General features: G+C 35.3%; 2 protein-coding genes across 2 annotated transcripts; both read left to right on the forward strand.

Moving 5' to 3' along the window:
- Positions 1-31,482: 31,482 nt before the first annotated feature.
- LOC140867724 (uncharacterized) lies at positions 31,483-36,519 on the forward strand. Its single transcript, XM_073272775.1, has 6 exons — positions 31,483-31,843; positions 32,297-32,586; positions 32,661-32,753; positions 32,818-32,889; positions 33,042-33,158; positions 35,240-36,519. The coding sequence occupies exons 1-6, from the start codon at positions 31,558-31,560 to the stop codon at positions 36,371-36,373; spliced, it is 1,992 nt and encodes a 663-aa protein (XP_073128876.1). The 5' UTR covers positions 31,483-31,557; the 3' UTR covers positions 36,374-36,519.
- A 19,568-nt stretch (positions 36,520-56,087) lies between these two features.
- On the forward strand, positions 56,088-58,620 carry LOC140867755 (cation/H(+) antiporter 28). Its single transcript, XM_073272800.1, has 3 exons — positions 56,088-56,990; positions 57,125-57,718; positions 58,009-58,620. The coding sequence occupies exons 1-3, from the start codon at positions 56,088-56,090 to the stop codon at positions 58,618-58,620; spliced, it is 2,109 nt and encodes a 702-aa protein (XP_073128901.1).
- The last annotated feature ends 11,579 nt before the right edge of the window (positions 58,621-70,199 follow it).

Raw genomic sequence — 70,199 nt, forward strand, 5'->3', positions numbered from 1 at the left:
ATATATCATGTATAATATGGTTAAATTGGATAATATAAAAATTTTGAATGTGAAATTAAAATGTAAAAAAATTAATTCTACAATAAGTAATAAGACTAATGTTAAAAAAATACTTTTAAAAACTAAAAAAAAACTTTTTACACAACGCGATATTATTTTGTATAATTAATGGTAAAAAATAGTATGATTGAACATTTGAACGAACATAGATAGAACATAAAAATAAATCACAAAAAAATTATGCACACATCAACATCTTAAAAATATGATTCCATCGTTTGAGATCTTGTTTGTTTTGATATAGAGGTAGATCTTAACAACGTACTAACCATAGTTTCAGCGCTCAATGCTAGTCTAGAGGGTTTAGTTCACTAATAACATTAAACAAATATGTCATTAATTTGATTTGCAATTGATTGGTGGCTTTTTTTTTTATTGAAGTTGATCATGTTAAATAATATATTTTGCTCGTAAACTATATTTATACATTAAGTTTATTCAAACCAATGTTGGAAATGCTCAGTCAGTTTTGTTAAATTTTAAAATTTTTAAATGTGTGCAGGAAAATCAATATTGTTTTTTTTTTAATTTTAGAGGTGGAATTTTCAATTTGAGTGTGATTTTTTTTCGAATCTTAAAATATGTTTTTAAATTTTTTTGAAAATCAGTGATCATAGACGAAATGCTGAAATCTTGGTTAAGATTTATACATACATGGTAAATCAACAACATTGTGTAATCTATATATACATGTATATTTAATATTAATTAGATATTTTAAATGTTTTATTGATATTATGATATATATATATATATATATTGTATATAAATATATTTATATTATGTATTTTTTAGGATTGATTTTTTTTATATTAGACCCATTATCTAATCTATATATCCATGTATATTTAACATTTATCGGGTATTTTAAATTTTTATTGATATTATGATGCATATGTATATAAATATATTCACAAATATATGATAAATTAGCAATATTATGTATATATATTTTTAAAGTGCACTTTAATTCTAATTATATGTGTGTTCAAATTGAAAATATTATATATTTCTCATACATGTTGAATTGGAATTGTTTATAAATATTTTTTGTAATTTAAAATGAATATATATGTATATAAATATATTTCAATATTATATAATTTTTAATTTTGTATAGAAATATTGCGATTAGACGATGAATTGTTGATGCTTTAGAAAGAAAATATCACGAAATGATATTTATGTATATAAATTTATGCAAATATTACGGAATTACATTTATATTTAATAATAATATTTCTAGATCTTAAAGGTGTATGTATATAAATTATATTACAGAATTGTGTATATATATCCATATAAATGTATATGTATAAATTTATATTAAACATTTTTCGAATCTTAGATTGGATTTTTAAAAAATATGATGTTTTAAATATTTTGGAAAGCAAATATTATGAATGGAATGTTGAAATCCTGAAATATTATAAATATTCATGTGTAATTTTAAATGAATATATATTTATATAAATAGATGCAAATATTATATAATTTTTAATTACATGAATATTGCGATTAAATTTAGAAATGAAATGGTTTGTAAATAATCCTCCGTAATCCAAATATGTCAAATATGAAGTAATTGAATTAATAATTTGAAAAAAATATATAATTTTTTATAACAATTTATTTTTCCGATTTTGTTCACAAAATTTTTGTTTTTAGAAACAAAGTTTTTTGGCGAAATTTTACTGAAAAATGACAAATTTGTTTATATATATAATATAGATGTATTTTCATGATTTGAAAAGTAAATAAATATTAAAAAGGGAATGTGTTGGGATCGGTTCAGAGGGTAGAGGGGGGGTGAATACACTCTGAAACTTTTCTTCTTCTTCTTGAAAATGATCAAGTGAGGTTTAGTTCACTTAATCTGTTTTCTCAACTTCTAAAACGGTTTGAACAACTTAAATAGTGCGAAAATAGTTCAGAGGTTTTAGTGATGCAAAGTTTATAATGCAATGTATGAGCAGAATGTAAGATAAATAGCAGTAAAGACTAAGGCACGATTTATGGAAGTTCGAAGGCTTAATCCTTCTACGTCTCCCCTTCTTCCACTTAGGAAGGAATTCACTAGAAGACTTTGGTTATTACAACGTCTTGTAACACACCCACTTCAGACTTAGGACTTATCCAATGCCTAATCCGAAACTCCTAGATTTACACAGATAAGATTCTCAGTTCTTATCAGACTGGTGGAAGCTTTCAGAGTAGCTTCAATTCTCTTCAACAATGAGTATAGTTGAGTTGAGCTTCTCAAACTGCAGAGCGGTCGAGAGGCTTGAAAACCCTAGGATGATCCTTGACGATCAGATATGTGAACTGTAGGCGAGGGTTTATTTGAGCAGCAAATGAATGATCTTGTAAGTGTGCTCAAGTATATCAGATGAGGACTTCTGATATTATTCAAGTGATTGAGTTGATTGAGATTTTTCTGAATTGCTTGTCTCTCTTTGTTGTCTACCCCCCTTTTTTTTTGTTGTTATCTCACTTCTTGAGCAATCTTCCCTTTATATAGGTCAATCATCAACGTCTTTATTTTGAACGTTCTGATGCTGCATTGAATGCACATTTAATGCTCATAAATGCATTGATGATTCTGCATGAAGATCGTACACTGCAGACAACTTCCAGGGTCCAAAACTGGAATAAACGGTCGAATGCTTTATCTGTAGTCATTCTGTGTTTTTGCCATTTTGGTGCAACCTGTTGTCTCGATTGCAGGAGTCAACATATCTTTTGACACGCCGGTTCTGCTTTTAATAAAAGATCTTGCAAAGAACATCTTGTCACAGGTACTTGTCTTGAGATATCCTGATAAGCAGTTGGCATTCTACCTGTAGAGATATTTGTCCTCTGCTGGTTTGAATAACCAGTCGATAAGCTTGTGACTTCAACCGGTCGAGAGACAAAGGCGGTTGACAAGCTTCCGGTAGATAGATTTATCCTCTGCTGGTTTTGATAGCCAGTCGATAGGCTTGTGACTTCAGCCGGTCGAGAGCAAAGGCGGTTGACAAGCTTCCGGTAGAAGTTGTAGTAGATTCCTGAAATACAATGGTTGGCAGCACATTCCTATACAATGAGTTGTTGTTTGTTATCACCAAAATATCGGATTCAACAATTTCTCCCTTTTTGGTGATGACAAAACTTAAGTGCTCCAAGAACAATATGAAAGCATTAAAATGAACTTCATTGAGAGAATGAATTTCATTAAGTACAATAAGCATTTTTATTACACCTACAGAAAAAAATAAGATGCAGCTGCGATAAGTAAAGAAGAGATAAGTTGTTCATCTTTTGAACCAACTGGCTCCTCCTGACCTATCGCCTTCTCTTCTTCTTCTGTCGGCTTCTTCTTTTCTTCTGGACTCTTCTTCACGTCTTCTTGCCTCTGCTGCTCTACGTTGCTCTTCTTCCCCTTTTTGGCATCACCTTGGTTGAGTCGAAGGATGACCTCAGTGAGTTGAGTGCCAAGGCAGGCTTGCATAGTGTCTATTTTTGCATCGATTTGAGCAAGTAGAGTGGCTTGCATAGTGTCCATCCGATCATTCAACTGCTTATGAAGGCGGTTTTCGGATCGGATAACTTGTTCGGAGACGGTAGAGAGCGTGTTGATTTGAGTGCGATGATGATTAGTGATCTCTGTGGACAGACGAGCAAGGTCTCGAGACACGGTCTCGAAATGCCGAATCATCGTCTGGCGTGAATTATCGACCGATAAGGATGAGTTTGTTATGTCTTGAGAGAAGGACCTAACCGTTTGCATGAGCTCATGAAGCCGATTTATCAAGGTATGATCTAGAGCTGCGGCCATGGCTTCAATTAAAGAATCATCAGTCTGAAGCATTTGCCCTTCTGGGTCATTTCTTGGTGAAACCGGGCTAGACTCACGATGATGTGGTGCGGGTGAACTGGCTGGAGAGCTACCCGATGGACCTTCCAATAATGGTACAGTTGGAGATGTAATAGTTTCGACTGCAGCCAATATGGTTGGTGGAGTACCAGGATCAGCACTTGGTTCATCCATAATGAGATCTTCCATAAACTTTTCAGTAGATGGAGATGGTTGAAGTGCTGGATCAGCATCAGTCACTTGCTGTTCTGGAGATGCAGGTGATACAATAGTGCTTAATATCTCCGTTGGGGGCACTGTTGCTTCACTACTGCAAGGAGCCTCTGTCACAGAGGTGACAGGTATCTCTTGTGCAACCACTTCTAAAACATCTTGTGAAAGACCGGGAGAAGTGTGAGCGGTCGTCACTGGAGAGGAGTGAGCAATCACAACTGCTTCCGGTTGAGTAACTGCTTGGACTGCGGTTGAGGAGGGGTCGACCGATGAAGATGCTGCCACACTCGATCTTAGAGCAGATGATTGAAAGAGGTCAGCAGTGATGAGATCGGTCAGAATCCCATCTGAAGAAGGGAGAGCATAGACGTCTTCTTCACCCTGATCTTGAGTGAGAAAGGTTTTCATCATCACTTGTGCTTCCAGCACATAAGCTTGTAAACAGGCTGCTGAAGCTGGTGTTTTGACATTGTTGAGAGCTTGGAAGTGCTGAAGTAGTTGAGTGATTTGACGTAGACTATCCTGTAGTCCAGTCAAAATCACAAAGTCATCGGCAGCGGTAGGACTCTTGGATTTGAAATTCTTGACACGCTCATTAATTAGCAGAGATAGCAGGCTTCCTCGAAGCTTCAAGTCTATGAGATGTCTTCTTCCCAGAGCCTCCACGATGTCTTCAGTATCAGCAAATAGAAGCATCTTCTGCTCAATGACGTTTAGAGATTTCCATTTAGGAAATATTTGAGCGAGTGTCAAGTGAGTGCGGGAGTGATGCCATCTGTCAAAACGTTGTAGATGACGCTTGACAGTACGGAGCACGTGAGAGATGATCACATTGAGTTCTATCGTAGCTGCTGGTTGAGCCTTGGGTGTGTAGATCATCACACCTTTCCCTTTGTCTTTGGGATCAGCTAGAGTGACCTCAGGAGCTGATGAGGCACCTTCCCGGATTATCACACCCTTTGTAGGACGAGGAGCAGTAGAAGCAACAACGGTAGTAGTCTCGACCGTTGGCAAGGTAGGAGCAAGTCCAGAAAGAGACTTTAGCTTCTTGTGCTGCCTCTTCTTCTCGCCTGCAGGCGTGGATGACACAGCTGCTTTGGAGACCGAAGGGGATGACTTGCTGAAAGCTTGAATCAGTTGAACATTCTCACGTGATTCATCTTCAGAGTCAGATTCGATGATCAGTTGACGCTTGGCAGACTTTTTGGTATGGACTGGTTTGGCCACGACCGGAACCGTTGAAAGCGGTTGAGGGATAGCAATAACCTTTGCGGTTGAGGGCAAGGTGTCGACCGCAGTCTCTTTCTTGTTCAGGAATTTGAGAATCGTAGACTTGTTGAGCCATTTGGTGGGATGCAGAGGCTCAGTCTTGGAAAAGTCCACTCCAAGGACGCCCAAGATGTGGCAGATTTGCAAAGCAAATCCCTCGGATTGCCCTTTGCCCCTGATCATTTCACATAGAATATTGAACAGAATGTCTGACCAGTTTATGTTGATCTTGGAGGCAATACAAGCCATGTATTGAAATTTCTCCAGCGTCACCTTGTCGTAAGATCCAGCCTTGGCCAGAAGATTCTTGGCCACGATATTAGTCAGTAGCCTGAATGGAGCTTTGAGAGATGTCTTCTGGGCCGGCAGTTTGATCGGAGCATCAGTAGTTGAGAACTCCTTCAACCAATAAGAGCAGTTACCATCTGGAAGATCCGTGCATTTTGTCAAACCCCTGGAGGGCAGATCAAATGTGCTGGCGAAGAACTTCTGATTGAAGGAGTAGACCTCTGTCTTGATCAAGCATTTGATAGTCCCATGCTCGATTTGAGCGGTTGCGAAGAACTCCTTCAAAACAGGCAAATCGCAGATGGCGCTGCATTCCAGAAATTTCTTCAGTCCAGAGGCTTCAAGCATGGTGAAGACCTCAGATATTCCTGCGTTGTTTGCCTTAACAACGGAATCAAAGTTGATTGCGAGGCAAGTCTTCTGGATCGACATGATAGCTGTAGATAAGAACTCGAGCAGAGAGTAAGCAAAATCTAGAGAGTAATTCGATGATGCGTTTAATACAATATGAAAGCTTTTAGCAAAGGTGAAAGATTGATATACGAGTGTAAAGAAGTATATATAGGAACCTATGGGCCATAGGGTGACGTCATGAAAAGTATTTTTGAAATTCAAAAAGTTTTGAAGAGCATAATCACGGCGCCCAATTAATGTCATTTGGTTCAAAGCACCAAGCTGCTAGTACGAAGCCTGTCAGAGACTAGTTAAAGGCGGATGATATGCCAATATTTATGGCAACGTAACAGCTAATCTATTAATGTCATATTGACAATCATTCCCCCTAAACACATGCATACTAACTTAAATCTACTAAGCCAAGAATATTTCGAAAATATGAAAACTTAGCGTCCGGTAGAGGCTTGGTGAATATGTCTGCTGCTTGCTGATCGGTAGAGATGTATTCCAGCCTGATTTCCTTCTTTAAGACATGATCTCGGATAAAGTGATGCCTGACATCAATGTGCTTTGTCCTAGAGTGCATCACTGGATTGTGAGTGATGGCTATGGCACTTGTATTGTCACAGTAGATTGGAGCTTCACTCGACCGAATCCCATAATCATTAAGCTGCTGTTGAATCCAGAGTATTTGAGCACAACAGCTGCCAGCAGCAAGGTATTCTGCTTCGGCGGTCGAGGTAGCAATTGATGTCTGCTTCTTACTTGACCACGAAATTAGTCTATCTCCAAGGAATTGACATGTGCCACTTGTACTTTTGCGATCAATTCTACAACCTGCATAATCTGCATCTGAATAGCCAATAAGATTGAGATTTGAATCTTTGGGATACCAAAGACCCACATTAGTAGTTCCTTTAATATATTTAAGTATTCGTTTGGTAGCAATGAAATGAGATTGCTTAGGTGCAGCTTGAAATCTAGCACATAAACAAACTGAATACATGATATCCGGTCGACTGGCAGTCAAATAGAGCAGTGAACCAATAAGGCCTCGATACATGGTTACCTCGACCGGAATTCCCCCTTCATCTTTATCAAGCTTAATTGATGTACTCATGGGGGTAGATACAGTTGAGCATTGTTCCATTCCAAACTTCTTTACCAATTCCTTGGCATACTTGGACTGATTGATGAATATTCCAGTTTCAAGTTGCTTCACTTGAAGTCCAATAAAGAAGTTTAGCTCGCCCATCATGCTCATTTCAAACTTCTCCTTCATCAGTTTAGAGAACTTTGAGCACAACTTGGGGTTAGTTGACCCAAATATAATGTCATCAACATAAATTTGTACTAGTAACACATGATCACCTTTTACAAATTTAAACAGGGTCTTATCGACCGTTCTAATTTGGAAATCATGTTCCAGTAAAAATTTTAGTAATGTGTCATACCAAGCACGCGGTGCTTGTTTTAATCCATAGAGAGCTTTGTCAAGTTTATAGATATATTGAGGATGAGTAGGATTGACAAAACCTGGTGGTTGTTCAACGTACACCTCTTCTTGAAGTAGACCATTGAGGAATGCAGACTTGACATCCATTTGATAAACTTTAAAGTCATTGAAAGCTGCATAGGCAAGAAAGATGCGGATTGCTTCTAGTCTTGCAACTGGCGCGAAGGATTCCTCAAAGTCTATGCCTTCTTCTTGTCTGAATCCTTGGGAAACAAGTCGAGCTTTGTTACGCACCACAGTGCCATGTTCATCGAGCTTGTTACGAAACACCCATCTAGTTCCAATCACATTTTGATTTTCCGGTCGAGGAACTAGATGCCAAACATTGTTGCGGGTGAATTGATTCAACTCTTCTTGCATAGCTTCAATCCAGCTGGCATCTGATAAAGCTTCATCTATTTTCTTGGGCTCTACCTGAGATATGAAAGCTGCATGCAAGAATTCATTAATCATTTGACCACGTGTTTTTCGAGGAGCAGAAGGGTCACCTATGACCAACCCAGGTGGATGATCTTTGTTCCACCTAAAATAATTCCCTAAAGGGTTGTCATCAATTGGTTGATGAACGTCCTCGTTTACTGGATCATCATTGGCTGGAGGATTGTTATCAACCGGTGGATCCACTTCTGGCCTTGTTTGATCACACCCGGTAGAGGGAACTGGATCATCCTTCTTTGGAGGATATAGATCACTGTCACTCTCTTCCTGTAGATTTGTGTTTTCCAGTCTATGACTCAGATCATTTATGCTCCCTTGAGTTTGTTCTGTACAAAGAGTAGATTCATCAAAAACAACATGAATGGTTTCCTCGACCGTTAGTGATCTTTGATTGAACACTCGATAAGCTCTGCTAACGGCTGAGTAACCAATAAAAGTTCCTTCGTCTGCTTTGGCATCGAAGGCTGTCAAATGGTTTTTGCCATTGTTGTGGATAAAGCATTTGCACCCAAAAATTTTGAAGTATGAAATATCAGGTTTTGTGCCATTCCAGATCTCATATGGAGTTTTGTTAAATCGTTTATTAATCATAGATCTGTTTTGAGTATAGCAAGCTGTGTTAACTGCTTCTGCCCAAAGCCTTTGAGAAACATTTGAATCAGCAATCATAGTTCTGGCTGCTTCTTTTAACGTACGGTTCCTTCTTTCAGCCACCCCATTTTGCTGTGGGGATCTAGCAGCTGACAACTCATGCTTGATTCCCTGATCATCTAGATAAGTCATAAGAGTGGTGTTTAAAAATTCAGTCCCTCTATCACTCCTGATTCTATCTATCACAGTAGATTGTTCATTTTGCAAGCGTTTAAAAAGCTTAATCAGGTGAGGTGCAGTTTGATCTTTTGAAGAGAGAAAGATGACCCAAGTAAATCGAGAAAAGTCATCAATAACAACAAGAGCATATCTCATTCCCCCTATGCTTCTTACTGGTATAGGACCAAATAGGTCCATGTGAAGTAAGTCTAAACATTTGGAAGAAGACATACACCCTTTATTTTTAAAGGTTGCTCTCACCTGCTTTCCTAGTTGACAAGCAGGACAAACTTTGTCTTTTATAAAATCTCCTTCGGGCAGACCAGAAACCAAATCATGCTTCCTCAAGTTAAAAATGGACTTAAAATTTAGATGATTTAACCGCTTATGCCACAACCAATGTTTATCATGATGAGCAGTAAGACAAGTAGGTGAAGAAATATGTGAGCAAGACCAGTTTACCTTGTAGGTGTTTAGGTCTCGTACACCGGTCATAAGAGTCTCACCTTTGTCATTTTTTATGAGGCAAGTGTGTTTGTGAAACTCGACCGAATGATCATTGTCACATAGTTGACTAATACTTATCAAATTATAGCATAGTTTGTCAACAAGTAACACATCTTTAATAATGATGTTACCATGGATAATCTTACCCTTACCCACGGTTTTACCTTTGGAGTTGTCTCCAAAGCTGATCTTTGGTCCTTTGCACAACACCACTTCTGTTAGAAGTTCTGGATTCCCTTTCATGTGTCGTGAGCAACCGCTATCTAAATACCAGGTAGTGTCCTTGATAGAAGTGGTTTTCTCGCCCGTTTGGACTTTTAGTACCTACAAAGAGTGAAGAACTTTTGGTACCCATATCTAGTAGGGTCCAGGTCGGATTAGCCCTTTTGGGACCCACACCTGGAACACCCTTACAGGTTTGCCCGTGTGTGTGTCCAGAAATCTGTGCGCTCGATAGGCAGTAAATGTGTGTGCTTGTGAGGTTGCTGTGTGCTGCTTGCCTTTTTGATTTTCATCAGTTAGCCTGTACCTCTTTTGAATTGGCCTGCAATTAAAGCACTGGTAAGGCTTCTCCTTTGACCATCTTTTCTTAGAGTAGTTAGACTCATTCCATGGCCTTTTGAAATTAGATTGGTTTCCCTTTCTTCTTTCATTAGGTTTTGGTTTGATCCAAGTTCCTCTTTGATTAGAGGTCTGGGGATCCACATATCCCAGCCCTCTATGCTTAGAGCTTCGTTCGTTAGATACTTTCTGATTTTTGTCAAAGCTGCACTTATCGTGTTCATATATCGTGCTGGACCTGACAAATCTTATTTTGTTAAGATTGCCTTTGTCCAGGCTTGACTGAATACAGGATTCCATAGACTGTTCATTTGTTCCAAACCCTAGACCGGTTTTATCATGTACCGGTCTTTGGATTTCTTGAATCTTGTCAATGGTTACAGAAGATTTATTCCAAGCCTTAATGGTTTCAAGTAGTTTTTTATTCTCAATCAAGGTAGCTTGGAATACTCTTTTCAAGGTGTCGTTCTCAGTAGCCAGCAGACTTAGCTTGACCTTAAGACCATCAAGCTCTTTTTGCTGCATGCAGCTTGATTTGCTTGACTTATCTTTTAGGTCAGCTCTTTCTGCCTTTACTTCCTCGAACTCCTTGGATAATGCTTTGTATTCATTAGCCATTTCGTGTAAAGCAGTAACTAAATCACTGTGAGTAAATTCAGGTGAGCCAAAGTCAAATACCTCCTCAGCTTCTTCTTCGATGTCGGCCATAAGGCATTCCACTTTTTCATCATCGCTGTCATCTGAAGAGCTTCCGGTATTGGAGTTGTCAGAGTCAGACTCAGCCCACTTGCTTTTGCTTTCGTCTGCTACTAGAACCCTTTGGTCTCTTCCTTTTCTAAACGTCCTTTTATCCTCCTTACCCCTTCTTCTTTCGGAGAATTGCTTCTGATCATTGTTCTTAGGCTTGGTGCAGTCTGCAATGAAGTGGCCTGACTTGCCACAGTTAAAACAAGTAGGACCATCCTTTGTATGGTCCGATTTATGATAATTTTTAAATTTAGAATTGTTTTTACGCATAAATCTACCAAATTTCTTGACAAAGAGTGTCATGGCTTCATTGCTGATTTGCTCAGCTGATCTCTTTGGAGCTTCCTCGACCGGTGGACATATCACGGTTGAGGTTAAGGCCTTGGTTGGTTGAGAAGTAGATGGTTCATCTTCTGTTCTCATGTTGAGCTCGAACTCGTAGGCTTTGAGATCTGCAAAGAGATCATGCAGTTCAACCTTGCTTAAGTCTTTTGACTCTCTCATGGCCACTGTCTTGATCTCCCATTCTTTGGGTAAAGCTCTCATAACCTTCACAGCAATTTCACGGTTAGTATAAGTTTTACCTAAAGCAATAAGATCACAGATGATACTACTGAACCGTTCATCAAATTCAGCCATGGTTTCCCCTGGCTTCATTTTGGCGTTGTCATATTTTTGAATGGCCAAAGTGAGCTTGTTTTCCTTTGTCTGGTCATTCCCTTCACATAGCTGAGTGAGCTTCTCCCAAATCTCCTTTGCTGTGGAACATGACTTGATTTTGCTGAACATATTCTTATCCAGTGTTTTGTATAGGATGTCCCGGGCCACATTGTCAAGATTGGCCTTCTTTTTGTCCTCAGTGGTCCACTCAGCTCTTGGTTTCTCAATCATTTGTCCTGCACCATCGGCTAGAGCTAGGTTGACCTTCATAATTTTGATAGGACCGTCTGTTATGACATATAGCATGTCATCATCCTGTGCTGCAAGATGTGCCTGCATGCGAATTTTCCAATCATCATACTCTTCTTTAGAAAACATAGGAATTCTGTTGAAAGAAGTCATGATTTTAAAACTTCAGATCAGCAGTTGAGAAAGGAACCCGCTTTGATACCACTTGTTGGGATCGGTTCAGAGGGTAGAGGGGGGGGTGAATACACTCTGAAACTTTTCTTCTTCTTCTTCAAAATGATCAAGTGAGGTTTAGTTCACTTAATCTGTTTTCTCAACTTCTAAAACGGTTTGAACAACTTAAATAGTGCGGAAATAGTTCAGAGGTTTTAGTGATGCAAAGTTTATAATGCAATGTATGAGCAGAATGTAAGATAAATAGCAGTAAAGACTAAGGCACGATTTATGGAAGTTCGAAGGCTTAATCCTTCTACGTCTCCCCTTCTTCCACTTAGGAAGGAATTCACTAGAAGACTTTGGTTATTACAACGTCTTGTAATACACCCACTTCAGACTTAGGACTTATCCAATGTCTAATCCGAAACTCCTAGATTTACACAGATAAGATTCTCAGTTCTTATCAGACTGGTGGAAGCTTTCAGAGTAGCTTCAATTCTCTTCAACAATGAGTATAGTTGAGTTGAGCTTCTCAAACTGCAGAGCGGTCGAGAGGCTTGAAAACCCTAGGATGATCCTTGACGATCAGATATGTGAACTGTAGGCGAGGGTTTATTTGAGCAGCAAATGAATGATCTTGTAAGTGTGCTCAAGTATATCAGATGAGGACTTCTGATATTATTCAAGTGATTGAGTTGATTGAGATTTTTCTGAATTGCTTGTCTCTCTTTGTTGTCTACCCCCCTTTTTTTTGTTGTTATCTCACTTCTTGAGCAATCTTCCCTTTATATAGGTCAATCATCAACGTCTTTATTTTGAACGTTCTGATGCTGCATTGAATGCACATTTAATGCTCATAAATGCATTGATGATTCTGCATGAAGATCGTACACTGCAGACAACTTCCAGGGTCCAAAACTGGAATAAACGGTCGAATGCTTTATCTGTAGTCATTCTGTGTTTTTGCCATTTTGGTGCAACCTGTTGTCTTGATTGCAGGAGTCAACATATCTTCTGACACGCCGGTTCTGCTTTTAATAAAAGATCTTGCAAAGAACATCTTGTCACAGGTACTTGTCTTGAGATATCTTGATAAGCAGTTGGTATTCTACCTGTAGAGATATTTGTCCTCTGCTGGTTTGAATAACCAGTCGATAAGCTTGTGACTTCAACCGGTCGAGAGACAAAGGCGGTTGACAAGCTTCCGGTAGATAGATTTATCCTCTGCTGGTTTTGATAGCCAGTCGATAGGCTTGTGACTTCAGCCGGTCGAGAGCAAAGGCGGTTGACAAGCTTCCGGTAGAAGTTGTAGTAGATTCCTGAAATACAATGGTTGGCAGCACATTCCTATACAATGAGTTGTTGTTTGTTATCACCAAAATATCGGATTCAATAGAATGATAAAATCAAAGAATAATTGAAGTAATCATGTGTAATTTTACATGTATATATATGTATATAAATAGATGTAAATATTATAAAATTTTTAATTACATGAATATTATGATTTAATTATGAATTTTTTTATTTTTGTTTTTAGCACCACATTTTTGACAGGATTTTGCCAAAAAATGACAAAAAATCAATATATATACATATATATATATATGTTTGTGTGTGTGTGTTTAATTATATAAATATTGTGATTTAATTCCGTAATCAAAATATTAATAAATGATTTATATTATTGTTAAAACTATAAGTTATTCTATATTTTTTTTTAATTTTTAGATTTTGTTGTATTTAAGAAGGGTCGAGAAGTTAGTAATGATTTTGTATAGTTTTAATTAAAGTACTGATTGTGCATGCTTTTAATTTGCAGTTATAGATAGTGATTTTGTATAGTTTTAATTACGGTTGTGATTTCATATAGTTTTTTTTAATACAAAATTAAGAATTCAAATATTATGCAATTTCTAATTACGTAATATTGTGATTAAGTTTGGAATTTAAATTTTTTGAAAATCATCCATAATCAAAATATGTCAAATATAAAATAATTAGTTTAATACTTTGAAAAGGTATGATTTTTTAAAATTATTTTTTTCCTTTTTCTTCAGAAATTTTCATTTACGAATCTTAGGTTGGATTTTTTTTAAATGTTTATTTATGATTTTTAAAATTTTTTAAAGGCGATATTATCAAAAGAATTGTTGAATCCGATATTTTGGTGATAACAAACAACAACTCATTGTATAGGAATGTGCTGCCAACCATTGTATTTCAGGAATCTACTACAACTTCTACCGGAAGCTTGTCAACCGCCTTTGCTCTCGACCGGCTGAAGTCACAAGCCTATCGACTGGCTATCAAAACCAGCAGAGGATAAATCTATCTACCGGAAGCTTGTCAACCGCCTTTGTCTCTCGACCGGTTGAAGTCACAAGCTTATCGACTGGTTATTCAAACCAGCAGAGGACAAATATCTCTACAGGTAGAATGCCAACTGCTTATCAGGATATCTCAAGACAAGTACCTGTGACAAGATGTTCTTTGCAAGATCTTTTATTAAAAGCAGAACCGGCGTGTCAGAAGATATGTTGACTCCTGCAATCGAGACAACAGGTTGCACCAAAATGGCAAAAACACAGAATGACTACAGATAAAGCATTCGACCGTTTATTCCAGTTTTGGACCCTGGAAGTTGTCTGCAGTGTACGATCTTCATGCAGAATCATCAATGCATTTATGAGCATTAAATGTGCATTCAATGCAGCATCAGAATGTTCAAAATAAAGACGTTGATGATTGACCTATATAAAGGGAAGATTGCTCAAGAAGTGAGATAACAACAAAAAAAAGGGGGTAGACAACAAAGAGAGACAAGCAATTCAGAAAAATCTCAATCAACTCAATCACTTGAATAATATCAGAAGTCCTCATCTGATATACTTGAGCACACTTACAAGATCATTCATTTGCTGCTCAAATAAACCCTCGCCTACAGTTCACATATCTGATCGTCAAGGATCATCCTAGGGTTTTCAAGCCTCTCGACCGCTCTGCAGTTTGAGAAGCTCAACTCAACTATACTCATTGTTGAAGAGAATTGAAGCTACTCTGAAAGCTTCCACCAGTCTGATAAGAACTGAGAATCTTATCTGTGTAAATCTAGGAGTTTCGGATTAGGCATTGGATAAGTCCTAAGTCTGAAGTGGGTGTATTACAAGACGTTGTAATAACCAAAGTCTTCTAGTGAATTCCTTCCTAAGTGGAAGAAGGGGAGACGTAGAAGGATTAAGCCTTCGAACTTCCATAAATCGTGCCTTAGTCTTTACTGCTATTTATCTTACATTCTGCTCATACATTGCATTATAAACTTTGCATCACTAAAACCTCTGAACTATTTCCGCACTATTTAAGTTGTTCAAACCATTTTAGAAGTTGAGAAAACAGATTAAGTGAACTAAACCTCACTTGATCATTTTAAAGAAGAAGAAGAAAAGTTTCAGAGTGTATTCACCCCCCCCTCTACCCTCTGAACCGATCCCAACAAGTGGTATCAGAGCGGGTTCCTTTCTCAACTGCTGATCTGAAGTTTTAAAATCATGACTTCTTTCAACAAAATTCCTATGTTTTCTAAAGAAGAGTATGATGATTGGAAAATTCGCATGCAGGCACATCTTGCAGCACATGATGATGACATGCTATATGTCATAACAGACGGTCCTATCAAAATTATGAAGGTCAACCCAGCTCTAGCCGATGGTGCAGGACAAATGATTGAGAAACCAAGAGCTGAGTGGACCACTGAGGACAAAAAGAAGGCCAATCTTGACAATGTGGCCCGGGACATCCTATACAAAACACTGGATAAGAATATGTTCAGCAAAATCAAGTCATGTTCCACAGCAAAGGAGATTTGGGAGAAGCTCACTCAGCTATGTGAAGGGAATGACCAGACAAAGGAAAACAAGCTCACTTTGGCCATTCAAAAATATGACAACGCCAAAATGAAGCCAGGGGAAACCATGGCTGAATTTGATGAACGGTTCAGTAGTATCATCTGTGATCTTATTGCTTTAGGTAAAACTTATACTAACCGTGAAATTGCTGTGAAGGTTATGAGAGCTTTACCCAAAGAATGGGAGATCAAGACAGTGGCCATGAGAGAGTCAAAAGACTTAAGCAAGGTTGAACTGCATGATCTCTTTGCAGATCTCAAAGCCTACGAGTTCGAGCTCAACATGAGAACAGAAGATGAACCATCTACTTCTCAACCAACCAAGGCCTTAACCTCAACCGTGATATGTCCACCGGTCGAGGAAGCTCCAAAGAGATCAGCTGAGCAAATCAGCAATGAAGCCATGACACTCTTTGTCAAGAAATTTGGTAGATTTATGCGTAAAAACAATTCTAAATTTAAAAATTATCATAAATCGGACCATACAAAGGATGGTCCTACTTGTTTTAACTGTGGCAAGTCAGGCCACTTCATTGCAGACTGCACCAAGCCTAAGAACAATGATCAGAAGCAATTCTCCGAAAGAAGAAGGGGTAAGGAGGATAAAAGGACGTTTAGAAAAGGAAGAGACCAAAGGGTTCTAGTAGCAGACGAAAGCAAAAGCAAGTGGGCTGAGTCTGACTCTGACAACTCCAATACCGGAAGCTCTTCAGATGACAGCGATGATGAAAAAGTGGAATGCCTTATGGCCGACATCGAAGAAGAAGCTGAGGAGGTATTTGACTTTGGCTCACCTGAATTTACTCACAGTGATTTAGTTACTGCTTTACACGAAATGGCTAATGAATACAAAGCATTATCCAAGGAGTTCGAGGAAGTAAAGGCAGAAAGAGCTGACCTAAAAGATAAGTCAAGCAAATCAAGCTGCATGCAGCAAAAAGAGCTTGATGGTCTTAAGGTCAAGCTAAGTCTGCTGGCTACTGAGAACGACACCTTGAAAAGAGTATTCCAAGCTACCTTGATTGAGAATAAAAAACTACTTGAAACCATTAAGGCTTGGAATAAATCTTCTGTAACCATTGACAAGATTCAAGAAATCCAAAGACCGGTACATGATAAAACCGGTCTAGGGTTTGGAACAAATGAACAGTCTATGGAATCCTGTATTCAGTCAAGCCTGGACAAAGGCAATCTTAACAAAATAAGATTTGTCAGGTCCAGCACGATATATGAACACGATAAGTGCAGCTTTGACAAAAATCAGAAAGTATCTAACGAACGAAGCTCTAAGCATAGAGGGCTGGGATATGTGGATCCCCAGACCTCTAATCAAAGAGGAACTTGGATCAAACCAAAACCTAATGAAAGAAGAAAGGGAAACCAATCTAATTTCAAAAGGCCATGGAATGAGTCTAACTACTCTAAGAAAAGATGGTCAAAGGAGAAGCCTTACCAGTGCTTTAATTGCAGGCCAATTCAAAAGAGGTACAGGCTAACTGATGAAAATCAAAAAGGCAAGCAGCACACAGCAACCTCACAAGCACACACATTTACTGCCTATCGACCGCACAGATTTCTGGACACACACACGGGCAAACCTGTAAGGGTGTTCCAGGTGTGGGTCCCAAAAGGGCTAATCCGACCTGGACCCTACTAGATATGGGTACCAAAAGTTCTTCACTCGTTGTAGGTACTAAAAGTCCAAACGGGCGAGAAAACCACTTCTATCAAGGACACTACCTGGTATTTAGATAGCGGTTGCTCACGACACATGACAGGGAATCCAGAACTTCTAACAGAAGTGGTGTTGTGCAAAGGACCAAAGATCAGCTTTGGAGACAACTCCAAAGGTAAAACCGTGGGTAAGGGTAAGATTATCCATGGTAACATCATTATTAAAGATGTGTTACTTGTTGACAAACTATGCTATAATTTGATAAGTATTAGTCAACTATGTGACAATGATCATTCGGTCGAGTTTCACAAACACACTTGCCTCATAAAAAATGACAAAGGTGAGACTCTTATGACCGGTGTACGAGACCTAAACACCTACAAGGTAAACTGGTCTTGCTCACATATTTCTTCACCTACTTGTCTTACTGCTCATCATGATAAACATTGGTTGTGGCATAAGCGGTTAAATCATCTAAATTTTAAGTCCATTTTTAACTTGAGGAAGCATGATTTGGTTTCTGGTCTGCCCGAAGGAGATTTTATAAAAGACAAAGTTTGTCCTGCTTGTCAACTAGGAAAGCAGGTGAGAGCAACCTTTAAAAATAAAGGGTGTATGTCTTCTTCCAAATGTTTAGACTTACTTCACATGGACCTATTTGGTCCTATACCAGTAAGAAGCATAGGGGGAATGAGATATGCTCTTGTTGTTATTGATGACTTTTCTCGATTTACTTGGGTCATCTTTCTCTCTTCAAAAGATCAAACTGCACCTCACCTGATTAAGCTTTTTAAACGCTTGCAAAATGAACAATCTACTGTGATAGATAGAATCAGGAGTGATAGAGGGACTGAATTTTTAAACACCACTCTTATGACTTATCTAGATGATCAGGGAATCAAGCATGAGTTGTCAGCTGCTAGATCCCCACAGCAAAATGGGGTGGCTGAAAGAAGGAACCGTACGTTAAAAGAAGCAGCCAGAACTATGATTGCTGATTCAAATGTTTCTCAAAGGCTTTGGGCAGAAGCAGTTAACACAACTTGCTATACTCAAAACAGATCTATGATTAATAAACGATTTAACAAAACTCCATATGAGATCTGGAATGGCACAAAACCTGATATTTCATACTTCAAAATTTTTGGGTGCAAATGCTTTATCCACAACAATGGCAAAAACCATTTGACAGCCTTCGATGCCAAAGCAGACGAAGGAACTTTTATTGGTTACTCAGCCGTTAGCAGAGCTTATCGAGTGTTCAATCAAAGATCACTAACGGTCGAGGAAACCATTCATGTTGTTTTTGATGAATCTACTCTTTGTACAGAACAAACTCAAGGGAGCATAAATGATCTGAGTCATAGACTGGAAAACACAAATCTACAGGAAGAGAGTGACAGTGATCTATATCCTCCAAAGAAGGATGATCCAGTTCCCTCTACCGGGTGTGATCAAACAAGGCCAGAAGTGGATCCACCGGTTGATAACAATCCTCCAGCCAATGATGATCCAGTAAACGAGGACGTTCATCAACCAATTGATGACAACCCTTTAGGGAATTATTTTAGGTGGAACAAAGATCATCCACCTGGGTTGGTCATAGGTGACCCTTCTGCTCCTCGAAAAACACGTGGTCAAATGATTAATGAATTCTTGCATGCAGCTTTCATATCTCAGGTAGAGCCCAAGAAAATAGATGAAGCTCTATCAGATGCCAGCTGGATTGAAGCTATGCAAGAAGAGTTGAATCAATTCACCCGCAACAATGTTTGGCATCTAGTTCCTCGACCGAAAAATCAAAATGGGATTGGAACTAGATGGGTGTTTCGTAACAAGCTCGATGAACATGGCACTGTTGTGCGTAACAAAGCTCGACTTGTTGCTCAAGGATTCAGATAAGAAGAAGGCATAGACTTTGAGGAATCCTTCGCGCCAGTTGCAAGACTAGAAGCAATCCGCATCTTTCTTGCTTATGCAGCCTTCAAGAATTTTAAAGTTTATCAAATGGATGTGAAGTCTGCATTCCTCAATGGTCTACTTCAAGAAGAGGTGTACTTTGAACAACCACCAGGTTTTGTCAATCCTACTCATCCTCAATATATCTATAAACTTGACAAAGCTCTCTATGGATTAAAACAAGCACCGCGTGCTTGGTATGACACATTACTAAAATTTTTACTGGAACATGATTTCCAAATTGGAACGGTCGATAAGACCCTGTTTAAATTTGTAAAAGGTGATCATGTGTTACTAGTACAAATTTATGTTGATGACATTATATTTGGGTCAACTAACCCCAAGTTGTGCTCAAAGTTCTCTAAACTGATGAAGGAGAAGTTTGAAATGAGCATGATGGGCGAGCTAAACTTCTTTCTTGGACTTCAAGTGAAGCAACTTAAAACTGGAATATTCATCAATCAGTCCAAGTATGCCAAGGAATTGGTAAAGAAGTTTGGAATGGAACAATGCTCAACTGTATCTACCCCCATGAGTACATCAATTAAGCTTGATAAAGATGAAGGGGGAATTCCGGTCGAGGTAACCATGTATCGAGGCCTTATTGGTTCACTGCTCTATTTGACTGCCAGTCGACCGGATATCATGTATTCAGTTTGTTTATGTGCTAGATTTCAAGCTGCACCTAAGCAATCTCATTTCATTGCTACCAAACGAATACTTAAATATATTAAAGGAACTACTAATGTGGGTCTTTGGTATCCCAAAGATTCAAATCTCAATCTTATTGGCTATTCAGATGCAGATTATGCAGGTTGTAGAATTGATCGCAAAAGTACAAGTGGCACATGTCAATTCCTTGGAGATAGACTAATTTCGTGGTCAAGTAAGAAGCAGACATCAATTGCTACCTCGACCGCCGAAGCAGAATACCTTGCTGCTGGCAGCTGTTGTGCTCAAATACTCTGGATTCAACAGCAGCTTAATGATTATGGGATTCGGTCGAGTGAAGCTCCAATCTACTGTGACAATACAAGTGCCATAGCCATCACTCACAATCCAGTGATGCACTCTAGGACAAAGCACATTGATGTCAGGCATCACTTTATCCGAGATCATGTCTTAAAGAAGGAAATCAGGCTGGAATACATCTCTACCGATCAGCAAGCAGCAGACATATTCACCAAGCCTCTACCGGACGCTAAGTTTTCATATTTTCGAAATATTCTTGGCTTAGTAGATTTAAGTTAGTATGCATGTGTTTAGGGGGAATGATTGTCAATATGACATTAATAGATTAGCTGTTACGTTGCCATAAATATTGGCATATCATCCGCCTTTAACTAGTCTCTGACAGGCTTCGTACTAGCAGCTTGGTGCTTTGAACCAAATGACATTAATTGGGCGCCGTGATTATGCTCTTCAAAACTTTTTGAATTTCAAAAATACTTTTCATGACGTCACCCTATGGCCCATAGGTTCCTATATATACTTCTTTACACTCGTATATCAATCTTTCACCTTTGCTAAAAGCTTTCATATTGTATTAAACGCATCATCGAATTACTCTCTAGATTTTGCTTACTCTCTGCTCGAGTTCTTATCTATAGCTATCATGTCGATCCAGAAGACTTGCCTCGCAATCAACTTTGATTCCGTTGTTAAGGCAAACAACGCAGGAATATCTGAGGTCTTCACCATGCTTGAAGCCTCTGGACTGAAGAAATTTCTGGAATGCAGCGCCATCTGCGATTTGCCTGTTTTGAAGGAGTTCTTCGCAACCGCTCAAATCGAGCATGGGACTATCAAATGCTTGATCAAGACAGAGGTCTACTCCTTCAATCAGAAGTTCTTCTCCAGCACATTTGATCTGCCCTCCAGGGGTTTGACAAAATGCACGGATCTTCCAGATGGTAACTGCTCTTATTGGTTGAAGGAGTTCTCAACTACTGATGCTCCGATCAAACTGCCGGCCCAGAAGACATCTCTCAAAGCTCCATTCAGGCTACTGACTAATATCGTGGCCAAGAATCTTCTGGCCAAGGCTGGATCTTACGACAAGGTGACGCTGGAGAAATTTCAATACATGGCTTGTATTGCCTCCAAGATCAACATAAACTGGTCAGACATTCTGTTCAATATTCTATGTGAAATGATCAGGGGCAAAGGGCAATCCGAGGGATTTGCTTTGCAAATCTGCCACATCTTGGGCGTCCTTGGAGTGGACTTTTCCAAGACTGAGCCTCTGCATCCCACCAAATGGCTCAACAAGTCTACGATTCTCAAATTCCTGAACAAGAAAGAGACTGCGGTCGACACCTTGCCCTCAACCGCAAAGGTTATTGCTATCCCTCAACCGCTTTCAACGGTTCCGGTCGTGGCCAAACCAGTCCATACCAAAAAGTCTGCCAAGCGTCAACTGATCATCGAATCTGACTCTGAAGATGAATCACGTGAGAATGTTCCACTGATTCAAGCTTTCAGCAAGTCATCCCCTTCGGTCTCCAAAGCAGCTGTGTCATCCACGCCTGCAGGCGAGAAGAAGAGGCAGCACAAGAAGCTAAAGTCTCTTTCTGGACTTGCTCCTACCTTGCCAACGGTCGAGACTACTACCGTTGTTGCTTCTACTGCTCCTCGTCCTACAAAGGGTGTGATAATCCGGGAAGGTGCCTCATCAGCTCCTGAGGTCACTCTAGCTGATCCCAAAGACAAAGGGAAAGGTGTGATGATCTACACACCCAAGGCTCAACCAGCAGCTACGATAGAACTCAATGTGATCATCTCTCACATGCTCCGTACTGTCAAGCGTCATCTACAACGTTTTGACAGATGGCATCACTCCCGCACTCACTTGACACTCGCTCAAATATTTCCTAAATGGAAATCTCTAAACGTCATTGAGCAGAAGATGCTTCTATTTGCTGATACTGAAGACATCGTGGAGGCTCTGGGAAGAAGACATCTCATAGACTTGAAGCTTCGAGGAAGCCTGCTATCTCTGCTAATTAATGAGCGTGTCAAGAATTTCAAATCCAAGAGTCCTACCGCTGCCGATGACTTTGTGATTTTGACTGGACTACAGGATAGTCTACGTCAAATCACTCAACTACTTCAGCACTTCCAAGCTCTCAACAATGTCAAAACACCAGCTTCAGCAGCCTGTTTACAAGCTTATGTGCTGGAAGCACAAGTGATGATGAAAACCTTTCTCACTCAAGATCAGGGTGAAGAAGACGTCTATGCTCTCCCTTCTTCAGATGGGATTCTGACCGATCTCATCACTGCTGACCTCTTTCAATCATCTGCTCTAAGATCGAGTGTGGCAGCATCTTCATCGGTCGACCCCTCCTCAACCGCAGTCCAAGCAGTTACTCAACCGGAAGCAGTTGTGATTGCTCACTCCTCTCCAGTGACGACCGCTCACACTTCTCCCGGTCTTTCACAAGATGTTTTAGAAGTGGTTGCACAAGAGATACCTGTCACCTCTGTGACAGAGGCTCCTTGCAGTAGTGAAGCAACAGTGCCCCCAACGGAGATATCAAGCACTATTGTATCACCTGCATCTCCAGAACAGCAAGTGACTGATGCTGATCCAGCACTTCAACCATCTCCATCTACTGAAAAGTTTATGGAAGATCTCATTATGGATGAACCAAGTGCTGATCCTGGTACTCCACCAACCATATTGGCTGCAGTCGAAACTATTACATCTCCAACTGTACCATTATTGGAAGGTCCATCGGGTAGCTCTCCAGCCAGTTCACCCGCACCACATCATCGTGAGTCTAGCCCGGTTTCACCAAGAAATGACCCAGAAGGGCAAATGCTTCAGACTGATGATTCTTTAATTGAAGCCATGGCCGCAGCTCTAGATCATACCTTGATAAATCGGCTTCATGAGCTCATGCAAACGGTTAGGTCCTTCTCTCAAGACATAACAAACTCATCCTTATCGGTCGATAATTCACGCCAGACGATGATTCGGCATTTCGAGACCGTGTCTCGAGACCTTGCTCGTCTGTCCACAGAGATCACTAATCATCATCGCACTCAAATCAACACGCTCTCTACCGTCTCCGAACAAGTTATCCGATCCGAAAACCGCCTTCATAAGCAGTTGAATGATCGGATGGATACTATGCAAGCCACTCTACTTGCTCAAATCGATGCAAAAATAGACACTATGCAAGCCTGCCTTGGCACTCAACTCACTGAGGTCATCCTTCGACTCAACCAAGGTGATGCCAAAAAGGGGGAAGAAGAGCAACGTAGAGCAGCAGAGGCAAGAAGACGTGAAGAAGAGTCCAGAAGAAAAGAAGAAGCCGACAGAAGAAGAAGAGAAGGCGATAGGTCAGGAGGAGCCAGTTGGTTCAAAAGATGAACAACTTATCTCTTCTTTACTTATCGCAGCTGCATCTTATTTTTTTCTGTAGGTGTAATAAAAATGCTTATTGTACTTAATGAAATTCATTCTCTCAATGAAGTTCATTTTAATGCTTTCATATTGTTCTTGGAGCACTTAAGTTTTGTCATCACCAAAAAGGGGGAAATTGTTGAATCCGATATTTTGGTGATAACAAACAACAACTCATTGTATAGGAATGTGCTGCCAATCATTGTATTTCAGGAATCTACTACAACTTCTACCGGAAGCTTGTCAACCGCCTTTGCTCTCGACCGGCTGAAGTCACAAGCCTATCGACTGGCTATCAAAACCAGCAGAGGATAAATCTATCTACCGAAAGCTTGTCAACCGCCTTTGTCTCTCGACCGGTTGAAGTCACAAGCTTATCGACTGGTTATTCAAACCAGCAGAGGACAAATATCTCTACAGGTAGAATGCCAACTGCTTATCAGGATATCTCAAGACAAGTACCTGTGACAAGATGTTCTTTGCAAGATCTTTTATTAAAAGCAGAACCGGCGTGTCAGAAGATATGTTGACTCCTGCAATCGAGACAACAGGTTGCACCAAAATGGCAAAAACACAGAATGACTACAGATAAAGCATTCGACCGTTTATTCCAGTTTTGGACCCTGGAAGTTGTCTGCAGTGTACGATCTTCATGCAGAATCATCAATGCATTTATGAGCATTAAATGTGCATTCAATGCAGCATCAGAATGTTCAAAATAAAGACGTTGATGATTGACCTATATAAAGGGAAGATTGCTCAAGAAGTGAGATAACAACAAAAAAAAGGGGGGTAGACAACAAAGAGAGACAAGCAATTCAGAAAAATCTCAATCAACTCAATCACTTGAATAATATCAGAAGTCCTCATCTGATATACTTGAGCACACTTACAAGATCATTCATTTGCTGCTCAAATAAACCCTCGCCTACAGTTCACATATCTGATCGTCAAGGATCATCCTAGGGTTTTCAAGCCTCTCGACCGCTCTGCAGTTTGAGAAGCTCAACTCAACTATACTCATTGTTGAAGAGAATTGAAGCTACTCTGAAAGCTTCCACCAGTCTGATAAGAACTGAGAATCTTATCTGTGTAAATCTAGGAGTTTCGGATTAGGCATTGGATAAGTCCTAAGTCTGAAGTGGGTGTGTTACAAGACGTTGTAATAACCAAAGTCTTCTAGTGAATTCCTTCCTAAGTGGAAGAAGGGGAGACGTAGAAGGATTAAGCCTTCGAACTTCCATAAATCGTGCCTTAGTCTTTACTGCTATTTATCTTACATTCTGCTCATACATTGCATTATAAACTTTGCATCACTAAAACCTCTGAACTATTTTCGCACTATTTAAGTTGTTCAAACCGTTTTAGAAGTTGAGAAAACAGATTAAGTGAACTAAACCTCACTTGATCATTTTCAAGAAGAAGAAGAAAAGTTTCAGAGTGTATTCACCCCCCCTCTACCCTCTGAACCGATCCCAACACATTCCCTTTTTAATATTTATTTACTTTTCAAATCATGAAAATACATCTATATTATATATATAAACAAATTTGTCATTTTTCAGTAAAATTTCGCCAAAAAACTTTGTTTCTAAAAACAAAAATTTTGTGAACAAAATCGGAAAAATAAATTGTTATAAAAAATTATATATTTTTTTCAAATTATTAATTCAATTACTTCATATTTGACATATTTGGATTACGGAGGATTATTTACAAACCATTTCATTTCTAAATTTAATCGCAATATTCATGTAATTAAAAATTATATAATATTTGCATCTATTTATATAAATATATATTCATTTAAAATTACACATGAATATTTATAATATTTCAGGATTTCAACATTCCATTCATAATATTTGCTTTCCAAAATATTTAAAACATCATATTTTTTAAAAATCCAATCTAAGATTCGAAAAATGTTTAATATAAATTTATACATATACATTTATATGGATATATATACACAATTCTGTAATATAATTTATATACATACACCTTTAAGAGCGGTCGAGAGGCTTGAAAACCCTAGGATGATCCTTGACGATCAGATATGTGAACTGTAGGCGAGGGTTTATTTGAGCAGCAAATGAATGATCTTGTAAGTGTGCTCAAGTATATCAGATGAGGACTTCTGATATTATTCAAGTGATTGAGTTGATTGAGATTTTTCTGAATTGCTTGTCTCTCTTTGTTGTCTACCCCCCTTTTTTTTGTTGTTATCTCACTTCTTGAGCAATCTTCCCTTTATATAGGTCAATCATCAACGTCTTTATTTTGAACGTTCTGATGCTGCATTGAATGCACATTTAATGCTCATAAATGCATTGATGATTCTGCATGAAGATCGTACACTGCAGACAACTTCCAGGGTCCAAAACTGGAATAAACGGTCGAATGCTTTATCTGTAGTCATTCTGTGTTTTTGCCATTTTGGTGCAACCTGTTGTCTTGATTGCAGGAGTCAACATATCTTCTGACACGCCGGTTCTGCTTTTAATAAAAGATCTTGCAAAGAACATCTTGTCACAGGTACTTGTCTTGAGATATCTTGATAAGCAGTTGGTATTCTACCTGTAGAGATATTTGTCCTCTGCTGGTTTGAATAACCAGTCGATAAGCTTGTGACTTCAACCGGTCGAGAGACAAAGGCGGTTGACAAGCTTCCGGTAGATAGATTTATCCTCTGCTGGTTTTGATAGCCAGTCGATAGGCTTGTGACTTCAGCCGGTCGAGAGCAAAGGCGGTTGACAAGCTTCCGGTAGAAGTTGTAGTAGATTCCTGAAATACAATGGTTGGCAGCACATTCCTATACAATGAGTTGTTGTTTGTTATCACCAAAATATCGGATTCAATAGAATGATAAAATCAAAGAATAATTGAAGTAATCATGTGTAATTTTACATGTATATATATGTATATAAATAGATGTAAATATTATAAAATTTTTAATTACATGAATATTATGATTTAATTATGAATTTTTTTATTTTTGTTTTTAGCACCACATTTTTGACAGGATTTTGCCAAAAAATGACAAAAAATCAATATATATACATATATATATATATATGTTTGTGTGTGTGTGTTTAATTATATAAATATTGTGATTTAATTCCGTAATCAAAATATTAATAAATGATTTATATTATTGTTAAAACTATAAGTTATTCTATATTTTTTTTTAATTTTTAGATTTTGTTGTATTTAAGAAGGGTCGAGAAGTTAGTAATGATTTTGTATAGTTTTAATTAAAGTACTGATTGTGCATGCTTTTAATTTGCAGTTATAGATAGTGATTTTGTATAGTTTTAATTACGGTTGTGATTTCATATAGTTTTTTTTAATACAAAATTAAGAATTCAAATATTATGCAATTTCTAATTACGTAATATTGTGATTAAGTTTGGAATTTAAATTTTTTGAAAATCATCCATAATCAAAATATGTCAAATATAAAATAATTAGTTTAATACTTTGAAAAGGTATGATTTTTTAAAATTATTTTTTTCCTTTTTCTTCAGAAAATTTTCATTTACGAATCTTAGGTTGGATTTTTTTTAAATGTTTATTTATGATTTTTAAAATTTTTTAAAGGCGATATTATCAAAAGAATTGTTGAATCCGATATTTTGGTGATAACAAACAACAACTCATTGTATAGGAATGTGCTGCCAACCATTGTATTTCAGGAATCTACTACAACTTCTACCGGAAGCTTGTCAACCGCCTTTGCTCTCGACCGGCTGAAGTCACAAGCCTATCGACTGGCTATCAAAACCAGCAGAGGATAAATCTATCTACCGGAAGCTTGTCAACCGCCTTTGTCTCTCGACCGGTTGAAGTCACAAGCTTATCGACTGGTTATTCAAACCAGCAGAGGACAAATATCTCTACAGGTAGAATGCCAACTGCTTATCAGGATATCTCAAGACAAGTACCTGTGACAAGATGTTCTTTGCAAGATCTTTTATTAAAAGCAGAACCGGCGTGTCAGAAGATATGTTGACTCCTGCAATCGAGACAACAGGTTGCACCAAAATGGCAAAAACACAGAATGACTACAGATAAAGCATTCGACCGTTTATTCCAGTTTTGGACCCTGGAAGTTGTCTGCAGTGTACGATCTTCATGCAGAATCATCAATGCATTTATGAGCATTAAATGTGCATTCAATGCAGCATCAGAATGTTCAAAATAAAGACGTTGATGATTGACCTATATAAAGGGAAGATTGCTCAAGAAGTGAGATAACAACAAAAAAAGGGGGGTAGACAACAAAGAGAGACAAGCAATTCAGAAAAATCTCAATCAACTCAATCACTTGAATAATATCAGAAGTCCTCATCTGATATACTTGAGCACACTTACAAGATCATTCATTTGCTGCTCAAATAAACCCTCGCCTACAGTTCACATATCTGATCGTCAAGGATCATCCTAGGGTTTTCAAGCCTCTCGACCGCTCTGCAGTTTGAGAAGCTCAACTCAACTATACTCATTGTTGAAGAGAATTGAAGCTACTCTGAAAGCTTCCACCAGTCTGATAAGAACTGAGAATCTTATCTGTGTAAATCTAGGAGTTTCGGATTAGGCATTGGATAAGTCCTAAGTCTGAAGTGGGTGTATTACAAGACGTTGTAATAACCAAAGTCTTCTAGTGAATTCCTTCCTAAGTGGAAGAAGGGGAGACGTAGAAGGATTAAGCCTTCGAACTTCCATAAATCGTGCCTTAGTCTTTACTGCTATTTATCTTACATTCTGCTCATACATTGCATTATAAACTTTGCATCACTAAAACCTCTGAACTATTTCCGCACTATTTAAGTTGTTCAAACCGTTTTAGAAGTTGAGAAAACAGATTAAGTGAACTAAACCTCACTTGATCATTTTAAAGAAGAAGAAGAAAAGTTTCAGAGTGTATTCACCCCCCCTCTACCCTCTGAACCGATCCCAACAAGAATGCTAAAATTAGAGAATTTAGTTATTTTGTACATTTTTTTATCCTAATTTCCTTTTAATATTTAAAATGAATAAAATTATTTATATTTATATATATATAATTAATCAAATTTGAACCTAATAAATATGGTAAAATTGCAAAGGAATAAAAATTCTTACTAATATATATTTAGTTTAAGCATTATATATATATACATACATATATATATATATATAAATGATATTGTGAGCAACTATCGTGAGCACCTGCTGATGTGACATCATGCACATTTAATAGATGAATGACACATCAGCAGGTGCTCACATGGGTGCTCCCGGTTGTTGCTCATAATATCATTTCTATATATATATATATATATATATATATATATATATATATATATATAATGAATCAAATTTGAACCTAATAAATACGGTAAATATTGCAAAGGAATAAAAATTTTCTGTTAATAATGTTCTATTTCCAATATTCGTGCTCAGTCTTTCATATTATTCATTATAATATTGCATTCTATTTAAGAAAATTCAATCTCCAAAATTGAAATACTTTTTAAATTTTAAAATAAAATTAGGTAATTATTTCATTTCGTATATTAAATATTCTATTGTAATTTATTTTAAAAATTCAACGACAAAAATTTTAACAATTTTATATATTTTAGCATTTATTTGATAAATACAAATTCATAAAATTAATAAATCTGTATAGAATGATTAAGAAAATTTTTAAATGATAATTTATTTATTATTTTTACTTTTAGTATTTATTTATCTACTTTTTAATGTGTAAATTTTTTAGCAAATAAAAATATTATAAACTATGTAAATTTTAGTCAATTATATCTGTGAAATATCTTTATCTATTATATATATGTATATATATATGGTATGAAAAGATTTGAATGTGTTTCTTTGCATTTAAAATATAAATAGAAATAAGTAGTGTTTTATTCCTTTTTTAGCTAAAAAATTTTGGCGGGATTTTATTATATTTGGCAAAAACTCAGTTATTATATATATATATATAGATATAGATATAGATTTTATTTTTATTTTTTTAAATCAAGGTTTAGGTTTAGATAATGAGGTTTTTTATTTTCGGTACAGAAAATTCCATGTGGAAGGTAATTTTCTTAGCATACAAAAACTTCGTTAAATCCCTGTTTTTTTAATTTGATAAGCGTTAAAACTGTTTTTAAGGTTGGTTAACTCTTCTTCATGGTTTATAATTAAAAAATTGCTTACAAGTAGAGTAATCAACGAATTAAGATTAAAACAAAAAATAGTACTCAAATAATTTAAAAACTTAAAATGGTGAAGTTTTATTAGAATACATCTTTCTCCTGAGGATGACAATAATTCGGGTTCAAACCTGCCCCGGCGGGGCGGATCCAGACCCACCTAAGCGAGTCTGGGGCGGGTCTCGGGTTTGGCTAAAGTCGCCCCGCCATAATATATATGTATATAAATTTAAAATATACATTTATATATATAAATAAATATAAAATATATGTGTAATATTAATAATATATAATTATAATTTTATATTAAATAATTAATACTTTATCCATAATTTGAGTGTATAATATTATTGAATTAAAATAAATTTATTTTATTATGAATGTTTAGTATAAAAATATATAATTATAATATTTTTTGGCTAATAATTATTAATTAATTATAAGTTGATAAATTTTAACTTGTGATAATATTTTTTGTCTTAAATATTATCGATATATATTTGAAATTAAATTTAATGATTTTTTTTAATTTTTAAAATTTTAATTTAATAAATTTAAAAATATTTAATTTTTGGCGGATCCAACGGGTCTAACCCGGATTGGACCCTTCGGGTTCGCGGGGTGGGGCAGGTCCAAAGGGAGGCGGGGCAGGTCTCGGGTTTAGCAAAATCCACCCCAAACCCGCTTCGTTGCCATCCCTACTTTCTCCCGAAGCTCCCTTTGATTTTTTAGGATAAGATGTTGAACCAAAACCAATTAACAAGATGATAAAACAAGAAAAATAAAAAAAATATGAAAATAATAATTCAAGAACAAGCAATTTGTCATATGAAATCCACAGACAATAAAAAAATAAAGACATAAATTTATGAACAAGTAAGTTATCATTTGAAACAAGCACAGATTAATCATGTGAAAAACGACATATTCTCAGCAATGACAAGAAAAAAAAAAATATCCTTAAAAAAAACAAGATTCTCGTCAAAAGTGATAACACTATTGTCCACGAACTACTTCAAAAAAATTATCAACTAAGAAAGTGGCATGGTTGAAATTTTCAACTTTATTTCTCTTTATCTTGTACAAATTCTTGAAGTTGTTTCTAGTTTTGTGTCGTATTTCAAGAATATATTGTATCATTCATAATTATATTATATTGTTATTTCAAATTGCAATAAAAAAATATGCAATCTTCAACTATGTTTGTAATCACAAAATATTATGGTTTCAACATTACTAATATGTAATCAATCAATTAATTAAATGTCATAACACAACTTACTACAAAGAGATAAAAAAGAATAGAGATGAGATGTTAGTTGTTTGCAAAAGAAATCAATGCAATCCCATTAAATAATAATAGTAATAGTAATTAGTAATAATAATAATAATAATAATAATAATAATAGTAATAAAAAAGCCCAAAAACCAACGATGGATTGGATTTGGAACAAGTTTTTTTAACTTTTCCAATAATGCAATGCAAATTAGACTAAATATCGGGGTCAAAAAGCAAATATGAAATATTTTACTCAAAAATCTATTGTGGGTCAGCCCCCTCCCACGCCGACTATAAAAAGAAAATCGACCCTCTCCACACGTCCTCCAAGTAATTCACTATCTATCTAATCCTCTCCATTCGCCGTCTAGGGTTTTTGATATCTACTCAAATGGCGGAAGAGGTGCACTACTCAGAGTCCAACAAGCGCAAGTACGAGGATCACCAGACTTCTACCTCACCGGCGCCGCGTAGGGCGACGGGGTTTTCGTCGGGCCCGGACTCATCCGCTCCCCCTACATCCTATAACAGCGTCCCCCCTCCTATGAGCGAGATCGAGCTGGCGAAACAAAAGGCTCAAGAAATCGCCGCTAGGCTTTTGAATAACGTGGATCCGATGAAAAGAGCGAGAGTTGAAAACGGAGCTGGTGGCGGGGGATTTGATTCGAGTGATGCTGGTGATGGTTTTCTCTTTACCTTTTTTTTAACATGTTTAATCGGGACTGTTTCTTGCTTTCGTATCATTTTGTGTTCATACATTGTATTCTCTTTGTTATCCAATTTTTTACATGAGCCGTGAGCGCATGTTCAGATTGCTTGTTGTTCTTGTAAACTTGTGCACGATAAACTAGAGTTTCATTTAGCGATGAGTTTCTACTTCACTGTTTAATTTTGTATTTCATTTATATGAGCTTACGCATTGTTGGTCTCTTAGAATCTACTCGTCACCGGGCTTGAATTTGTAGCTTGTACTTTATGCATTGGTCGATATTACTTCTATTCACACTTGATGACTCGATGAATTGTTTTATATCTATAGTTTACACATATATGTTCAATTATGCATGCGATGCATATGTGAGGATCTAGCTATCGGGTTTGCACCCTGATGCCATTCGGTTTGAATGCAGGTTTTGTTCAGAAGCCTATGGGTATGAGTCTAAGTGGTACACCAACAGGTGCATCCTATGGTTATCCAGGTCCAAGCAAGAAAATTGACATACCAAATGGAAGGGTAGGCGTGATTATTGGCAAAGGTGGGGAGACCATTAAGTACCTTCAGCTTCAGTCTGGAGCTAAGATTCAGGTAACCAGAGACATGGATGCGGATCCAAATTCTGTTACAAGAGGTGTTGAGCTCATGGGCACTCCTGACCAAATAGCTAAGGCTGAGCAGTTGATCAGTGATGTTCTTTCTGAGGTACATGTACAAAGCAATTTGATGGCTAATATTTGGATCAAACTGATTCTGGCTATAACATGTTACCGAAACAGGCTGAAGCAGGTGGTTCCGGTGTTGTTTCTCGGAGAATGACTGGGCAACCATCAGGAACTGATCCATTTGTGATTATGGTTCCCAACAACAAGGTAAGAGTAACGCTTGTTGTTTATGTTTCTTTTACTCAGTTTAAGAGTCAATGACAATATTCAGGTGGGTCTTGTTATTGGCAAAGGAGGTGAAACCATTAAGAACATGCAAGCAAGGACTGGTGCTCGTATTCAGGTTCGTTTTCCTTTCAATTTATTGATGCTATTGGATGATGTGGATCTCTAATAGAGCTGCTACGCCTGGTTTTTCTGAATGTTCAGATTTTGCACCTGCACTTCGATTTTTTCCTGGTTCTAAGACTATTTTTCTGTTCCCAAATATTTCAGGTTATACCTCTCCACTTGCCACCCGGTGATGCGTCTAAAGAAAGGACCGTTCAGATTGATGGCACTAGTGAACAGATTGAGGCTGCAAAACAGTTGGTTAATGAAGTAATCAGTGAGGTTTGTTTGATGGTTGCATATGACTGCATACTTTATCTTTTATGCTTTTTTTTGTTCACTGTCAATTAAACTCGATAAGTTATTAACATCATATTATATGCATGTCTATTCTTAGTGGTGTATCTTAGCTTGTGTTAGTTTCCTAGTATGAAGTTTTATCCGTTTAAATTATGTTTCTCCCCTTAATTTTTTTAAGTGATATCCACCTATGTATTATGCAACTGTGCCTGTTTGTCTATTTGCCTTCCCTATTTGCCCCTTGTACATGTAGAGGATTGCAGATATCTTTGCCACATCTGTCTACCTCCACGGCATGGTTGATATGGAGTCAATCTTGTGCAAAAATGATCCTTGGGTGGAGAGCAGATTTTGCTGCTTTTGTTGTCATGGGAAGGCAGATCTCTTCGGTATCTGGTTTGGATGTTATACTTGGTTTTTGGATGTATGAGGTTCTCGTATAACAATTCTCTCCCACTCTTGTATATCAACCTGAAATCATATTGGGGATATAAAACATTTTATACTTTCTCTCTTGACATACTTTGATTTATCCTACACATATTTCCATTAGCTAAACTTGTATAACTTGTGAGATTGGTTAAATAGTGGTTGTAAGTATTGAGACTGGCATATTAAGATGTTCCCTTTATGGTTACTGGATTTTGGATACTGATGGTATGTGAGGCAGGTTTACGTGAGCATTCTACATTGAGGTAACTATCATCACACTAAGTTTATTGTAGTGCTAGGATACATCTATACACAGTTTTATGACTCATAAATGATGTATATGTAGTTCAATCAATGTACTTTTCTATTGGTTTAATAATAAATTTATTTTCTTATAAGAAAGTTGTTGTATCCTGAGTGAAACTGTTGTAGGGGTTAGAGGGTAATGGACAGTTCTTGACACCATCACAGGCCATTTGATGTATGTTTTCCTTGGCATTTTCTGGTATGGTTCCTACCTCATTATAATTCCCCATATTTTGGAGATGGTCCTACTGATAAGGGAATTCAATAAGTTTGTATTCTTTAATTGCTATCATTATGATGGAAAGCCTCAGATTCTGTCTGCCTCTAGAAACGACAAAGATTTATGACTTGTTTGCAGATGCTTATTTTGAGTATTCCTTGTCGGTTATTTGGCAAGTCGTTGCCAATTTTGAGTTCGTAGTCGTCTGTTCTGTATTCTTCGTTCAAAAATCCTTGTGTAATATCTGGTGCAACTCTCTGTTTCACTTATTTATTGCTTAAAAGATGAGATGATTACTTCCTTTTAGAAATGCTGTAGAATTGCTATGAAATTGGCAATTCCATTCCATGATTGTTGCTCATTTTCATTGGTTGGTTGATGTTTTGATCAGTTTAATTGCTATTCATGGATTGCAATGTTTGAAGCATTTGAAATTGGATGTCATAAGTAGTGTCATAAGTAGGCAATCTTCCAGTATATTTTCTTCCTATTGTTGGTTCCTTTATTTCTATCACCTTGATTGTAGTCTCGACTTAGTGCTCTCTATCCTCCTGTTCTTTGGAGGTCTCCGATTCTTATTGGTTATGTATCCAAGACAGTCCAGTTGAGGGGGAGTTATTTTTTTAAATTATAGCCAAGAATAAATTGAAATATTTTATCCCATCGCGAAATTTAGCGCATTGATTCCACTTCAAGTTGCTTATTCATTTAACTAGGTGGAGGTGGATGATATTTAGTGCCTTGCTCCCTCTTCTACCTGTTGGCCTCCATTGTTTTTATTATTCTAGTTATATAGTATATGCTATTTTCTTTGTACCCATTCACTTCGAATAGGGAGAGGATGGGCTTCTGCAGGAGTAATTCAATAATACGACCCAACCAGTACGGTATGTAGGCGCCTACTTTTGTCTTGTTGCAACTGTGCCATATATACTGTGCTTAAAAGAATTATATGCTGTCGGTATAGCATCTCTATTTCTTCACATTTATCTTGCTCTGTATTGTGCTGCTAATTAGTAATTTCTCAATCTCTTATCATGCCACTTCGTTTCAGTACAAAACATCAACTATTGTCCTAGGTTCATTTTTCAACAATCTTGTGCAGAATCGTCCGAGAAATTCATCAATGGCTGGAGGGTATCCACAGCAAGGTTATCAAGCTAGACCGCCGACTAACTGGGCACCTCCTGGTCCACCCATGCAACAATCTGGGTATGGCTACACCCAACCTGGCTCATATCCTGGTCCATCAGCACAATATGGTATGAATCAACAACCTTACTCGGGTTATCCCCCTCAACCCTCTTCTGGTGCATATGCCTCTGGCTGGGACCAAACAACTGCTCCATCAAATCAGCAAGCTGCACAAGGTGGTGGCAGCTACGATTACTACAACCAACAGCCACCTCCACAGCAGCATCAAGCTCAGGGAGGTCCTGGTGCTCCTACTGATGGTTCAGGTTATGGTTACAATCACGCATCTTCCTACAGTCAAGGACAAGGTTACGCCCAAGATAGCTACGGTGGCTACCATGCGGGTGCTGGCTATGGTCAGCCTCAGCCCAATCCTGTCGGAACAGGATACGAACAGCAGCAACAAGGGTATAATGCTGCTTATGGTAATGTCTCAAATCCTACACCAGATGGCCACCCCTCTTCATATGGCACACAGGGTGATGCCAATCAAGCACCCACATCTGGACAGTCGTACAACACTGGTGGTCAGCCCAGCCCAAATCCTAATTATCCACCCCAAGCTTCTAACCAGGCTGGTTATGGTGGTCCCCCATCTTCTCAAGGTAGCTATGCAACCCAACCGCCTTCTGGTTATGGCACATATGCCGCCCCTCCGGGTCAAAAACCACCTAGCAGCCAACAAGCTTATGCACAGCCACAGCAGTCACCTAGCGGTCAGGGAGGTGGCTATACTCAACCAGGATATACGCAGGCCGGTTATACGCAGTCAGATGCAGGTGCGCAGAAACCACCGTCGGCAGGTTATCCACAATCTCAGCCGGGTTATGGTCCCCCATCCTATGGAGCACCGCCATCGGGTCAACCTGGTTATGTTCAACAGCCTCCATATAACAGCTCATATGGCAGTGGATATTCTCAGGCTCCGGCTCAGTCTGCTGATGGCTCAACTGGTGCATACTCACTAGGGACGTACGACACAACTCCACCGCCTTCCACTGCCCAGACAGGTGGTGCTGCCAAAGCCTCTCCTCCTAGTGGTTAAGCTGACTGGGTGAGGATCACAAACGTTGGTTTAGGTTTTTAAGGTGTTAAGATGGACGATTTAATGCTTTATGTTTGATTATTGACTTGGATCTTGTTTGGTTTTTGTCTGGAATTCTTGCACAATGTTCATATATTTGCTTAACATATTATGTGTAAGGGAGGCAGCTGCATGGTAAGAACTCACGTGCATAAACGCTACAGGTACTGGCAAGTCTAATTTAATTTTGTGTTCGAAATACATCGAATTTTTTGGATATAGAAAAGATGAATTTGAAATTAGCGATTGGTTGAAATGCACTGACCATGACGTTGTGATTAATTTTGATCTTATAATATGTCGGTTTGTTAGGAGAAAAAAAGCTGGAAAATTCAAGAACAAAACATATTTTTGAACGTAAGACCGCTTGACTTAGTCAATGCTTGTTGCATGCTGCTAGGACACAATTGTGGGAATTCCAAATTATATAAATCAACCCAATTAACGATCGTGGTTTTTGGAATCAGTTTTAACTCCCCTTTGCTTTTTGAGGAGAACGTGCAAAGTGAAATTTATATATATATATATAGTTTTGCTATGTTGCTCATTAATCGTGCCAATTTTTGTGTTTATTATGTACAATAGCTGAGTGTTTTATATATGGTTGACACATAGGTTGGCACGGTTGGTGGGCAGCATAGCAAAAGAGAAGTTAAAACTGATTCCAAAATAATTATAAATTTCAAGATCACTTATTTAACTAATTAATCAAAAATCAAGGTTAAAATTAGATTTCTATTTTCTATTTTTTTTTTATTTTTATGTTATACTCATGATTAATAATTGGCACGGTTAGTATCACATGTTTATTTCAATCAAGGTTAAAATTGGCTTGCTATTTTCTATTTTTATGTTATATTCATGATTAATAATTGGCTATGTGATTTTTTTTTGTGTTATTTCCGTAAGAGTTTCTTAATTGCATTATAATTATTTATAATAATTTATTAATTAAGTTTATTCCATGGATGGTGAAATGGCCCAATAAATAACATTATTTATTTAAGTCATAATTTGAATTGGAGTTCAAGAAAATTATTAAAAATAGAAAAAGTAAAGTTGAGTTATATTTATATTTTAGTTTGTAGCCACCTGCATATGCTCACTTGTAATTTGAAATTATACTGCTTTAATGGATAAATAATTAACTATTGATAAAATGACAAAATTAATAAACAATATTTAAACTTGAAATTAATGCGATATTTTTAATGGTTTATTCTATTTTCGCATTTTATAATTTATTATATCATATTAATTTGAGTGATATAATTGTCCTAATTTGATTGTACCCAATAAAATATATAGTTAATTTAATTTAAAATTTATTAAATGGAGTTTGTAAAATGACATCATGATTTTAGTTAACAGAATACCACCTAATTATATTCTATAATCATTAACTAAAATTATATTATTTGGAAATGAGGAAAAAAATCTGAATACTTGGTCAAATTTTTTATTAATATTATAATTTATTGGTAATAAACCAAGTATTATGTATATTAAAAATTAAACTAAATTAAATTAATAAAAGAGGTAGTCCAACATCCAATAGTTTCTACTTAAATAATATTAATAACCAATAATTATGAACAATTAAAAATAAATTATTTATCTCTTCAATATAAATGTACAAAAAAATTAACATGATCGTAGATAATTTAACTAAATTTTATATGTTCAACTTTTTTGATAGACGCTCTTTATTGGTTAGTTATGAACATTATAGTTTGATACATATTAATATGATCATTAGTTATTATTATATATCTATCTAAATTGTATGATGTGTGGATTTTTATTGTATAATGTGTGGATGGATAAATGTTTTTTTAAATATTTGTTTCAATCCATGTTGTTATATATATAAGTTTTTAATTCATATTATATTTAATTGGTGCACGTTCTTTTTGCTATTCTACTATAACAAGATGAATAGTGGGTAAAGTTTTTGCATTGTGTATTTACTACATTGACCAAAAAATATGAATGATTGATATTAATTGCATGGGTATGTGTGAAAAAATGGTGTAAAATTTAGGATCAATTTTGGGATATTGAATTTGTGAAATCAATGTGTTGTTTATAATTTAATGGATGCATTTATTTAAATGGTTGTCATCATATTCCTACATTCATTCTTAAAAAAATGAGAAAAAAATTATAAACATAGAATATTTCCACAATATCTTTTTTCTTATAAACTATTTTTGAATTTTCTAAATGAATCATTCTTATTTTATTAATTATGAGTATTATTGATGATGATTTTTCATCTTGAAAAATGTAAAAACATGAGGTAAATTAGGTAATGTTTGTAACCTCTTAAAATAAGTGATTATGAATATACATAGATAATGAATTACATATAGATTGTAACAAATATAGAAACGGAAAAAAAATTTAAAATTCACATATTTTTTGTACTATCACAATAAAAATAACTGATCATTTAAAATATTTTTTTAGCAATATATATAAACACTTCTACAAAATTTATGTTTAATATAATATATGTTTATTATTAGTAAGAGACTAAGCAATGTGTTGCTTATCATTTAATGGGTGCATTTATTTAGTGGTTGTCATCATATTCTTATATTCATTTTTAAAAAAAAATGAGAAGAAAATTATAAACATAGAATATTTCTACAATTTCTTTTTTCTTATAGACTATTTTTGAATTTTCTAAATGAATCATTTTTATTTTATTAATTATGAGTATTATTGATGATGATTTTTCATCTTAAAAAATGTAAAAACATAAGTTTAATTAAGGTAATATTTGTAACCTCTAAAAATAAGTGAATATGGATGTAAATAGATAATGAATTACATATAATTGTAACAAATATAACAACGGAAAAAAATTTAAAATTCACATACTTTTTGTACTATCACAATAAAAATAACTGATTATTTAAAATATTTTTTAGCAATATATATTAACACTTCTACAAAAGTTATGTTTAATACAATATATGGATAGCGAACATCACCATAAATGTTATGAAGCTTATATTATTTTTTTCATGATTATATTATTAGTTTGGTTGTTAAAAAAATGTTTACATTATTTCAAGGAAAAACATTTGTTGGAGAATCAAACTCTAAAATTTCGGTGATTACAAAGTCAAAACAAAACCAAGTAAATAAATTAATCGGACCCATCAAATATTAAAGAATAAAGATCTCTATGAAAGTTGCCAGATCAAAGTAACGTGATGCAGATCAAACTACACCGGAGCGATTGACACAAGATCTAAAATGGTCAACAACCAGATCAAAGCCTTGTCAGAAATCTACCCGTTGCTATCATTGAAGAAAACGACAAACTCATTTAATTAGATTTTGAACGTTGATCGGCCTTCACTCTAAGTCAAGATTTGTGAGCCATTTATGAGATATGCTGGCGGCTCAAAATCAGAAAGTGTTGGCGGCTCACTGATTACTTTTTGATGACTATATATACAAGTATTTCAAAGATTGAAGTTACGAGACCAAGGAGTGAAAATTACAAAGCAATCGAATTTTGAAATAGCCTTCACTCAAACTCAGAAACTTATCAGATCAAAGTTTCGATACTCTGAGTTATAATATATCCCAGATCGATCAAAGCTCAAAGAAATATTTCAATTCGATCCAGATCAAAGTCATATAGCTTTCCAGATCAAATCAACGAAGCATACTCTGTTGCTTCATTTTGTAAACTTTAAGTAGTAAAGTTGTTCTGCTTTGAGTTAGAATATTGCTAGGAGTTCCTTTCAAAAGATTGATTGGATTGGATTTGTACAAAGGGATTGTATAAGTCAAAGTCTTCTAGTGGAATCCTTCTGAAAACAGAAGAAGGGGTGACGTAGGAGAATTCATCTCCGAACATCCAGAAACAAATCTATCTCTCTACTGCTTTTATTCCATTTCATCTGCATTAGTTCTTATAAGTGTTCAATCTGCAAGCAAGATTACTTCCGCCTGACTTGGTCAGAATCTTTCAAGAAGATCAAAAGTTTTAAGCAAATAAAATTTTCATCTGATTCTAAAAAATCAGATCGAAGTACTCTGAAATTTTTTAATTGTGTATTCACCCCCCTCTACACATATTTCGATCCTAACAAGTGGTATCAGAGCGGTTCTTGCTTATCACCTGAATCGTCTCTTAATATATGACATCTTTAGCTATGACATCGTTTAGTAAAATTCCTATGTTTTCAAAAGAAGATTATGATGACTGAAAAATTCGTATGCAGGAACATCTATCAGCACTGGATGATGATATGTGGTTCGTTGTAACAGATGGACCACTGAAGATTATGAAAGTCAACACTGCTGTTGCTATTACTGAAGGTGCTCCTCAGATGATAGAAAAACCTCGATCTGAATGGACTTCTGAAGATAAAAGGAAAGCCAATCTTGACAATGTTGCCAGAGATATTCTATACAAAACTCTGGACAAAAACATGTTTAGCAAGATCAAAAGCTGCACTACTGCCAAAGAAATATGGGAAAAGCTCACTCAATTGTGTGAAGGAAATGATCAAACAAAGGAGAACAAACTCATGGTGTCTATTCAAAAGTTTGACAATATCAAGATGAAACCAGGAGAAACAATGAATGAATTTGATGAAAGATTCAGCAGCATTATGATCGAGCTAAATGCACTTGGAAAGAGTTACAACAATCGTGAAGTAGCACTCAAAGTCATGAGAGCTCTGCCACGAGAATGGGATGTAAAGACAGTCGCTATGAGAGAATCCAAAGATCTCAATAAGATCGAACTACATGATTTATTTGCAGACCTCAAAGCCTATGAATTCGAGCTGGGAGTTTGAACTGAGGAAGACACATCAACATCACAAGTCACCAAAGCTCTCACTGCAGCAGATGAAACTCCTGCAACTAAGACCGTAGAACAAATCAGTAGCGATGCAATGTCACTATTTGTAAAGAAATTTGGAAGATTCATGAGGAAGAATCAAAATAGTTTCCAAAGAGCTAACAGATCAAGTTTCAAATTAAATGAACCAGCTGAAGAAAATCGAGCTTGCTACAACTGTGAAAAAGAAGGACACTTCATAGCCGATTGTACCAAACCCAAGAAAGATGAGAAAAGAACTTCATACAAAAAGAATTCGAGAGAAAAAAAGAAAAGATTCAGCAGAAAGAAAGAACCAAAAGCCCTATTAGCAGATAAAAGCAATAGCAAATGGGCAGAATCAGATTCCACCTCATCCGACTCAGAAGCATCGTCAAGTGAAAGTGAAGATGAAGCTGTCAAATGTCTTATGGCTAATGACGCTGGCATTCCAGACGATGGAGAGGTACTTGACTTTACTTCTGATGAATTTAGTAAGAAAGATCTTATTAATGCATTAAATGAGATGGTCATTGAATATCGCACACTATCTCAAAAGTTCGATGAACTCAGAACAAATGAAAAGAGCACAACAGATAAGTCAGATCAAAGTAACTCGAAAGAGTACTCTGATAGTCTAAAAGCTCAGATAAATTTGTTGATGACCGAGAACAATGATATGAGAAGTAAGCTACAAGAAACTTTATCTGAAAATCAGAGATTAACAGATCTAGTAAATTCTTGGAATAAAGCATCGATATCCTTAGATAAACTTACCGGAATGCAAAAGCAAGCTGGAGATAAATCTGGCTTAGGATACAGCACAAATGAAGGAAGTTCATCTACTTCAACCACTCAATCATGTCTGGAGAATAAAAACTTAAAGTATTTAAAGTTTGTGAGATCCAGCACGATATATGAACCTGAGGTTCCTATGACATATTCAATATCTCATCAGAGCAAAGTCATACACAGAGGACTGGGATATGTTGAGCCAGATAGATCTAAGTCAGGATGGACTAAACCTAGACCAAATTGGTCTAGAAATGGTTCAGAAAGACAAAGAACTTCACCAACTCAACATAAACCACAATCTAACAGCTCGAATATGAAATATTGGAAGTCAAATAGGAATAATCGATCTGATCATAACACTTGGCACACACAGCACAATGCACAATGGTCATCAAATAAATATGTCATTCCCAAAGGACAGCATAATGGAAAGTCTGTAAGGATAATCCAAGTATGGATTCCAAAGGGATTAATCCAGCGTGGACCCAAGTAGAAATGGGGACCAAAGTTATTTTATTTTCTTTTTGTAGGAAAACAAAGGCGAATTAATCAAACAAACAGTATGGTACTTGGATAGTGGATGCTCAAGGCATATGACAGGAGACAGAAGAATGCTATCTGAATATATTCCAGGATCAGGACCTAAGATCACTTTCGGAGATAACTCTAAAGGTATAACCATGGGTAAGGGTAAGCTTATCCATGGAAATATTCACATAAAAGATGTATTACTCGTAGAGAATTTAAAATACAATCTGATTAGTATTAGTCAATTATGTGACTATGATTACTTCGTAGAATTTCAAAAGCACACTTGCACTGTAAAAGATCAATCTGGACTAATCATTATGACAGGAGAAAAAACGGAAATACTTATAGAGTCAATTGGTCGGATCAACCAAACACTTCAGTCTGCTTGATAGCATCAAAGATGAACCAAAATTGGTTATGGCACAAGAGACTCAATCACTTGAACTTCAAAGCTTTAGCCAATCTGAGTAAACATGAATTGGTTACAGGTCTGCCTAAAATCGAGTTTTCAAAAGATAAAATTTGTTCTGCCTGCCAACTAGGTAAGCAGATCAGATCAACTTTCAAAAACAAAGGTTATAAATCATCTTCCAAAAGCTTAGAACTACTGCACATGGATCTCTTTGGTCCTATACCAGTAACAAGCTTAGGGGGAATGAAATATACCTTGGTTATTGTTGATGATTTCTCGAGATTCACTTGGGTGGTATTTTTAAAATCCAAAGATCAAACTGCCACTCAATTGATTAAACTTCTTTTAAGACTTCAAAATGAGAAATCTCAATCAATTGATAAAATTAGAAGTGACAGAGGAACCGAGTTTATAAATCAAACTCTGTCTACGTATCTTGAAAATCATGGAATCAAGCATGAGTATTCGGCAGCTAGAACACCACAACAAAATGGTGTTGCAGAAAGGAGAAATAGAACTCTAAAGGAAGCTACTAGAACAATGATTGCTGATTCAGGTATTTCTCAAAAGTTTTGGGCAGAAGCTGTAAATACAGCGTGTTATACTCAGAACAGATCAATGATTAATAAGAAAATTGGAAAAACACCTTATGAGATTTGGTATGGTAAAGTTCCAGTGGTATCCTACTTCAAGGTATTTGGTTGCAAATGCTTCATTCACAACAATGGTAAGACTCATCTAACTGCACTTGATGTCAGATCAGATGCTGGTTTGTTTCTTGGATACTCATCTGTTAGTAAAGCTTATCGAGCATTTAATACTAAATCTCTGATAGTTGAAGAATCAGTTCACATTGTTTTTGATGAGACATCTGTTACTAATGAATCTTCAAGCTTAAATGATCTTAGTAACAGAATAGAAGATTCAAAGCTTGTCACAGATGATGAAGAAGAAATCCAGATTATACAAAATGTTATATATGAACCAGATCAAACTGAAGAACAAATACCAGACGAACCACCAGTTGAGAATGAGATCATAACAAACACAGATCATATTGCACATAACAATGATCAAGATCAACAAGGAAATACAGATCAACTTGGTCCAAATTACAGATGGTCCAAGACTCATCCACCAAACTTGGTAATAGGTAATCCATCTGCACCTTTGAGAACCAGAGGTCAGATGATTAATGAATTTATACATGCTGCTTTTATCTCTCATATAGAACCTAAGAAAGTCGAAGAAGCTCTTCTTGACAGTAGTTGGATAGAAGCCATGCAAGATGAATTGAACCAATTCGAAAGAAACTCTGTCTGGCATTTAGTTCCTAGACCTTCAGATAAATCTATAATAGGAACTAGATGGGTTTTTAAAAATAAACTCAATGAAAGTGGTAATGTAGTAAGAAATAAGGCTCGACTTGTAGCACAGGGTTACAGACAAGAAGAGGGTATTGATTTTGATGAATCATTTGCCCCTGTTGCTAGACTTGAAGCTATTAGAATATTTCTTGCTTATGCTGCTTTCAAGGACTTTAAGGTATTCCAGATTGATGTTAAAAGTGCGTTTCTCAATGGTCTTCTCCAAGAAAAAGTATTTGTGGAACAACCCCCAGGTTTCGAAAGCCAAATTTATCCAGATCATGTGTTCAAACTGGATAAAGCTCTTTATGGGTTAAAACAAGCTCCACGAGCTTGGTATGATACTCTTTTTTCACTTTTTCTCAATGATCATGGTTTTACTATTGGTTCTGTAGATAAAACTCTTTTTAAATTTGTCCAAGGCGATCATACGTTATTAGTACAAATATATGTTGATGATATCATATTTGGGTCATCTAACCCCAAATTATGCAAAAAGTTTTCTAAGATGATGCAGGACAAATTCGAAATGAGCATGATGGGAGAACTAACATTCTTTCTGGGATTGCAAGTCAAACAGATGGAAAAAGGATATTCATTAACCAGACCAAATATACAAAAGAACTTCTAAAGAAGTTTGGAATGGAGAATTCCTCTGCAGCTAGTACTCCAATGAGTGCTTCAATCAAATTGGATAAAGATGAAGCTGGACCCTCAGTAGATCAAACTTTATTCAGAGGGCTTATAGGTTCCTTACTCTATCTGACAGCAAGCAGACCGGTCATTATGTTCTCAGTTGGTCTGTGTGCAAGATTTCAATCTGGTCCGAAGCAATCTCACTATATTGCTGCAAAGAGAATCCTAAAATACCTTAAGGGAACTCAGAATGTTGGTTTATGGTATCCAAAAGATTCTAGCTTTATTCTAATTGGTTACTCAGATGCAGATTACGTAGGTTGCAGAATTGATCGTAAAAGCACAAGTGGGACTTGTCAATTTCTTGGTGATAGACTTATTTCTTGGTTTAGTAAGAAACAAACTTCCATTGCTACTTCTACAGCAGAATCAGAATATTTATCAGCTGGAAGTTGTTGTGTACAATTGCTCTGGATCCAACAGCAACTCAGAGATTTTGGTGTTAATTCATTTGAAGCACCAATCTTTTGTGATAATACAAGTGCAATTGCTATAACATACAATCCAGTTCTACATTCCAGAACAAAGCATATTGACATTCGTCACCATTTCATCCGAGATCATGTCCAGAAGAAAGATGTTCTTCTGGAACATGTCTCAACCGATCTGCAAGTTGCCGATATTTTCACCAAACCTCTACCCGACGCTACGTTTTCTTATTTTCGAAATGTTCTTGGTTTAATTAATATTGAATAGATTAAGCACATGTTTAGGGGGAATATTTAATTTTTTTTAAACTGCTCGTTCCAGTACATATCTTAACAGATCTATTCTACTACGCATTAATTTGCTTTATAGTTTACACGAGCTAGATCTATCCTACTTCGCATCTCTAGGCTCCAGTTGATCATCCAAACGCTTAGGGAGCCTTGACCATTGCAGACGTCATCTTCAAAGCAAATGTTCTGCATCTCATCTCGCTCTGCAAGGAGAATGCACAAACGAACTCCAGATGACTTCAAGACATCTCGAACATTCTGTGTATCAAGCATAAATTTACACCAATGCATTCTTGCATAATTCCTGCGACGCATTGCAGGAGACAATGAAGGAAGGTTAGCACGGTGAGGAGAGCGTAGAGAATCAAGGAAATGCCACATCTTCATTCCTAGCTCAAACACTCTTCTTCTGTATAGATTCTTCCGGATCTCATACTCTTGCTCAACAACGGTGTTATCATTCTCTCTCGCCATTTACTCTTGCTGTTTCAAATTATGTTTTGCTAAAATGTCTTCTAACTCTGCTTCTTATAGGAACATATAAATAAATGAAAGGACTTCGACAGCTTCAATATGTTTAAAACGTCCAATCATCCTCTGCTTATTTATTGCGAGACTTTAATTTGATCTGCCTAGATCGTGATAATCATTCTTGAGATTCTCAAAACCTTTCCTATTCCATTTTTTGACTTTATTTCAAAAGTTGATAAGTCACAGACTATTTCACAGACATTATGTCTAATCATAGTTATCTTATATTTTGTGTATTCTGCTTCGTAACCCTTAACACTCCATCATTTTTTTTTTTTTTTTATCTCTGTCTTTAGGTGACTTTTCATCTGACTTTCAATCTTTCATCTGACTAAAGATGAAACGTTTAGTCGAAATATTATCTGTTTAATATGTTCTTTTGATCTGATATTGTTTAAAGATCTCTTACGTGATTTTCTACAAGTATCAATTGCACACACAAAACACAAATCATATAAGATAAACATAATATTTCTTTGCATAATTCAAAAGTGCTTCGTTACATTTTTCATACCAACCTAATCATCTAGATTTCTCCTCATTGGCCCCCAGACCCTCTTTCTCACATCAGCATGCAGACAACATTTGTTCAACCACTCCAATACAACCGGATCAAAGTGTCTCCCTTTGAACTCACCTGCATTAATCAGATGAGTGAGGACTTTCACCTCCTTCCTGTACATCAGATAAGATACTCCCTGATTCGAGAGGATCTCCCCACCGCTTATGGCACCCAGCAACTCCTTATACTTGTCTTTGCGATCTTCAAGTTCGCAAACATCCTCGTGCTTGCGTGGAGGAAATGGAGCCTGGTTATACATCCGAATCTCCTCCAATTTGACCCAGACACGCATTACCCATTTCAGAATAAATTCCTGAAGTTTTTCCTTAAATTCCTCGACAGACAGATGAGAACTCATTCTTTATCTATATCTTATGCTTTGATTTAGAAATAGGATATTCGGCATATACATCCGAGTGACCTATTTATAAGGGATTTATTTTCGTATTTTTTTATTTTTACTGTCTTTCCGTATTCCCAAACATTTTTTTTAACCGCGTGTGTACTTGTCCCATCAGCCGCAACTTTTTGAATTTGAATCGTTGCTTACGTCATCTATCACGTGCTAGGTTTTAAAACTTATCGACTAAAATTTTTTTACACTTAGTATTGTTCTGAGCCCTAAAATTGCTTCTCTTTCGCAAAGAACAGATACCTCGCACTTTTCTTCTTTCGATCTTGCAGGAACACGATGACACCCATTACCCAAAATTTTCTTCTCATAGATTTCCACACCATATTCGATCTCACCGATCAAGGAATGGTGGATATGTTCAGAACAGTTGAAGCATCTGGGCTGCGAAAATTTCTCGAGGGCGGGAAATTGCTTTACAAGCAAGCCCTACCCAAATTTTTCCAGACAGCCAAAGTTGAAGAAGATTCCATCTCTGCAAGTCTTGGTGGAGAATATGTCCGGATCACCTCTACCCTGTTTACTTCTTCGTTTGATCTGCCAAGACAGGGAATTGCTGATTTTTCTTCAATATCTGCTGAAACAAAGAGGCAGATGAAGAGCATGTACTCCTTGACCAACAAGCCAATCCGCATTCCTTGCAAGAAGAAGGAATTGAAGATGGAATTCAGAATTCTGCACGATATCGTGGCCAAATCTCTTATGGCCAAAGCAGGTTCTTTCGATGCAATTACATCTGAGAAATTTGACGTTATGGTTGCTATATCTGCTGGTATTTCCATGAATTGGTCTGTTGTTCTGTTCAATATTCTATCTGCTATGATAAATGCACCTACAGAACAATCACAAGGATTTGCAGTTCAAATCGGAGATATTTTGAACGATCTGAATGTCCATCTGGGACCCTCATATGCACTTCATCCGCACAAAACTTTAAATAAAAGAGCCATTGATGTATACAAAGCTAAGCAGCTAATTATCTTCAAACGTGGTTCATCTCATTCGGATGAAATTGAAGATTTAACTCTTCAAGATGAATCAGAATCCCTGGTCATCTCATCACCAAAGGAAGCTACGCCTCCGAAAAGAACAATCCCGAGAAGAAAGACTACAGCAAAGCGGAAAGATGTGATTTATTCATATAAATCCGAATCTTCTGAATCGGATCAAGTTACCCTTGCTGCTATTATCCCACCTCATCCTCAGAAAAGAAGAAGGATAGTAAGGTTTCCTCCTCAAATTCCACTGCCTCTTCAACCGGCACCGATTCCAGCTATTCCACTCTCCTTGGTAGAACAAATTGTTCCACCAGTGACTCAGCTCAACATCTTTGTACTTCAATCTGGATTCTTCAAAAATCCTGATGATGCTCCAAATATGTTATCCAACATTCAAAGAATTATTGATATGACTGCTGAACATATCATCAAAGATGTGAATATGAAAATGAAGTTCTTTGATAAATGGGTTTTTCATCGGACTGAGGATCATTTTTCTCACATCAAGGAATCAAATACACTGGACAGAATTGCTGCACTTGAAGAGAAAATTCTTGAATGGGCTGAAACTAAGATAATTTCTAGAGCCTTGAGCAGAAGAGAGTTTATTCATCTTAGACTACAGGAAAGTACTCTTCTAAAGCACATTCGAACAGAGAGAGCAAAATTCAATCCAATCAGTCTGGATATATTTGATAAAATAGCTGCCTTTAACCAATTGGAGAATGATGCAAACTTGATGTCAGGAAAAGTTTATCTTATGAGACAAGAATTTCCATCCGAAGCATCAGTCAAAGACCAACCTTCATCTTTCACTTCTGTAGCAGATGAACTATCTCTGATAGATGATGTTATTCTATCTGCCGACCCTCTCAATTCTAGCATCTCTTCAGTTAAGGATAATCTTGTTTCAGAAGAACCATCGATCATCGCTGATGTTCTCACATATCAGTCTGCTAAGGATTTTCAAGTCAAAGAACCATTAATTCCTTCTACTATCGAAGAAGCTTCAACTGATCAAATTGTAATATCGTTGCTGAAGAAAATGTTGCAGATGAATTATTCATCGATGCTTCTATTTCGAATGACTTCCTTACTGAGGATATCGTCATGGACTCTCCAGAACGAGAAGATACTTTTGCTATTGATCCGAACACAGCACTGGTACCTTTTGTTCCCATGACAGAGCCAAATTCTGGCTTATCTGATGATTCTCTGATAAGAGGATCTTCTGAACATTTGGTAATAGATCTGCCTCCTATTCATAAGATAGTCAGGCATGATATTCTTCATAGTATGTTCAAGCCTTTTGCCATTATGCTCAAAGATAAGATGAGCTTACCTAGTCTATCCATCTCCGAGATCTCTATCACAGATCCAGATGAAACATCGGAATTTATGGAGAATACTGCTCTTATTTCTTCTGATGTCTCTGCTACGAAACTTCAACTCTGTGGTTTCACTTCTTCTGAAGATGCAGCACCTTCCTCTTCTCGACCGATTCAAGTCAGTCCAGACCAAAGCTTGACTAATTCACTCACCCAATTATCTGCTATTGTTGGTGAATTGCAAGTTAATCAGCTACAAACTTCTACTGAGCTTCGTGATTTCAAATCACATGTGCTGACAATGGTAAACAACGTAAGTGAATCTGTTATGTACGTTCGAAAGCAACACACTGCAGAATATCTAAATATTCTTCGGAAGCTTGACAGTCTAGAAGCCTCCACTGAAGCTAATAACAAGCAGATTCATGACACTTTTGGTACCCAGCTCACTGTTATCGTGGATCTTTTATCCGAGCATGGTGATGCCAAAAAGGGGGAAAAAGTTACTGAGTCAAGAGCCAAAGACAAGGGAAAGAAGTAAAAACTCTCAGATCAGAAGAAAAGCAAATACAAGCAGATCAAGTCAAGGAACTATTAATTTTCGACATTTATTTTGTCTAAAATTATTATTTGATCTATGACAGAAATCTTCTTGAAAATTTATTCGATGATAGTCTTCATATTTTCAATCCGGATATTAACTTGGTTTTGACATCACCAAAAAGGGGGAAATTGTTGGAGAATCAAACTCTAAAATTTCGGTGATTACAAAGTCAAAACAAAACCAAGTAAATAAATTAATCGGACCCATCAAATATTAAAGAATAAAGATCTCTATGAAAGTTGCCAGATCAAAGTAACGTGATGCAGATCAAACTACACCGGAGCGATTGACACAAGATCTAAAATGGTCAACAACCAGATCGAAGCCTTGCCAGAAATCTACCCGTTGCTATCATTGAAGAAAACGACAAACTCATTTAATGAGATTTTGAACGTTGATCGGCCTTCACTCTAAGTCAAGATTTGTGAGCCATTTATGAGATATGTTGGCGGCTCAAAATCAAAAAGTGTTGGCGGCTCACTGATTACTTTTTGATGACTATATATACAAGTATTTCGAAGATTGAAGTTACGAGACCAAGGAGTGAAAATTACAAAGCAATCAAATTTTGAAATAGCCTTCACTCAAACTCAGAAACTTATCAGATCAAAGTATCGATACTCTGAGTTATAATATATCCCAGATCGATCAAAGCTCAAAGAAATATTTCAATTCGATCCAGATCAAAGTCATATAGCTTTCCAAATCAAATCAACGAAGCATACTCTGTTGCTTCATTTTGTAAACTTTAAGTAGAAAAGTTGTTCTGCTTAGAGTTAGAATATTGCTAGGAGTTCCTTTCAAAAGATTGATTGGATTGGATTTGTACAAAGAGATTGTATAAGTCAAAGTCTTCTAGTGGAATCCTTCTAGAAACAGAAGAAGGGGTGACGTAGGAGAATTCATCTCCGAACATCCAGAAACAAATCTATCTCTCTACTGCTTTTATTCCATTTCATCTGCATTAGTTCTTATAAGTGTTCAATCTGCAAGGAAGATTACTTCCGCCTGATTTGGTCAGAATCTTTCAAGCAGATCAAAAGTTTTAAGCAAATAAAACTTTCATTTGATTCTAACAAATCAGATCGAAGTACTCTGAAATTTTTTAATTGTGTATTCACCTCCCTCTACACATATTTCGATCCTAACAACATTAGCCATCTAAATTTATTTTGTGTAGCTTATAAACCAATAATTATTAAATTTTTTTTTACAAAAGATACATTCTAATATAAAAATAAAATAGCATACATTTAGATGATCACTTTAATCAATGATATATATATATATTAAAATCAAGAGATTAATAATATATATATATATATATATATTAAAATCAAGAGATTAATAAAAACGTAGCAAAATATAAAAAAAACATTACTTTTAATAGAGTTAAATAAAATGGTTAGATTAAAACTATTTTGTTAAAATATTTCCACATTTTTTATGTTTACATGTATTTTTTTTAAACATAGTGATAGGATTGAGTAATACGTCAATAATCAAATCTTTTCATAAAGCGAATAAAATAATAGAATAAATCATCCCTGCCTATTAATAAAATGTTTATACTTAAAAAGTGATTATAAAATTATCTTTATTATAACTTTTATGTTTAATTTTTAGTTGATAAAAGAAAAGAAAATGTTAATTAAGTATGATAAATTTAGAACGAAGATTAAAATAATAGTTAAAACTATTAATTAATAATACATAGTTAAACTATCATTTATATATAATAATGATTAGAAAAATGTTTATTTAAGATTATCAAATGATATAATTATTAATGAATATAAAATATTATCTTTTAAAATATAATAAACTAAAAAACAGATAAAAATTTTGTTGAAGACAATATTTACTTTGATATTTCTTCCTAATATAACTACATATACTACATGTAAGTAATATGAAAATAACGATGCATTTGAATAAAATGACGTAATTAATAATTAATGTATTGCATTGAAATTAACTACTATACATGTAACACCCGAAAATTTTAATACGTAAATTCGCATTGCATAATTACGGAAAATAATTATTTAAAAATTTATATTTGAGTTAAATGACATTTATGTGTTATTATGTGAATTATATGCATGATTTAAATTTATTTTAGCATTTAACCCGTGATTTTAGAATTTCTAAATTTTTCAGAATTTTATTGATTTGATCGCGTAGACGGGACCGTGGACGGATGAGATATCAACTTTTGAGCCAAAAATATTTTATGAGATTTTATGAGCCTTAAAAAAAATAATATTTTATGGTATTTTGTCAAGAAAATTTTAGTATTTAATTATATATTTATTTAAGGGTTGATTTTTAGCCAAAATAAGTCATTTTAATGACTTTTATTAATTTTTAAAAATAGGATATTTATTTATTTCGGGATTTTGGTCTATTTATCAGATTGGTAGGTATTTTAAAATTTAAAATTTTAAGTTTATGGTATATTATCTTTCTAAATAAATTATATTAGTTATTATCCTAATCTACCCAACATTACACCCAAAATCTCTCCCTACCCTATGCTCAAACCCCATCAGCCGCCAACCCCATCTCCTCCACCTCCTCCCTCACGTTTTTCAGCAGATAGCAGCCTCCTTAGCCGAGTTCTTCAAGGATTATTCAAGTTTTTGGCCCGTTCGTCGTCCCGGAACCCCGTATACGCATAAATCTTCGTTATAATTAACAAGCCATGTTTAATTCCTTTCTTTTACCACCATATAAGCTACTACTCACGTTTTTCATCAGACTATATGGATTTGACATGATATTTACTGAACTTCTTCTGAAAAATCTTATAGACTCCTTCACGTGCATGAGTTTTCTTGTTTTCTTCAAGGTTTGATCACGTTTTTCTCATGTGGTCCGGGTCCAGGCTGTTGGCTGTGGTTAGGATCATGTCCTAGGTTCTGTAGGATTTAGTGAGGCAGGGGGTTTGTGCCAAGAAGGGCCGGAACCGAAGCCAAAGAAGTTGGGTGCAGCAGATCGCGCAGATTGCGCAGCGTTGGGAGATTGGCTCGTTCTCGGTCCACAGAGCGTGTTTTAGGTTGATTCCAGTGGGGTTAGAACCCCAAGAACGTGGGAAAGATATTACAGGTGTTCTCCGGCCGGTCGTTGCAGGAGATGGGCGGCCGAACGGCCTGAAGTTTCTGGTCGCGTTCTGCGCGTGAGCAAAAACTAAGGATAGATTGTTTTGGTTCGTTCTCCTTCTACAGAGCTCCGTTTGAGGTAAAATTTGTTGGGTTAGAACCGTCTGGATGTTGACTAAGTATGGGCAGTGGTTTCACGGCCAAAGGTCACCGGAGTAGGCGGCACGGTCAGTTTTTCCAAAGTCGCTCTGGGCTGCCGTGAGTTAGGATTAAGGAAAGAAAGGCTAAGGTTGTGTCTAGGCTTTAGGCGGGCCGGACTTGGTGTTTTGGGTACGGGTCAGGTCAGTTGGGTCACGGGTCATGTTAGTCGGGTCCGGGTCTGGGTTATATTAGTTGGGCTCGAGTATTTTTTATTTTTTAGTTAATTATTAAGTTGGGCTGTAAATGGGCCAAGACTAGTTCAATTAATTAATTGGGCCACATGTGAATTAAGTTATTGGGCTTTAGTAATTATTTAAGTGAGTCTATTAATTTTTATGGGCCTTGGGGCCCATGGAAATTATTGGGCCAGTCTTTAGGTTTTTGAGTCATTGGGCCAGACTAAGTAATTAATGGGCTTGAGTTTTGTTATTGGGCCAGGTATGTCATATTGGGCTTGAATAAATTATTTGGGCTTAAATGTAAGTTAATGGGCTTAAGTTGAATTATTGGGTCAGTCTTAGAATTTATGGGTTTAAGTCTAAGGGGCCAGCAGTCTGACCAACCCGTAAAAATTAACTAAATCCGGAATATATATTTAATTCTTTTTTTATGCATGAAGTTTATTTTAAGTATAAGTATATTTATTATTAAAATTAATTAAATATATATTACGGACATATTTTAAGTGCATGCATACATGAAATATTTTATGATGTGTTTATGATTAAGAATTGAGCATGAAAAATATTTTTATGGAAATTGAAGTGATGTGGCAGCACAGAGGTGGTTTACCACCGACACAGAGGTAGTTCTACTACCGGCATAGAAGTGGTTTTATCACTGGCACAAAGGTAGTTTACTACCAGCATAGAGGTGGATTTATCCACCGCCACGTACGATGGTTCTTAGACTGATCAGTCGCTCATGATTACGAGCCACACTCATGGATATGACCTACACAGTTTTTATGATTATGACATGCTCAATTTATGCTATGTATGATTAGTTATGATGTATGTATGATGATCATAATTATGGCTAGCAAGAATTCATGGTGCATTATTTTACGAGCATGCATGCATATTCATGATGATTATATGTATTAGTATGATTATGTGATGTATTATTTTAACCATTGTTACAAAGGTTTAGACATGTTGAGCCTCTAGGCTCACTATGCTTATATGGTGCAGGTGAGTATGATAATTCATTTGTAGCTCTTACCGGTGGCGAGGATGTATGAGCAAGCATGTCAGTGGCCCCGTGACCGTCGCATGGAAGAGTTATTATTATATTGAGATACTTTATTAGGGTTTTTAAAACATATTTTAAAGTTTTATTTATGTTTATTTTCGCATGCATGAGTTTGAATTTTTGGGTTACGGATTTTTATTAATATTGCGTGTTTCAAGATTTTTATTTATTTAAGTTATCATTAAAAAAATTTATTTGTTAGTATTATTTTTAATGTTTATACATATATGTATGGGCATATATGTATAATATATATATTTTTTTAAAAAAAATAAAGTTTTTCCGCATTTATTAGTAGTAGATGTTTCAATACACGTCAGCGATGCAAATATGTCATATAGCGTTACATCGAAAAAATGACTAAAATTGAAAAAAAAACTCAAAAATAACGAACTAAAATTAAAATTTGATAACATATAGAGTATCGAAATTGCAAATAGATAAACTATTAGAATCAAAAAATCAATTTACCCTTAAATAAATGTCATAATATAATCTACATTTATCTAAATAAATTTAAGACTCAAACAAATTAAAAGAACTTATCAACTATTAGAAATTTAATAGATTTAAAAAAAAAATAAAACAAATAGATTATTCGAAATTATAATAATTACTTATTTTAATGTGAGTAAATTTAAATTTATTTTTTAGTTTATATTATATCTAATATATTTTTTTGCACGTGTTTCTTACTAATTACGTAAAAATGTATGATAAATGAATGAGAGAGAAGAGTATTAAATAAAATAAATAAAAAAAGCATGCATGGTATTGCACCAAATGTCTTATTTTGATTAAAAAGAAAAAAGGAATGGACCACAAAACACCTAGCTAGCTAATTTGGAAAGAAACAGAGTTGGAATAGATCTGTTTAATTTGCATGCATAATTTTGTTGATGAGATGGATTTATGGAACGGTAATTCAGCATTCAAGAGTTTTACAAACGCAGCTGCATGCCGAACTACCACCTTGACTACCGTCGCATTGTACATGCTCGGATTCTTCTTCATCGTCTTCCTGTGCAATTTTCTCCACATTCTATTGCGAAATATGTCTCAGCCTCGTATCATCTCCGAATGCATAGTATGTTTCATAATTAATATTCCATTTGATTCAGATTTTGTTTTTATATGGTTATACTCATGATATATCGATCCAGAGCCATTAATTATTATGATGATCAATTATATATATATTATTTGCATGCAGGTAGGCCTATTTTTAAGTAATCTACCCATAATTAGAAGACATACAATTGGTGAAGAGACTGAGAAAACCTTCCAATACATAGTAGAAGGAGGGATGATTCTTCATATGTTTGTAGTTGGCCTCGAAATCGATCCGCACATATTTCTTCATTTACCATCAAAAGAAGCTAAAGTTGCCTGCACTGGAGTTCTTACCACTTTTGTTATGGCTTCTTTAATCACCCCATTTCTTAGCATCCCCGAAATCCCAAATCTCACCTTCAACCTTTGTCTCTCTATCATCCTGTCCGACACAGCTTACCCGTTATTAACTAGACTAATTACCGACTTAAAGATAGGAAAATCAGATATTGGGAGATTCGTGGTTTCGGCTAGCGTGCATAATGCCTTGGTTTCTACTATTCTAATTAGCTTTGGCTTTATAATATTTGATCCTAACACCGGTTTCGCTTATCGGAGGGTGAAGGATGTTTTTGTCATGGCTGCAGTGCTAGTGATTGAGATAGTTTTGTCCGCCAAATTGACACCAGTGATTATGAATTGGGTGAACCGCGAAAATCCAGATGGAAAACCAATCAAGGGTTCACATTTAGTCTTGGCTGTGGCGTATATCGTCATGGTTTGTTGTTTTTCACCTATCCTAGCTAATTATAATAGTGTATTGAGTGCATTTTTGGCCGGAGTATTTATGCCTAGGGAAGGGAGGATAGCAAAAATGATGATTAGTAAAGTGAACTATTTCTTCAGTGCCATCTTCAATCCACTTTTCTTCTTTTGGGTCGGCTTGGAAGCGCAGTTTTCTCAGTTTGGGGCAGCACACATAGGAACATGGGCAAAGTTATTCTTCCTCTTCTTGATTGCTACTGCTGGAAAAGTTATCGGTTCATGGGTTTCAGGGGTGATGTTGGGATTTCACTGGCAAGATTCAATTGCCATTGGCTTGCTGTTAACAATCAAGGGCCATTTTCATGTGTATTTGGCTATAATGACATCAACTGTAAGCCTTTTTCATATTGGTTTTTTTTTGTAGCATAGGATTTTTGATGCTCAAAGATTTTGTTCGCAATCAAACATGTAGATAAAAAAGGTAATCTGACTTTGAAATGTTTCTTTTTTCGCAATCAAACACAGATGAAACTCACAAGTATCTCGACAAGTATCGCTATGGTTTTTGTGACCTTTCTCACCATAATCTACACCCCGTTGGTCGTGGCAAACATCATTGAACGTGCAAGAAAACGCTCTCCAACTCAAAGAATGGCACTTCAGTGGCTTAACCCGTCGAACGAGCTTCGTCTTCTCCTCTGTGTACACGGACCACAAAATGTTTCTTCAGCCATAAATTTAATGGGAATTACCAGAGGGGCTGCTGATCCAGGGATCATGGTTTATGTGACAGACATGATAGAGTTGACAGACAGAATAGCAGCCACAATAACACATCATAATGAAGGGGGGGACTCTGTGACTGTCACTGATCCAACTGTTGTGGAGATGAGAGAACAGATAACAAATAGAATAAACACTTATTTGAATGATGATGGAGATGGAATCAGCACAAAGCGAATCTTTGCACTTTCAACTCTGAATAGCATGCATCAAGATGTGTGCATTCTGGCCGAGGATCTTATGGTTTCACTCATAATACTGCCCTTTCACAAGCAACAAGAAGCCAGTGGTAGGCTGAATTTGGGTCATTCCGGTTTTCGACATGTCAATCGCAAGGTATGTATATTGTATGAGTGTTCCATTAGGTGGTAAATCTAACATCCATCAAGTGACAATATGTTTGTATTACATTAGTAACATTTTAAAAATTTTCTCCTCTGTCATCTCATCTTAATATCATGTCTCATTGAAGATGTGACTAGATTATTACAATGTAATGCTTGGATTGTTGTAGTTTAAAAATATTTGAATGATACAAACTATGATAGCTGAGTTCTTTTCAATAGAACTGAATTTTGAAAGGCAGAACATATTGGCGTCCTAATGGCTTTTAAAACTATCCACAGATCCTTCGTCATGCTCCGTGCTCAATCGGAATTTTAGTCGACCGGGGACTTGGATCCACCATAATATCAAGAACTGCCACATCTCTCCATGCAGCCGTAATATTCATTGGTGGCAAGGATGACAGGGAAGCACTAGTCTACGCGGGCCGAGTAGCACGACATCCAGGGGTGAAACTTACAGTGATAAGGTTCCTTTTAGAAGCCACAGGAGACAGCGTGTCATCAAGAATCACAATTGCAAAATCCAACACCACAGAGCATCAAGAAGAAATGAAAGTTGATGATGAATGCTTTGCTGATTTCTATGATAGATATGTGGCTGGAGGGAATGTTGCATATATGGAAAAATACCTTGTTAACTCAGGGCAGACATTTTCTACATTGAGGTCACTTGAAGGGCAGTATGGTCTTTTCATCGTCGGACGAGGCGGGAGGGTGAATTCGATTTTGACAGTGGGAATGAATGACTGGGAAGAGTGCCCGGAGCTCGGCCCCATCGGAGATATTCTATCGGCTTCGGACTTTTCGGTAAGTGCCTCAGTTATGATCATACAACAACATAGTCTTAAAGGAGAATTAGATGGCCTCCAAGATGAATTCTCCATCATGTAAATCCAAACCTGCTGTGCATAATGTTTTCAATACTGTAACACATCCATCAATAGGAAATGCTCTCTCCATCTTTTCTCTTTGGAATTTTTTTGTCCCACTTTCTTAAATATATAATCACTTAAAAAATGACACCCCAATCCCCATTGATGTTATAAAGTATGAACATCATATCATCTATCTATACTTGCCATGTACAAAGAATGAAGGAGCCTAATTAAGCTAACTTCAGGGTGTCATTTTGATTTTTAATATACCAAAAATACTCATAAAAGATTATAAATTTCATGAAATCGTATGGCTGTAACATGTAGTCATAATGCACTTTTGTCACCTGCAAATTTGAAATAGTTAAAGAAGTGCAACATCAAATGTAAGTTGGACCTCTTTTGAGTTTTGACACACCAATAATTTCTCTCCATGTAATTAAACTAAAATACTTCTCAACCTCAAGCTAACGTTCATCAATATATAATTTCTGGTCTAGAACACAAAATTTACGGGCAAAGAATTGTTCATGAAGTGGTCGACCAGAATGTCGGTTCGCCTTTTACCTGAGGGCTAATACTTATTAGAGATGCAAGAATCAACTGTGCGACATGAAACTCTGCTTTTAAAAATCAGAGCATCTTCTCTTTAAAGTAATATATTTGCTTCCTTTAAAAAAAAAAGAAAAGAAAAGTATCTGCTTCAGTACTCAAGCCGTAACAAACGAGCAAACTCAAGCCATATTTTTTTTCTTGTTATTAGTCAAATCTGTAATATAAGATGATCATAACTCTTTTTTTTTTTTTTTTTTTTGTAAACGATGCTATACAAAGAAATAAATGCAATAAATCACTTCTTCCAATTTGTCAACCATGTCTACGTACGTTTGTTACCAAATCTAATAAAATATTTTGGTGAATTCCGATATCATGACCTTCAAAATAAAATGTATTTGTACATTAATTAAAACATTTATGTAATCAGTGACTCACTTGATTAAGAGGTTTTTTTTTTTTAAAAAGGATGATGATATAATATAATATGCATATGCAATCGATTCAAAAATACATTAAAAAGTAAACAAAAACAGAATAGGGAATAATGTTTGCAATATCCATGTTAAAATTATCCAATTATTGAAACAATGTTGTGTGTTTTTTTTTTTTTTTCACAACGTACCACAAATAATAATAACTAGGTCTATTTGTTACCTCTCACTCTCACCCATTCATCTCACTGTTCATTCTCCTCTCTCAATAGGAACCACTATAATGATTAACAATGAAGCTTTAATTGTTGCCCACAGGGTCATAGGCGAGTTGGTAAGACGTGAGGTGACGTGGGAAGAAATTTCCCAGCGTTGCGGGTTCGATCTTCATGTGGAGCATATTCCTCATTGAAATATTTGGGGGTATGCTCTTGGAGTTGGACCATATTGTTCCCTCCCTCAGGTTCCTGCCTACTCGTACACATCCCTCGATTTAACCCCTTCATGAGCCAATGAGTCTCTGACTCATGTGAAATGGGTCCCCTTCAAGATCAACCCTTTAGATAAAATGAAGCTTTAATTATTTACCGTGAATTACAAATATTGGTTATGTTCAATGTTTTAGGGATGATTAGTATTTTGAATGATGTCCTGATTTGGTTTCTGCATTCAGAGACTTGTAATCAGCAACTTGATCGGTTACTCTAGAATAAAGATATAATTAGATTTGAACTTACTTCTTATTCGTCCTTGGGACAGTTGCTCTTTCGGATACTTTGCTACCGACTATTAAGACGAGTTTTGCCAGAACCATGGAATACTAACAACATTACCTGGAATTTGCTATATTTTCTGTCATTGAAAGTTGTTGAAGTATGCTTCTGTGTGATTAAATGGGAATAGAAAAGAAATAAAAAAAAATGCAGTGACCAGATAAATTCAATGATCAGATGAGTTTATTGTCAGATCAAAGTATTATGGACTGATGAGTTTTTCGGATGAGTCCAGGAAGATTGATTGCTCGAGTACTGAGACTTGGTTAGAAGTCAGATAAATTGTCCGTAAAGCTGGAGTGAAGCTTGAAGGCAAATCAATGTATAAGAGCATATCACATTGATGTGGGAGAACTTATTGGGTTGTACCATGTTGAATTTGAGATTGAGTCGTAGTAAGTTGTTGACCTAAAGCCCAAGAAGAAAGTCGGTGTAGTTTCTTATATAAGCAGACGGAAGCTGACCGTAAGAAGATAACCAACATAACAAAAAATCAAATCTTCAACCTCTAGAAAATATCTCGAGAGAAAAGAAAAGAGAGAATTCAGAGGAGAGGACTGGGGAGCAGATTGTGATGGGAAGATTCAAGGATCTAAAGCTTGAATTGAGTCTGTATCTAGCATTATAGTTGATCTGATCTGAATTGTAATAAGCTCGGGTTTGAGCTTGGATTTTTTCTCTAGTTCTTGATCAATAAAAATGTTGTGTTGATCTCCCATGGACGTAGGCAAATTTATTGTCGAACCACGTAAATACTTGTATTGTTTAATCGCTTTTGCATGTTGGTATTTGATTTGAGTTGCATGATTTATCTGAGATTGTGTTCTTGAGTTGTTGCGTGTGTGTGTGTTTGTCTGTTAATTTTCTCAAAATATCAAATTTGTTCTGATTGATTCTTAACAAATGGCGCCGTCCGTGCAAAACTAAGCAAAGGTGGTGAGATCAATGAAATTTTATATTGAGAAGTTTAATGGATGGAATGATTTATCGCTCTGAAGAATTAAGACGCGAGCGATCTTGATACAACAAGAATTGGTGGAAGCCCTCAAGAAAGAGGAAATGACTGATGATATAAAAAACAAGAATAAATTACTCGAGAAAGCACACATTGTGATTATTCTCTGTTTAGGTGATAGACCTCTTCGATAGGTGGTTAGAGAAGAATCCGCAGTGTCTCTGTAGCTTAACTTGAGAATTTATACATGACAAAATCTTTGGCTAACCGTGTGTACATAAAAAATAGGTTGTATTAGGGTTTTTTTTATATTTAATTTAAAAAAAAATTTAAATTTCAAAAATAATTTGAAATAGGAAGAGTTACAAAAATACCTCAAAACATTCTTGAGAACAGCGGACCCTGCAAAAAAAAAATGCAGGGTCCGCTATTAAAAAGAGCGGACGCTGCAAATTGCAGCGTCCGCTCATGCTGGCAGCGGACGCTGCCAGCATATACATGGGGACTTGCGTTTGCAAGTCCCCAGGTACACCTTTTTTTTTATATATATATTTGTTTTTTAATTAATTAATTATATAATTAATAATATTTTGTAAAATTATATTTAATAATTTAATAGTATGATCATTTTTTTTTTCAAAATTCTAAATTTCGAATTTGATAATCTTTGAAAAATTATTAAAGAAACAAAACATAAAATTTACGGTTAAAAAAATTTTATTGATTAAATAAATTTACGATTTAACTTAATTTTGGTCAGTTGAGTTATATATTTATTTTAATCATTTGGATTTGTGGAGATCCCTCGTTTAAGTGGATAAATCTAGAGTAGTTAATTCAAATCTATTTAAACCGAACTGATGCAAAAATACTATTACAAAATTTCTCAATCCGAAACAAAATCATCTCAAAAATTAGAATTAAATTTATGGTTAACAAATTCAATTGATTAAATAAATTTTTTTGTGATCAGTTATCAACATATTTTGATAAATTTATTTTAATATAAAATTTATTATTTTGATAAATTTATTTTATATCATATTTTTTAATATAAATTTTATTTTTTTATTAAAAATTAAAAATTGGTTAGCGGAGTTATTGACTTATTTTTAATTAAAAAAATTAAATTTATATTAAAAAATATGATATAAAATAAATTTATCAAAATAATAAATTTTATATTAAAATAAATTTATCAAAATATGTTGATAACTGATCACAAAAAAAATTATTTAATCAATTGAATTTGCCGAAACAAAATCATCTCGAATATTGTGAACTCGAACTGACTGGAATATATCCAAATTAATTCTCTATGTCTATTAATAAGAACTTGCAGAGATCCAAACGAATTAAAATAAGTCAATAACTCCGCTAACCAATTTTTAATAAAAAAATAAAATTTATATTAAAAAATATGATATAAAATAAATTTATCAAAATAATAAATTTTATATTAAAATAAATTTATCAAAATATGTTGATAACTAATCACAAAAAAATTTATTTAATCAATTGAATTTGTTAACCATAAATTTTAATTCTAATTTTCGAGATGATTTTGTTTCGGATTGAGAAATTTTGTAATAGCATTTTTGCATTAGTTCGGTTTAAATAGATTTGAATTAACTACTCTAGATTTATCAACTTAAACGAGAGATCTCCACAAATCCAAATGATTAAAATAAATATATAACTCAACTGACCTAAATTTAAGTTAAATCGTAAATTTATTTAATCAATTTAATTTTTTTAACCGTAAATTTTATGTTTTGTTTCTTTAATAATTTTTCAGACCGATTATCAAATTCGAAATTTAAAATTTTGAAAAAAAATGATCATACTACTAAATTATTAAATATAATTTTACAAAATATTATTAATTATATAATTAATTAATTAAAAACAAATAAAAAAAAGAAAGAAAGGTGTACCTGGGGACTTGCGATTTTGCAAGTCCCCATGTATATGCTGGCAGCGTCCGCTGCAAATTTGCAGCGTCCGCTCTCTTTAATAGCGGACCCTGCATTTTTTTTTGCAAGGTTCACTATTTGCAAGAACGTTTTGAGGTATTTTTGTAACTCTCCCAATTTCAAATTATTTTTGAAATTTAATTTTTTTTTAAAATTAAATATAAAAAAAACCCGTTGTATTAACACACTCAAACACAAAAACACTCACACTCACACTCACGTAAATACACATACATAAACACACACGCTATCACACCTAGACACACACACATACTTGGACCCACCCACACACACACACAAAAAACTAATACACACACATACACACAACACGACCACACACATACATTTACCTATACAATAAAATACTTAATTATATAATATATAAATGCTACACATTCATCACCAAACATAAATAAATATGTTATGTCTACACCAACACTCAACAATACCCTTTTTGTCACTTTTCTTTTAAAAAATTCCAAACCACCCACTCACATTGTCACTATTACATTCCTATATGTGGCCATACACACACTCTAATTTTGTTTTTTTTATCATCACTAAAAGGTTTTAGTAGTCGCGAACCAAGTGAAAAAACATGATTGGACAACTGAAAATTCTTATATTTATATATATATATATATTGTTTTATTTTTGCATCACTAAAAGGTTTTAGTAGTCGCGAATCAAGTGGAAAAATATGATTGTACAAATGAAAATTCTTATATTTATATATATATATATATATATATATATATATATATATAGTGTGTGTGTATGGCCACATATAGGAATGTAATAATGACTATGTGAGTGGGTGGTTTGGAATTTTTTAAAAGAATAGTGACAAAAAGGGTAGGTTTTAGTGGTCGCTGATCAAGTGGGAAAACATGGTTGGACAGCTGAACATTTTTCTATATATAACACATACAGTATACTAAATACACACATTGTTTTCTCAATACACATAAATTTTTGTATACTTTTAAATAAGTATAAAATCTCGATTAAATCGTTAAAACATCATATTTCATATATATAACATTTAAAAATAATAATAAATTATTTTAAATTAATATTGTTCAACAATTCACTAAACTCACAAATGGAACACAACGCACGACATACTCACACAACACACACAATCAAACACATACAAATATAGAATATATACACAAAATTCATATACATATATGTATAAACCATCATATTTCATCTCGATCGTTAAAAGCATCCTCAATTTTTTTTTACAAAATATATGGCTTCATCGATGTTTAAATGAAAAAAAAAAAAGGATTATGCCTATATGCATTGCTCTTCCTTTTTTTTTTTTTTCCGATCTATTACTTTTCCTTTTCTTTTCTACGTTTTTTTTTCTTTTTCCTTTATTTTTAATTTGTACTCTAACTCTCCTCTAATCTAAATAAATTCACAAGCCCGATCCAAATATATTTCTTAATACTATTCAATATTCTACTTCTAAAGAGCACAATGAAAATACATATATATATTGAAAAATATATTATTATTATTATTATGTTGAATATTGAATATTGAATATTGAATATTGAGTTATAAAATGTTAAAAATTAGCGTGTGATGATGATGATTTAATTTTTGGACTAATCTCCAAATGAAATCTATAAATAGGTCTCTCCATTTGTGTAGAAAATTACAATTGAGTTGAGGGAAAAATATTATAAAGTGCAGAGTTTGATATATTTTGAGTTTTGGAGTTTTTACTTTTTACCATAAATTTTTATTTTTTCACAACATGTTATCAACACGATCGCTCGAAGGTTCTCTATAATTTCTGACGCTCCAAAACACAAGAAGAAGGCAGAAAAATATTCAACAAGTAAGAATATTTATTTTATTGTTTATATATATTTATTGTTATTATATATACTAACTATATTAATATATAATTTCATGTTATTATATAAAAGGCTGTCTATGACACCGACCTTATAATAACGTGATATGATAGATATTTATTATATATATATATACTAACTATATTAATATATAATTTCATGTTATTATATAAAAGGATGTCTATGACACCGACCTTATAATAACGTGATATGATATATATTTATATATATATATTAACTATATTAATATATAATTTCATGTTATTATATAAAAGGCTGTTTATGACACTGACCTTATAATAACGTGATATGATATATATTTATTATATTTATATACTAACTATATTAATATATAATTTTATGTTATTATATAAAAAGATATCTATGATACCGACCTTATAATAATGTGATATGGTATATATTATTGTGTATTTATATACTAATCATATTCGTATAATTTCATGTTATTATATAAAAGAATGTCTTTGACACCGACCTTATAATAATGTGATATGATATACATAATTATTTAATTATGATTATCATTAAATGCATCACATGATTATCACAAATTTTTATTCAACACATAATAAATTTTTTTTATCCTCAACGGTCACAAACGGTAATTTTTATGGTTATCATGCACACGAATCTTTTATTTATCAGTGATTATCCATCGCGCACTTTTTATTTATTTTTAAACATATTTGTACTCGTCTTTTATCCATTATTTTGTATTGTCATATTAATGGAAATTAATTAATAAAATGCATTGTTATTTTTCTAGTATCACCATGTCAAATTTGGCAAAGATTGAATTCGTTGCGCTCGATATCACTGGAAAGAATTATATGCCATGGACTCTCGATGTAGATATGCATCTTGAGTCATTGGGTCTAAGTGATACCGTCAAAAAAAATAATATATCATCCTCACAAGAAAAAACAAAGTTTATGATTTTCTTACGTAGACATCTTGATGAAGGATTAAAATGTGAGTATCTCACAGAAAAAGAACCAATGATTTTATGAAAAGGGCTGAAAGAAAGATTTGGGCATATAAGGGAAGTTATACTTCCGACTGCCCGTGATGAATGGAATACGTTGAGATTCCAAGACTTTAAAAAGGTCAGTGATTACAATTCTGCGATGTATCAAATAGTCTCGCAATTGAAATTTTGTGGGCATGTTGTTACTAAAATGGAAATGTTTGAAAAAACATTTTTCACTTTTCACGCATCGAATATAAGTCTACAACAACAGTATAGTGTGCGTGGATTTTCAAGATATTCTGAGCTCATCACATGTCTTCTTGTGGCGAAAAAGAACAACGAATTGTTAGTGAGAAATCATCAATTCTGACCCACTGGATCAACGACATTTCCAGAAGAAAATGTCGTAATTAAAAATAAAAACCAAAATCAAAGGCATAGACAAGATTTTGGTCGTGGACGATGTCGAGGACGTGAGCGTGGACGTGAACGTGGACATAAAAATGATCGCGGTCATGGATATGAAAATAATCGATATAATTATTTCAATAACTCATCTCAAAAGAACGTCACGAACCACCCACAAAAAAGGCAGCATGAAAACACGAGTGAAAATGAAAATCACTCAAAAAAATCTGAGAGTGTTTGTTATAGATGTGGCAATCCAAGACATTGGTCACATATTTGTCGAACCCCTGAGCATCTATGTAAGCTCTATAAAGAATCGACAAAGGGAAAAAAAAAAGAGATTAATTTTTTTGAAAACAGTAACCATTCAAGTGGTTCAACTCATTTCGATGCCGCTGATTTTTCAAATGATTTCGAGGACATTGATTAATATATTGATGGGACTAAGAATGTAACATACTGTATTTTTCATGTATTCTTGTATTATGAAACATGTTATATTTTTCATATAATGTCAATAATTTTCTTTATTGCATATTTTCTTTTGAAGTTCAAAATGAAAAACGGTATGAGCAAAGCTAAACAAGGAAATAATCTCATGGAAGTTTGCATACCCGATAGTGGTACAACGCATAATATTCTCCGAGATAAAATATATTTTTTGAAATTAAAACCAACAAAAATAATGGTGAATACAATATCAGGTCCTGTAGACTTGATTGAAGGTTGTGGAAAAGCACATTTTTTGTTACCTAATGGTACCAATTTTTGCTAAATGATGCTTTAAATTCACCACAATCAAAAAGAAATTTTTTGAGTTTTAATGACATATATTCTCATGGGTATGATACTGAGACGATAACTGATGGAAATCAGAAATATATGTGTCTTACCACATATAAATCAGGAAAAAAATATTTGGTTGAAAAATTATCAATGTTCCCTACTGGATTGCATTATACACATATAAGTCCAATCGAATCAAATATGGTGGTTAATAGTTCATCAATATTAACCAATTGGCATGATCGATTGAGACATCCTGGTTCAATAATGATGCGAAGAATTATTGAAAATATACATGGTGGTCATCCATTGAAAGACCATAAGAACTTTCAGAATAATAAGTTTCAATGTAAAGCATGTTCTCTTGGAAAACTTATTATAAGAACATCACCAGCTAAAATCCAAACAAAATCATCCATATTTCTTGAACGTATTTAGGCTAATATTTGTGGGCCAATTCATCTACCATGTGGACCATTTCGATATTTTATGGTATTGATCGATGTCTCTAGCAGATGGTCACATATATGCTTATTGTCAACTAGAAATGTGGCATTTGCAAGATTAATGACTCAAATAATAAAATTGCGGAATCAATTTTCCGACTATACAATCAAGAAAATAAGACTTGATAATGCTGGAGAATTTACTTCTCAGACTTTCAATGACTATTGTATGTCAATGAGCATTACTGTTGAACATCATGTTGGTAATGTTCATACATAGAATAGATTAACTGAATCATTGATTAAACGTCTACAACTGATTGCTAGACCAATGATTATGAGAACAAAACTCCCTATTTCTATATGGGGACATGCAATTTTACATGCTGCGACATTAATTCGCATCAGACCAAGTGCATATCATAAATTCTCCCCATTTCAGCTCGTATTTGGTAAAGAACCAGACATTTCTCATATGAGAATTTTTGGATGTATGATGTATGTGCCTATTGCACCACCTCAACGATAAAAAATGGGTCCTCAAAGAAAAATCGGTATTTATATCGGTTATGATAACCCACCAATCATTCGATATCTTGAGCCTCAAATAGGCGATGTGTTTACAGCACGTTTTGCTGATTGTCATTTTAATGAAGAAAATTTCCCAATGTTAGGGGGAGAAAAAAAATACATCGAAAAAGAAATCACATGGTATGTACTATCATTGTTACATTTGGATACAAGTACCAAACAATGTGAGAAAGATGTACAGCAAATTGTGCATTTGCAAATAATAGCAAATCAAATGTCAGATGCATTTGCAGACACAAAAGGGATAACAAAATCATATATACATGATGTAAATGCCCATGTTCGAATTGAAATTCCAAAGAAACAAATTGAAGACACTCATGATGTCATAAAACTCTTGAAGCGTGAAAGGCCAGTCGGTTCCAAGAATAAAAATCCTCGAAAAAAAAGACATAGAGAAACAAGATGATCATAAATAGAAAATGGTGTTCCAAAAAAAACACCTGATGATGAAAATTTTCTGTCAGAACCACAAACTGACGAGAATCGTGAAATCATTATCAATTATATTAATACTGGAAAAATATGGAACAGAAAAAATATAGAAGATATTGATGAGATATTTTCTTATAATGTGGCATGTGACATCATAAATGAAAATGAGGATCATGAACCAAAATCTTTTGGTGAAAGTAAAACTCGTCATGATTGGGCCAAATGGAAAGATATCATTCAGGTTGAATTGTATTTGCTAAATAAACGTAATGTTTTTGGACCTATAGTCCTCACACCTGAAGGTGTAAAACCTGTTAGATACAAATGAGTTTTTATTCGAAAGCGAAATGAAAAAAATGAAATAGTAAGATATAAAGCTAGACTTGTTGCACAAGGTTTTTCTCAAAAGCCTGGAATTGATTATGAAGAAACATATTCTCCTGTTATGGATGCAATTACGTTTCGATATTTGATTAGTTTGGCAGTGTCTGAAAAATTGGAAATGTGTCTTATGGATGTTGTTACAGGTTACTTATACGGATCACTTGATAGTGATATATGCATGAAAATTCCTGAAGGATTTAAGATGCCTGAAGCACAAAATTCAAAACTCAGAGAATTTTATTCTGTGAAATTGCAAAGATCATTATATTGGTTGAAGCAATCCGGCCGAATGTGGTATAATCGGCTAAGTGAGCACTTGATGAAAAAGAGATATGTAAATGATTCAATATGCCCTTGTGAAGCACCCGAAAATTTTAATACGTAAATTCGCATGCATAATTAGGAAAATAATTATTTAAAAATTTATAAATGTGGGTTAATGTTATTTATGTTGTATTATGTGTATTGTGTATGTAGTGACCCTTACCGAGATAACCTACTATTCAGAAAACTTAGGCATGCAATTAACTTAAATAAACAGAATTAAACTGCGGAAACAATAAACATTATACAATCTCAAGGAAAGGAATCTGTAAATACCCAAATAGTTATACAACCAAATCGAATACTGTATCAACCCAAAACAATGAAACCCTAGGCGAAGCTTCAGCTGGCCATCCACTGCCTAGCCCCTCTTGGATCCACCCGCCTCATCCAATCGCAAACCTGTCCCATGGAATAGGGTGTCCAGATACAAAAAGTACGAGACGTGAGCATAAAATGCTCAGCACGAGAGTATGAGTATACATGAATGCAAGTGTACCGCCTACTGACTAGAGGCCAAGAATCAGATAACAAAGATAGACCGGGCCCTGGTATGTAGCACGCTATGCCGTCGCTTCAGGAGGTGGATCACATACCGAAAACCAATGGATACTCTGGACCCAAATCGATGGAAGTCCATCCACTAACAGGATATGGTAA

This window comes from Henckelia pumila, chromosome 4 (assembly GCF_033568475.1).
Source record: "Henckelia pumila isolate YLH828 chromosome 4, ASM3356847v2, whole genome shotgun sequence".
Taxonomy (NCBI): domain Eukaryota; kingdom Viridiplantae; phylum Streptophyta; class Magnoliopsida; order Lamiales; family Gesneriaceae; genus Henckelia; species Henckelia pumila.

Bases quoted from the DNA above. Each gene is read 5' to 3' on its own strand.
- LOC140867724 (XM_073272775.1), top strand. From the start codon at position 31,558: ATGGCGGAAGAGGTGCACTACTCAGAGTCCAACAAGCGCAAGTACGAG. The intron at 31,844-32,296 runs GTGATGGTTTTC...GTTTGAATGCAG, and splicing joins ATTTGATTCGAGTGATGCTG to GTTTTGTTCAGAAGCCTATG. The intron at 33,159-35,239 runs GTTTGTTTGATG...AATCTTGTGCAG, and splicing joins TTAATGAAGTAATCAGTGAG to AATCGTCCGAGAAATTCATC.
- LOC140867755 (XM_073272800.1), top strand. From the start codon at position 56,088: ATGATTCTTCATATGTTTGTAGTTGGCCTCGAAATCGATCCGCACATA. The intron at 56,991-57,124 runs GTAAGCCTTTTT...AATCAAACACAG, and splicing joins TGGCTATAATGACATCAACT to ATGAAACTCACAAGTATCTC. The intron at 57,719-58,008 runs GTATGTATATTG...AACTATCCACAG, and splicing joins TTCGACATGTCAATCGCAAG to ATCCTTCGTCATGCTCCGTG.